Source organism: Phyllobates terribilis, unplaced genomic scaffold, assembly GCF_046119375.1.
Source record: "Phyllobates terribilis strain yellow unplaced genomic scaffold, ASM4611937v1 Scaffold_3683__1_contigs__length_72764, whole genome shotgun sequence".
NCBI lineage: Eukaryota > Metazoa > Chordata > Amphibia > Anura > Dendrobatidae > Phyllobates > Phyllobates terribilis.
This window is the reverse complement of record NW_027366436.1, coordinates 7,808-72,765: the sequence shown is the minus strand read 5'-3', so window position 1 is coordinate 72,765 and position 64,958 is coordinate 7,808. Positions and strand designations below refer to the sequence as shown.

Sequence of the window (64,958 nt, the reverse complement as noted above, 5' to 3'; positions counted from 1 at the left end):
AGGCTTTGCATGCTTCTGAGTAGTATTGTATGCTTTTGAGATGTATTGTATTTGTCAAGGATGTGACTTGACATTACAGACTTTGTAGCCAAAGACCCGTGAATCGGTTCCCTATGAATGATTCAAATTTTCATGTGATTTGAGATCTAACTCCACCATATCATCCCACTCTGCCTATAAATTCAATGCTTTACTGCAACATCAAACTCATCAACAACTAACTAACCCTCTTTCGTAGTTCATCGAATCATGAATTTTGAGAGGTTTACTATTACATATCGTGATGGTACGGTGTTCCACCGCTACTTCTCTATTGACGAATATGGCAGGGGCTTGCGTGAAGTCACAAAACACATGACGTCAGCTATCGTGGACGTCGTCTTCGATGTTCCTCAAACAGAGGTAAACTTATGTTATACAATGCCTCATTAGAACAATTCTATGTGATGATATTAACAAATTGGAATATACAATAGGAAGCTGAAGCAACTTATGACTTCAGCCAAGATCACGACGATGTTTTGGTTATTCATACTGTCCACTACATTCGTACAAACCCGGGTTGCACGGAAATAGATTGGGAATTTGTAGCAGAAAAGGTTAACGAGGCCACATCAGTAAGGAATATTATGAAACGACCAAGCGTGTTGAAGTTAAGGTTCAACATTCTCAAACAACTCTATGTCGAATGGACAAGGTTCCAAACCGAATATCCGGAACCCCATCATCCTATTGATGATGCTGAATGGTGGACAACCACATGTCCCCCAGAGTATGAGAAATTTAGGTACCGTCCAATGCACTCTAGCACGGCTCAATTCCTTGCCCGAGTTCCACAGAATTTTATGGATTGAGTGTGTCAAGTAGTGTATTATCCCGTTGTTGGTTGTTGTTTTTGTTGTTTTTCAATGTTCTTGTTGCAGGTTTCAATGCTTAATGGTCATTGTTTTCAATGTTCTTGATGCAGGTTTCAATGCTTAATGGTCATTGTTGTTTTTCAATGTTCTTGTTGCAGGTTTCAATGCTTAATGGTCATTGTTGTTTTTCAATGTGTTAGTTGTTTTTTCGAGTACACACTAACGATTGCAAGTTGTAGCCCATTACAAAATGAATAGAAATAACAAAAAACGTCATGACAATACATTCATTGCAACAATTGGATACATGACAATACACTAAGGTCTTTTCGAACTTTAGAACAACACAATACTGCCAAAAGTAGTGTTATCATACAAACTTTTATAAAATGTTCAACAACCAATAGAGTTACAACGTACAGAGTTACAACTTCTTCAACATTACACTGAGTTGTCCAATCCTCTCCTCAGCGACCCGTAGTTTATTTTCCAGACTTGCAACCATGTTAGTTAGTTGTTCAATCTTCGTCTCAGCACGTATTACTTTCGTTTCCAATACCATGAACAGCTATTCATGCATATACCATGGGTCATTACTTAATTGAATAGAATAGCGGGTTGGGTTTTGGGGTAGGTCCGGGGGTGGTGATCCATTTGACAATGGACTGTAATCAGTCATCGTTTTCAAGACTTCACGTGGTAGGCCTCCGTAGTTACGCTCATACACTTCTTCTTCTTGTATCATTCGGAGTGCCTCTTCGTCGGCGATGTAGGAGTTCTCGCCATCCGACATCCTAAAATGCACAAAATTCAGCATTGTTTAAATTCATGCTTCAGCCAGCCAGTCCAGCATTGTGTAAATTCAGACAATACATTCATAGTACACAAAATTCAGCAATAGATCGCCAACAGAACTTACAAACAGCAAACAGCAAACAAATATATACAACAGACCCATACACTAGAAATTGAACGACAGCAAGTTAATGTTAAAAACATTAACTTACAGCTGGCTGAAGCAAGATGTTAAAAACATCAACAGACCCATACACAAAATTCATGCAACATTGGTTTCCTTAACAAACAGCAAACAGCAAGATATTGAACGACAGCAAGTTATTGCACGACAGCAAACAGCAACATTGGTTTCCTTAACAAACAGTAAACAACATTGGTTTCCTTAACAAATAGCAAACAACAAACAACAATAGAACGCCAACAGAACTTACAAAACATCAGCAGAACTTATAGCTGGAGTAAAAAACAACTTCTATAAACCAAAATTTACACATATTAATGTTAAAAACAACTTCTATAATCGAATTGGACTGAAAAAATCTGTAGAGAAAATTAGACCCATACACTACAAATATACACTGTAATTTACACTGATATTTAAACAGACCCATACACTGAAATTTACACTGAAATTTACACTGAAATTTCAGCAGACAGATATATACAACAGACACATACACTAGAAATTTACAACAGACCCATAACTATTGCTCTTGGATGTCAAGTATATACAACAGACCCATAAACAGACCCATAACTATTGCTCTTGGGGTTATTCCTTTTTCATGGTTTGAGTTACTATACTATTGCTCTTAGACGTCAAATTCTTTCTCTTCAAATCTTTATTATAAAGATTGGATATACAAATTGAGAAAACTGAGCATAATACTTCACAAGCCCTAAAGAACTAGTTGTCGTTCTATTGTTGTTTACAAAACATCAACAGAACTCGCAAGCCCTAAAGAACTAGTTGTCGTTCAATATGTATATCAAATCTATACAAAACATCAGCAAAACTTAACAAACAGCAACTAGTTCTTTAGCTCATTTGGAATCAAGATTCGCCTCTATGTCATATAGACTTGAATAATCTTTCAATTCTTACTGTCAGATTATTAATACAAGTCTTGCTTCTTCTTTTTGTGTTCATTTACAGGAAAGCAAGATGATTAATGATGCTAAAGAACTAGTTTTTTTTAACATTCATGGAGAGAAGAATCAATTCTGAGCATAATACTTCTCTTGATCGACGTTTATGCTCAGAACTAGTTGTCTCTCAAAAAATTATGCACCAGGTCAAATGAGGAACTCAACAAAAATAGACTTGAAGTATTATGCTCAGAACTATTATGCACCAGGATTATGCACTAACCAAAATAGTTCTGCTCAGAATACAGTCGTCGATCAGGAGAAGTATTATGCACCAGGTGAGGAACTCAACCAAAATACAGCAGGTCAAATGAGGAACACACGCGGAAGGATTGAGAAAACTGAGCATAATACTTCACAAGCCCTAAAGATTGGAATTAATTGACAACGACCCTCATTCACAAGCCCTAATTTACAAGAGAGCAAAGAATAAGAGGAGAAGGGCGAGTGAGGAGAAATTTACTGACCTGGAAGTAAAACGCAAGGGAAAACGTCGATCAGGAGAAGTCTCGGGGAAGAAGAACACAGGCGGAAGGACGGTGAGGAGAAATTTCAGGGGAATAATCCCTAATTCACAGTCGGAATGACGATAAGGAGAGCCAGAATGACGATAAGGAGAGCTCTCGGTGGAAGACAAACACACGCGGAAGGATGACGGGAGGAAGCTCTTCAATGCTCGCGGGAGCCGAGGAAGAGGTGTATCGGAGGAGAATGTCGGGGAAAATTAAGAACGAGTACCAAAACTGTCGGGGGGGAAATGAACGAGGAGGGATCAGAATGTAAACTGGGTTGCACAAAGTACTTCAATTCTATGAAAAAGTATGATGAGAATGCTTTTGGATCTAAGCAAAATAAGTACTTGCAGTTACTTATTTCTGTTTTTAAGTAGCCGAACCGAACGAATCCAAAAGTTACTTATTTGGAAAAAAGTAAAAAAAGTACTCAGAAGTACTTCAAATGGCCGAACCAAATAGACCATATATGTATTGGAGATCATGCATGGAGTCATATCTCCAAGGGAAAGATTTATGGGAGACGGTAGCAGGTGCAAGCACAAGTCCTCCAGAGAGCACTCTAGCGAACACAGAGGCATTAAGGAAGTGGATGGTACGTGTCGCTAAAGATTTATATGTCATTAAGGCCACTATAGAGACTCATCCAATTGAGCACATTAGAGATGCTAAGACTCCAAAAGAAGCATGAGACACATTTGCATCTCTATTATCACGTGATAATGATTCACGGTTACAAGTGCTAGAAAATGAGATAGGGGCAATAGCACAAGGTTAGATGTCCATATCTCAATATTTTATGAAGGTGAAAAATATATGTCACGAGATATCTCAATTAGATAAGGAGTCGGCTATTAGTGAGGCGCGTATGAGGTGTATTATTATACGAGGGTTAAGGCCCGAGTATAATAGCTTCATTACGGAAATATAAGGATGGCCCACTTAACCATCCTTGTTGGAGTTGGAGAATCTCTTGGTAAATCAAGAGACTTTGGCGAAGCAAATGGTCGGTCTTTCTGTCAAAGATCATGAGGAGGCCCTTTACTCAAACAAAGGGAAGAGTTAGAGGTCCTACTATAAGAAGAAGCCGGATGCGTTCAAGGGAGGACCAAGCAACAGTGATAGGCCTAAAAAGCAAGAGAGTGTGGGTCCTAAGCAGAAGGTAGTAGGTCGTAGGAAAAACTCAGGAAAATGCTTCCCGTGTGGGAAGCAAGGTCACTTTGCTTAGGACTACAGAGTGAAGATCTCCGAAGGGAATTCAGTGGAGGCAAAGCCAATGAGGGATTGTGAAGAGGAGAGTGAAGAAGAATGGGACAGTGTCGCTTCCTATGCATCGATAGAGGAAGAGGAGGAAGAACTTGCTCTGACTACTACGATAGTAGATATTCCTTCTATTGAAGCTTGTATAGGTGATAGTGTGAAGAAGGAACAAATCAACTATGAGAAGGATTGGATAGTTGATGTGGGGTGTTCACATCATGATGAAGGAGCATCCTTAAGGCCAACAAGTCAAGGACCCCTCACAAGAGATATGACAAAGACACTAGAAGACATGGTCAAGGAGGCCACTTTGATCTTGAAGGTAACAATGAGATGACCCCCTTTGCCTCCCATCTTCTAGTATTCTATAGAGAAGACAATCTCCTACAAATTCTATTAAGACACCTCCCCCATTCAAGGCCTTCATCATCGCTGCAAGTCACATGTTATGAAGCTACCGGGATAAGATCAAGTTATGAAGGCTACTTTGGGTTTGGTTTCAACACACCAAATGGAACCCATTGCTTCAATTATTCTAGTATGTGGAAGAGGTGCATATCCCCAACAAATCCAATGAAGACATCAAGGCCATCCAAGATCAAGATCAAGGCTGCACATGTCACTTTTGTGAAACTATCACACTTTTACACCTTACCCGGCTAGGTTGTAAAAGTGTGCAATTCTATCCCTTTTTCCTAACTCTTTTAAGGAACTTTCCTAAGGGTATTTTGGACCTATTTGGTCGAGTTTTCAGCTGGTAGAAGGCCTTGGTCATTGGAGGTATAAAAGCCAAAAATGACCTAACCAAAAAGGGCCTTTGATTGAATTGATGTTGTAGTAGAGTCAAAACTCCTCCTAGTTTCTCATGGGCCATCTTTGATTAGTTTGAGCAGATCTATCAAACTGCTTACCTTGCCTATTTCACCTTGTTTATGTAATTGATTGTGTAAACTTGTTGAATGGGAAACTCTTGGTGTTCATGGTAGTATATCTCCATGTTGTGTTAAGTTATAGCTTGTTTTGATCTTTCTCTTCTTGTATTGTGTTGAAGTTAAGTCCAAGGTGCCTTACATAGATAGAGAAGTTCTCTTCAAGAACATATCCATTTCTTCCCTTAAAACTCTTTCTTTCTCCTTGTTCTTGCTTGTTTTCAAGTTTGAACAACACTTAGAACACTGTTCTTAGTGTGTGTTGGTTGAACACTCTAGATCCGAGCTTGTGGGAGATAATCCTACATCACATCACATGACCGGTGATATGAGAAAATTCACGAAGTTGCAGAAGTATGAAGGCAGAGAAGCGGTCATCACAGCAGACAACACTATGCATCCAATTCAACATGTGGGAGACTTGACAATTTCACCATGGAAGGGAGGTTCCAAGGTTCTGGAGGATGTATACCATGTTCCAGGTATGAAGAAGAATCTCGTGTCAGTTCCTCATATTACAGCTGCATGGAACTATGTTGTGTTTGGTCCAGAAGATGTCAAGGTGTTGGCGAATGCAACCATACATGGTGAGGTTCTCATGGAAGGAAATAAGGTATGGAAGTTGTACGTGTTATTAGCTGGGGATGCATATGTGGACAAGGCTCGTCAGCATGAGACGGCTGACTTGTGGAACGCTCGGTTAGTGCATGTTCACTACAAGCGGCTTAAGGCAATGATGAAGAAGGTCATGGTCAAGGGACTTCCTTCTCTAGAAGTGCGTGAAGGAGTGGTATGTGTGGGATGCCAGTTTGGGAAATCACACAAGCTTCTTTTCACAGAGTCAAAGGTATGAGCATCAAGGATGTTGAAGCTAATACACTTGGATGTATTTGGCAAGGTGAAAACGCCATCCTGCTCTGGTAATCAATATATGCTCACTTTCATTGATGATTTTTCAAGATATGTGTGGGTAAATTTATTAGAGATGAAGAGTGAGGTATTCAAGAAGTTCACCGAGTTCAAGAATCTACTGGAGAATGAATTTGATGAGAAGATAAGGTGTCTAAGAACTGATAATGGCGGAGAGTATACCTCGGAAGAGTTCGAGGAGTATTTGAGGAAGCATGGAATATGTCACACATGTCCTTACACACCTCAGTAAAATGGAGTTGCTGAAAGGAAGAACATACACCTTCGAGAAACGTGCAGGAGCATGATGCATGCCAAGAACGTGCAACCTCAACTTTGGGCAGAGTGTACGGCTATTGCAGCACATGTGATCAACAGAATGCCTCAAGCAAAGCTTGGGTTTCAATCACCTTACCAAGTTTTGTACAAGAAGAAGCTCATGGTGACACAACTTCAGAGTGTTTGGGTGTGTGTGTTACATGTTTTTCCCAGAGCAAAAGAGATCTAAGATGGAAAATAAGGCCATCAGATGCATATTTGTTGGATACAATCAATAAAGGAAAGGATGGAGGTGCATTAATCCAACAACCAACAAAGCCTACGTCTCACATCACGTAGTCTTTGACTAAGGTTCTTCTTGGTGGAGTCATAATTAATGTATCCTTACCATACTCAGGAAATGTTCCAGAGGAAGAAGAGGTTGAGCCATAGAAAGAATCATCTGTGATCAGTTACTCGGGACCAGACTACATTCAAAGTTCAAGGTCTCAGAGTACTTTTAGCGCTTGGAAGACAGGTGTTAGGAGGTCACCTGAAAAGAAGGTTCTGTCCAGTGAAGGAAGCTACTCAAGCAGATATGATGAAGAGTCATAAAAGACATTGCAACTTGGAAGAGTGGTAGATGATGAATCTGGCACTCTAAGGTCTACAAGGATGAGGAAACCAAATCCAAGATACGCAGATGCAGGATTTGCTGACGTCATGTTTCTTCAACAATGTTTTATTTATCCAAATTAGGATGAAGAGCCAGCTTCATACACTGAAGCCAAAGGATTTGATGAGTGGGAGAAAGCAATGAAGGAAGAAATAGACGCACTGGGGAAGAACGAGACATGGGAACTTGTTCCATTACCTAAAGGTGTGAAGCCAATATCCTTCAAGTGTGTGTACAAGATCAAGAGGAGAAGTGACGGGTCAATCGACAGATACAAAGCCCGCCTGATAGCTCATGGTTTCTCTCAGTAGTATGGCATAGACTATGAAGAGACCTTCTCTCCAGTGGCGAAGATGACAACAGCGAGAGTACTCATATCTCTAGCAGCAAGCAAGTCCTGGAAGTTGTGGCAGATGGATGTGAAGAACGCATTCCTCCATGGAGATATTGACAGGGAAATATTCATGGAGCAACCAGACAGCTTCATAGATCGGAAGCATCTAGAGTACGTCTACAAGTTGAAGAAAACCTTATATGGTCTTAAGCAGGCACTGAGGGCATGGTTTGGCAAAATCAGAGAGTTCCTCTTATTTGTGGTTATCAACTATCTCCAAGTGATTCAAGTTTGTACGCCAAACAAGTTGGAGGTAAGGTCTCAATCATCTTTCTATATGTAGATGATATGATAATCACTGGAGATGCTTTGAAAGAGATCCAAGAAGTCAGAAAGTATCTTTCATCACGGTTTGAGATGAAAGACTTGGAAGAGCTTAAGAAATTTCTAGGGTTGGAAGTCGAACGAAGCACAAGAGGCTTGTTTGTGTGTCAAATAAGATATGCACGAGATCTTCTAAAGAAGTATGGAATGCAGAACTGCAAGCCTATAGACTCACGAATGGAGGTAAGACATATGCTACATGCAGAAGAAGGAGATGAGTTAGAAGATGCTCGACTTTATCGACAATTGGTGGGCAGTCTGATATACTTGACTATAACTCGGCCTGATATAGCATATGCAGTGGGAGTTGTTAGTCAGTTTATGCAGAAGGCAAGGAAGCCTCATCTTGAAGCAGTTCGAAGGATAGTAAGATATGTGAGACACACGGTGGAGTATGGAATACTCTATGAAGCAGGAGTTCAACATGAGATTCTTGGATTCACTGATGTTGATTGGGCAGGAGATTCTTCTACCAGAAGATCAAAAAGTGGATACACATTCAGTCTTGGATTAGGAGCTATCTCATGGTGTAGAAAGAAACAACCAATTGTTGCATTATCATCTATAGAAGCAAGGTATAGAGCAACAACAATGGAAGCACAGAAGTGCACTTGGCTACGACAACTAGTTCAAGACTTGGGCTAGGACGCAAATTACACAGTCGGCATATATTGTGACAATCAGAGTGCTATAAGGCCGGTGACGAATCCGGTGTTCCATGCAAGGGAAAAGCACTGAAGTTCACCACCACTACATACGGGAGAAAGTTCTAAGTGGTGAAGTAGAACTCGTGTCGGTAGCTACAAGTGATCAGGTAACAGATATATTCACCAAAGCTTTGGCAGTATCAAAGTTCGGGAAATTCAGGTCTATGCTTGGAGTGTAGACCAAAGAGTCGGTAATGAGGGAGGATGACAAAAATCATTACCGACATTGAATTGGGTTTGGGATTTTGATTATAATCTTTGGCCCACATCCAAACAAGCATAAGAAGACCCTAGGAGTTTCTAGAGTTGTTTTTGTATCAAGTGCAGTAGCTAGAACACTCTTGTAATTAGGAGAAATGAAGAAATAGTGATTAGTCTAGAATTATCCTACAATGAACAAGTAAACCGACTTTCCTTAGCTATAAATAGGGGTTAAGCCTTTTTTGTAAGCCATCAACCAAATCCCGCGTAAGAGCAATAAATATAAGCTTTGTCATATATAGTTTATCTTGTCCGTTCCTACATAAAACACCCATATTCAAGTCTTGTCGGTACATCAAAGCCCTCGTTTTCTCAACATCTGCATCCATTGATGGCATATATGAAGAAAGTATTTTCCCCTTTGGTGTTGATGGAATAAAGGGAGATGATAATGCGTCTGGTTTGCCTCTTGTTGATGTTGTCGTTATTGTATTCTCAATAACACTTGAACACTGCAAGAAGATAATACATACATAATCGTTCTCTAAATGTGAAAATCAAGAATTGAATTGAAAGGAAAAGTTTCACAAAGTTCCACCTCTAAGATCCCATAGTCCTTTACTAAGCCATATTCTGTTTCTGTACGTGTGGTTTGTTTCTCAACTTTTATGAAATCTTCTTCTACTAATTTAGCTTGTTCAATGGTCTTTGCCAATGGATTATCTTCTTTTCCACTATCTTTGTCATCCTCATTGTGATCTGCTACAAAATCTAAATCATAACCTTATTCTCAACAAAAGAAAATCATGAAATCTCTACACAAGATTCATGGACCTTGGAAATTTTACATTCCATATTCAGAAAATGAAACTTATGACTCATGTGTTATTGTTTACCTAATAGTGATACCCAAGCTCATCATAACAATGAATGAAAACTATGACTTCACAAGAATATTATTAAGGAATTTGATAATGAAGTTTGCCTATAAAAGCAAACATCTTGAAGACAATAACCATCAAACTCAGAAAATAAACCTTCTCATAATTGCAAGCCCAAAGCATGATTAATATTCCAACCAATTGAACCTTCTTCCTCACCACTGATTGCTTAGCTAGGAACCTATCTGTGAGGTTTACTAGTGAAAAGTAAGGTATCATCATCAGTGACAGATCCCGGATTTGAGTCAACTGGGGGCTAAAATTATTTGCGGTAAAAATGAATTCCCTCCGTAGCTGTCAAAAAAAATTTAGGTATTATATTAGTGAAAATAGAAAATATATTATTAGGTAGACCATAAATTAGTACAAATTATTTTTATTTTCGATGATAAACACAATTAAAATTGAACAAATTCATCAATTATATCGTCTGGAAAAAAATTAGGGGTCTTTCTTCATTGAGAATACCTAAAATAGTACTAGTTAGACAAAAAATCACTAGAATTTTTTATTTATTTGCGGGCAGACAAAACAAGAAAATCATCGTTCATCTTAAATTTATTAAATTATTGAATAAAATTTATTAAAATAATATATTCTTAAAAAAGTTACTCGTGGCGTAGTAGGGATTTTTCTTTTTAGTTATTTATATTAAAAATACCTATCATATTACTAGGTAGATCATACATTTGTAAAACTATTCATTTTTGCAGAAACATACAATAAGAAAAATGAACAAATTTATCAATTTTATCACTTGGAAAAAAGTTTAGAAGTCTCTTTTTAGTAAAAAATACATAGACTAAAAAAGTAGAACATTTTTCTCAGTGGGGGCTACAACCCCGCATCGCCCTCACATAGATCCGCCCTTGATTATCCTCATAGCAAACTTATAGACTATAGTGCCAAAAATGAAAAAAATCAACCAAATCCTAATTGCAATATTATAAGTTCATCAATCCAGGTAAGAATAAGCACCTTAAGACACAATCTTACATAAATTAAATATAAACACATCGTTTTTAACAATATTGTAAGTTCATCAATTCTAATTGCAACATTGTAAGTTCATCATGATGAACTTACAATGTTGCGACAACGGTTGAGTTTTTGTGCTTGTATTTATCACTTCATGTATGGATGCTTTAGCACTTCAGGTATGGATTACACAAGGTTCAAATCAACAATCAAATGAAAAAATCAGGAAGCCAACTTGCTACAACAAAATCACCCAAGAAAAAGAACTTGTCTTATATTTGAGCAACTAAGTAATCTATAACTAAATAAAGCACATTGTGATCTCATTGGCAACAAAAATATAGCCAAAATCAGCAATTTCACTTTAGAAATGCAAATTTTAAGTTCATAAATACTAATCTAATTCATCAACTTTTTACATGAGAAATATAAAAGTCGGGAAGAGAGAAGGCATTAAAAACATGGTTCCAATCTCGATTGAAGTGTGGTTGTGTAAATCTGGTGGAGCTATGACCATAGACAAGTCCATCTTGTCATCTCTCCATCGATCGGCACCGTCAAACCGACCTGTACCCCATGACGCAGTCGATTCACAACTTGTTCTGAACCAATTTGAACCATTCTGCACCATAGACGGAAAGGATATGAACCGTCATATGAATGTATATCAACGACTAAGACATCAAAAAATATACTCACCTGTTCACTCTAAACATTATACTCATTAATACTTACTCAATATAATTATTCATCATAATTTGAAAAATAAATACATAACGATTGTATTTCTTTTTGTATGTGTAAGCAAAAGAAGCACTTAAGTTGATAATTTTAGCTTGCAAAATGTAACCGGTAAGGTGGTTGAAATCCATCATCCACCCTTAAACATTCCGCCCTTTGTATGTTCGATGATTTCGAGGGAAGCCTCCTTCTCCTTCTTCACTTCTCTCCCTCTGCTTAATCTGCACTAAGCTAACATAAACACTACTCTCTGCATCCAGCAATTCATCAATGGCGAACCTTCTCAGCCTCAATACCTCCATGATCTCCTCCTCCTCCCAAAACCTCCGCCGCCCCGCGCTCCATCTCACCACCACCCGGACCCGGACCAGGGTCGATCCTCGAATCAGGGCCAAACTTCGGGAGATCTTCATGCCGGCGTTGAGCTCCACCATGACGGAGGGAAAGATTGTTTCCTGGATCAAATCCGAGGCGAGAAGCTCTCCAAGGGAGACCCCGTCGTCGTCGTCGAGTCCGACAAGGCTGATATGGACGTCGAGACCTTCTACGATGGATTCCTCGCCAAGATCCTCGTCGACGAGGGTTCCGTTGCCCCTGTCGGCTCCGCCATTGCTTACCTCGCCGAGTCCGAGGCTGAGATTGCCGACGCTATCACCCTAGCCGCTTCCTCTACCAGCAATTCCGCTCCTGCTCCCGCCTCCGCCGCGGTTGAGACGGAGACGCCTAAAATTGAGGAGGCTCCTACTCCTGCTCCTCTCTCTCCCCAGCCAGTACTGGCGGCGGCAGTGGCGGCTGCGATTTCGTCGCATCCGGCGTCGGAGGGTGGAAAGAGAGTGGTAGCTTCGCCGTACGCGAAGAAGCTGGGCAAGGAATTGGGGGTGGATTTGAGGACTGTTGTCGGAACGGGGCCGAACGGGAGAATCGTGGCTAAGGACGTGGAGGCGGCAGCTTCTAGGGTTCCGGAGCCGATTTTATCAAACGGTGCTCCGGCGCCCACGGCTACCGTGCAGCTAGGAACGACGGTGCCCTTCACTTCTCTACAGGATTCCGTGAGCTCGAGTATGGTGGAGAGCCTCACTGTTCCGGCATTCAGAGTTGGCTATACAATCACCACTGACGCCCTAAATGCTCTGTACAAAAAGGTAAAGACACAAGCTTTTGAAATCTCTGGTTTATTGCTCTGACATTGCAATCTATTAACGATGGTGGATCTGGATTTGGATTTGGGAATTGTTCAGATCAAGTCCAAGGGAGTGAATATGACTGCCCTCATAGTTAAGGCCACAGCATTGGCTCTTACACAACATCCAGTTGTTAACTCGAGCTGCAGAGATGGGAAGAGCTTCACCTACAATAGCAAAATCAACATTGCAGTTGCAGTAGCTACAGATGATGGCTTGCTGACGCCCGTGCTCAATGATGCTGATAAGGTCTGGTTTCGTCTGGTTTTCAATTGAAGCTATGGTTATTACTGGATGAGATTTGGATTTGCTCTATGTTTCCAGGTTGATATTTATACATTGTCAAGGAAGTGGAATGAGTTGGTTGAGAAGGCTCATGCAAACCAATTACAACCAAACGAGTGTAATACAGGTAAAATTGTTAGAACTTAGAAGAATCAAATGGCCATTTTCCTTCATAATTTGCAGTCTGATTCTTGCAGGTACTTTCAGCATAACAGACCTAGGAGAGTATGATGTAGACCGTTTTGATACAATTCTTCCACCAGGAACTGTAAGTACTTCTGCTGATTTTGATTAACAAACTGTAATCACTGCGATTAGTACCTAAATCATTTTGCTTGAATGGATGTTTAACAGGGTGCAAGCATGGCTGTAGGAGCTTCTGAACCCGCTGTTGTTGCAACCAAAGACGGTCGCATTGGCATGAAGCATCAAATGCAGGTAAAACATTTGAAAAACTATGTCCTATTTTAAACTGATATTGGAATCATATTTTTTGTATTAAAGTGAAAAAAATCATTTTTTTTTAATGCAGGTAAATGTTACAGCTGATCATCGTGTTATATACGGTGCTGATTTAGCTGCCTTCCTGCAAACGCTTTCGAAGATTATTGAAGACCCGAAAGATCTCACGTTTTAGGATCGAGTTTGTTATAAGAAAGGTGTATTGATCATTTTCTCAGTGCAAATAGTGCAAAAGAAGGAATTTTTTGAGATTGATTATTTTCTCTTCATTTTGTTTTCTTCTTTCTTGGAACTTCATTTCTTCACAAGGGTTAAATCTGGGATTTTAGAAGCTTGCCTAACTCTGTATCGTTTCAATCTCTGTGATGAAAGCCATTGGTATCTTTGAGCATACTTCAGATTTTATTGTAACACTTTTTATAATTTACTGCAATTATATTTTAAGAGCAGTGCATCCATAGCATGGCTCAAAGGTGATATTCTGATCAGTATTCTTGGTTTTACCTGTCTTGCATTTAGGATAATCATTTATAGATTCAGGACTCGGGATCAAGCAGGATTAACATTGGGTTCATTTCAACTGCACTTTTTTTTTCTCTGTAAGCAGCTATTGCAAATCAAGAAACATTCTAAATTTCTAATTAACCCTTGGTCCATCTGTCTGAGGAGAATATTACGATTTGAGCAAAAGTATTGTGTATATCATTGAACCATAAGAACTTAAGCGTGGCAATCGGGCGGATCATGCCAGGCTGATGAGCAAAAGTATTGTGTATACAATATCTTTGTCTTTGAAATTGTTGGTTTCACTTTCATGTGGAGGAACTACAATGTCATCGGCACATTCATTGTTCATGAGAAAAAGGAAAACTATAAATGAGCTACATCCAAGTTATTCTTAAGAGTAAAGAAAGAGACGACATGTATAGTGATCATGTAGGCCTTTGATTGGGTTATTTCGGTTTCTGGATTCAGGTCAATTATGTGCGTGATGGAACATCGATCCAATCCGGATTGGATCAGGTCGGATTGGTTTTTTTAGTTAGTCGGTCAAGTTCGATTGTAGGATCAAATAAATTGGGGTTGTTTCAGACATCGGTTGAGTCAAATTTTTGTTGAATCGGTTTTGGTCGAGTCAGATTTTTCCATTTCGGTATGAATCGGATCAAGAGCGATTTATTTTAAAATCAAGTGGGTTTTGGGCCAAGTTTGGCCGGATCGGGTTTTTACTTAGCTATGTGAGTTTAATTATTGGGTCAAATCGCTCGAAAGTTTCGGAAAGCCTCTCTTATAATTAGAATTTCCATAAAGCTCACCCTCTTGATTTATAAACCAAGAAATCTAGAAACATAACTCCCCCTCTTAGTTATATAATGTGTTCTTTCTTCTCTGCTTTTCATCCCACCCTTGACGGCCTCACTTAGACCATCCACATTGGTGTAGCATGGTGCCTAGACATCGTGCGGGTTTTTGGCGCAATGTCTAGGTATCGTGCGCGTTTCCTGCTTTGGTGCGACACGATGTCTAGGCACCATGCTATATTTTATTTTAGTTTTAGTTTTTTTATATAATAAATGATATGTTTGTGTTTTGATTGTTATTTTATTAATTTTATTGTTAATATAGTGTTAAATTGCTAATTTTATTAAAAATAATTTTATTATTAATATAGTGTTAACTAACGATACCGAAATTAAAATACTACAAAGCAACATGTTCCAAGACGTGAACTACAGAAAACAACCGAATTGAACGACAAACATAACGATACCGAAATTAAAAAACTACAAAGCAACATGATACAATACGTGAACTAGAGAAAATAACCGAATTGAACAACAGACATAACTGCATCAAACTTAAAACAAACAAGACACACGATTGATGAAGCTCGGACAGTCAACATATCCTCCAAATATGTTGTATCAAGTTTGCAGTGAGTCCTTCATGCGTGTCGATGATATGCATTCGACGGTTAATATTCATGTAATCATCAAAATAGTTTATTGTAGAAGTCGCCCGTCGGATATGCATTTCATCATTGAAATTCCCAATACTTTCCCTTTCATAGTTTCTGTATGGGTGGCGCTCATCCTCAACTATCATATTGTGGAGTGTGATGCAACAATCCATGATCTTACAAAGTGTGGATCTCTGTGGGAAAGAACCGGATTTCGTATTATTGCAAAACATGCTTGCAAAACTCCAAAAGCACGCTCCACACATTTCTGACAAGACTCCTGAAGTTGAGAGAACTTTGATTCTATATGATTTATGAGATTGGGGATGGCACTCACAAACGTATCCCAAGGTGGATAGATGTCATCTGTTAGGTAGTACGGCATGTCGTACTGATGGTCATTCACCATAAATTCCACCGGAGGTGGCGTGCCGTTCAGAAGATCATCGAACATCGGTGAATGTTGTACAATTGTTAATTCATTGAATATCCTAGAAATCCCAAAGAATGAATGTCATATCCAAGTGTCTTGGGACGCTACAGCTTCTAAACAAGGGTAGGTGTTTTGCTTTTTCCTTGGAATTAGCCGTGCCACGCCGTGGGACAATTCTTCCATGTCCAATGCATACAGTCGATACTCTCAAGCATGCCCGGAAAGCTTTCTGCACCGTTGATTGATAGAAGTTGTCGTACGTCGTCTTCATTGGCCCTCCTCATGTAGGTTGCACCAAACTCTGCAACCACAAAGTCACAAAAATGCGAGAGACATTCCAGAGTCGTACTTTCACCCATGCGGCAATACTCATCAACCGCGTCGGTACAATACCCATAAGCTAGCATTCGCTTGGTTGCGGGCCATTTTTAGAGTGTGGATGGATAACCCCGGACGGCCAGCAACATCTGGCTTGCGCACAAAGTAATCATCTTGCTTCACTACACTGGCAACTACTCGTGCGCACAAAGTAATCATCTTCCCAGCTGTTCTCACTTTTAGTGCATTCGGGATGGAGCTAGAGGAAGTATGCCACGCCTACACCCAAGGAGAAGCCGAGAGGCGAAGCCGAGCTGCCTCAATGCTTGTAGAAGACCGGAGACCATCTCAGGAGGAGAATTCACGACCGAGATGGAGCATCACGGCCGGGGATTCAACCTCAGTTGAAGTTGTCACGACCGAGACAGGCATGTCATAATCGCGACTTAGTCGCAGTTGAGGTATCATGACCGAGAATATCTATCACTATCGCGACCATCCCACGGACCTGAGAACTGGAGCAAAGTCACAATTGCGACCCCTATGTCACGATCGTGACGCGGACACGGACGACCCATTAATTGAAGATTTGATCCGAGATTTTATTAGTTATTTCCACATCTTTTTAGTTATTTGCATTTATTTTATTCCCTTTAATTGGAGACTATATAAGCCTTAGGAAATTAGGTTATAAAGGAGAGACCTCATTATTCTTTTGCCACTTTTCATTTAGTTAGAACTCAGCAACAGCCAAGTAGAAAGCTTTCACCTTTATTCTACTTTCACCATCTTCCCTAGTTTGTTTTCCATCATTCATCCATATTATTCATTGCTTTCGAATGGCTAAATTCTTTCTAGTTCACTCTTTGGGCTGAAGCCATTGTTCTAGGTTTGATGTGAGAATTCTAATGTTTATGTTCTAAAGTTAATTTCAGGATTGTTTTATGATCTCTTGTGCTTTATTAGTTTCATTGATTGATCTTGATTTTATCTAGGTTGCAAACTAGGTTAATTATTATCCATCATATTGCTAGGCTTGATAATTTGATTTGAAAAGTCTTTTCTTTAGGTAGCGAGCAGAATTTGCATAGACTATTTGCGAGTGCTTATTGTGTAGAGATTATAAACCTGTGTCGAGTATCGGCGATTTGCCAATGGTATTGCATAGGCCTACTTATCTTTGATCTTTATGTTGTTGTGCTTTTGAACCTTGGGATTTCCTTGGTTATTGCTTACAATAAGGGTTTCTAGGACTATTTGGACTAATTGCTATTTACGAACAAAGAGTAGAACAACCGAATTAACCAATTCAGAATATAAATTAATATAATTCAGTGATCAACATTCCAATTGAATAATGCGCTGATGCTAGAAGGAGTGAGCTTCATAATCATAATTATTTACAACCCAACCAACATTGCTTTTACATTTGCTTAGTTACTAAGATTACACATAAAAACCCCCATAGTTACTAGTTGGTAGCACCATAGGAAATAAACTATCGTTCTGGCTTTCTTAGGATTCGACCCCTGCTTACCGCTTTACTAGTGGATTTGTTAAGTTGGGTATCTTTGATAGGCACAACGACCATTAGTCGCCCATCAAAAAGCTCCACCGCCCCATGAGGAAAGACACGGGATATCACATAGGGCCCGCTCCATCTAGACCGCAACTACTCTGGGAAGAGTTGAAGGCACGAGTTATAGAGTAGGACCTTGTCCCCACATTGAAAGCCTTGTGCAGTATGTGCTTGTCATGCCATGCTTTGGTCTTCTCTTTGTATATCATCGCGTTATCGTACACTTCTTGGCGTATCTCTTCCAGCTCATGCAGCTGCAGTTTCCGGTGCTTGCCAGCTTCATTTATCTCCATATTACATTTCTGGACCGCCCACCATGCTTTATGCTCGAGCTCCACTGGCAGATGACATCCCTTTCCGAACACTAGATGGTATGGGGACATCCCGATGGGCGTTTTGTATGCTGTGTGGTAGGCCCATAATGCGTCATCGAGACGGGAGACTCCAATCTTTCCTATTCGGAGCAACTGTCTTTTCCAGCACCCCCTTGATTTATCGATTGGAAACCTCAGCTTGACCATTGCTCTACGGATGATATGCTGTAGAGATTCGCTGAGTTACTCCATATTTCTTTAGTAGAGCGCTGATCGTCTTACTACTGAAGTGGGTACCCTGATCGCTGATAAGGGCCCTGGGAATTCCAAATCTAGCAAAAATGTTCTCCCTAAGGAAACCTGCAACTACTTTCGAATCATCAGTTCTGGTGGCTTTTGCTTCCACCCATTTGGAAACATAGTCCACTGCAAGCAATATATATAGATTCCCAAAAGAGTTAGGAAAAGGTCTCATAAAGTCTATCCCCCAAACATCGAAGATCTCACAAAAGACTAACGGTGTTTGTAGCATTTCATTCCTTCGGGATATTTTCCCTATCCTCTGGCACCTATCACAAGTTTGACAAAAAGCATATGCATCTCGAAAGATGTGTGGCCAAAAGAAACCAGTGTCAAGTACCTTCCTAGCAGTCTTATTAGGCCCGAAATTCCCCCCCACATGCGTAAGAGTGACAAAAAGAAAGGACAGATTGTACCTCGCTATCCGGGAGGCATCGTCGGATTACCTTATCCACGCAATGTTTCCACAAGTAAGGATCATCCCACACATAGTATTTCGCCTCACTCTTGATTTTTTGCGTTGAGCCTTGGTGTAGTTAGGAGGGAACTCCTCGCGAACTAGGTAGTTTACAATGTGTGCGTACCATGGCTTGAGGGAGCGGAGAGCGAGCAGTTGAGCTTCGGAGGCGTACATAAGTGATTCTGGGGTCAGGTAACGGTTGTGATGGTGTGTCACGGTCGTGACATCTGGGTCGGACTTCTTTGAGGGTAATTCTCGACCATGATAGACCTGTCTCAACCGAGACTTCGGTCCAGTTTTCACCGCTTTCGTTTGATTCATCTCAGGGACCGCCATCTCGGTCGTGAGGAGATATCTCGGTCGTGACACGTGTAATTTTTGGGCATATGAAATTTCAATTCGGCACAAGGACTCGTCTGGAAAGTCGCCCAGCCTCGGTCTTGCCTCTTCACCACCATCACGAACAATGCAGCTGAGATGGTCCGCCAAGGAGTTCTCGGAACCCTTTTTGTCCCGAATCTCCACATCGAACTCACTCAACAATAAAACCCACCAGATGAGTCTAGGCTTTGACTCCTTCTTCGTCATGAGGTAACGAATAGCTGCGTGATCGGTGTGGATGATCATCTTAACGCCAAGTAAATATTGTCTGAATTTGTCCAGGGCGTAGACTACAGCTAGCAACTCTTTTTCGATGGTGGAGTAGTTCTTTTGGGCGCTGCTCAGGGTCATTGAGGCGTAGTAGATAACATGCATTGCTCGCCCAACCTTCTGGCCAAGAACGCCTCCTACGGCATAGTCACTAGCGTCGCACATGATCTCGAATGGTAGGGACCAATCCGGCGCTTTGATGATAGGATCAGTAATGAGGTGTGATTTTAAAGTGTTGAATGCAAGCTTACACTCGTCGGTGAAGACAAAATCCACCTCCTTCTTCAACAGCTCACATAGTGGTGTCGCGATCTTGGAGAAGTCTTTTATAAACCTGCGATAGAAACCTGCATGGCCTAGAAAAGAACAAACTTCACGCACATTAGTAGGATAAGGTAAAGACTGAATTACATCAATCTTTGCCTTATCGACCTCAATCCCTTTAGAGGATACAATATGACCCAACACAATGCCGTGATTGACCATAAAATGACACTTTTCAGAATTTAAGATCAAGTTGGTTTCAACACATCTTTGTAGTACAAGTGTCAAGTTATGCAAACACGCATCGAAGGAATCGCCATGGACTGTAAAATCATCCATGAATACCTATGTACTCGGAGAAGATGCTCACCATACATCGTTGGAATGTACCAGGTGCATTGCATAGTCTGAACGGCAGTTTGCGGTATGCAAAGGTGCCAAAAGGACATGTGAAGGTGGTCTTCTCCTGGTCTTCTGGCGCTATGGCCACCTAGAAGTAACCCGAGTATCCATCAAGAAAACAATAATATGCGCAACCTGCAAGACGTTCTAGCATTTGGTCAATAAAAGGGAGAGGGAAGTGATCCTTACGGGTTACCGCGTTCAGCTTGCGGTGGTCGATGCAAACACGCCATCCATTCTGTGTTCTTTGCGGCACCATTTCACCGGCCTCATTCTCCACTACGGTGATCCCTCCCTTCTTCTTAACGACCTGAGTCGGGCTGACCCACCGGCTGTCAGAAATTGGATAGATCATGTCAGCTGACAACAATTTCAGCACCTCTTTCTTCACCACCTCCATCATGGGAGGATTTAATCGTCGTTGAGGTTGTCGGCTTGGTTTAGCTCCTTCGTCAAGTAAAATCCTATGCATGCAGGTGGAGGGGCTTATCCCCTTGGTGTCAGCAATGGACCACCCTAATGCTGTGATGTTGCTCTTCAAGACCTGCACCAGCTTCTCTTCCTGTTCCTTTGCAAGAGCACTTGAGATGATGACTGGCAAACTGTTTCCTTGGCCGAGGAACGCATACTTTAGGTGTGAAGGTAGCTCTTGTAGCTCAATGGTGGGTGCCTGCACAATAGAAGGGAGCGGTTTCTCGCTCGAAAATATAAGTAACGCGGGCCCATCGGCCAAAAGGGTACCTAGAGCATAAAACTCAGTCAGGACCTCATGCACATCAGCGGATACTATCATACCATGCTTTTTAGAGCTTACAATGCTATTTTCTACGACAGATTTAAGTGAATCAATCCCACACACATCAAAAATTTCCTGAACAATAGGGTCAATCACATCAATAGAGAAAACAGAGTTATCATTTGTAGTATGTTTCATAGCCTCAAATATGTTAAAGCTAACTATATCTCCATCAAACTCAAGTGTCCGTGACCCACTTGCTAGATCTATTTTGGTATTAGCTGTCTTCATGAAGGGCCTACCCAGGAGGATAGGCGCAGCTTGCTTGTCATGCTCCATATCTGGCACATAAAAGTCAGCTGGAAATATCAAATTATCAACCATTACCAACACATCTTTGACTATCCCTTTCGGGTAAACCACTGACCTGTCAGCAAGCTGAATCACAATCCCTGTTTCAGTCAGGGGTCCTAGCCCTAGCAGCTTATATAATGAGTAAGGCATGACATTAATAGAAGCACCCAGATCTAGCATGGCCTTATTAATCCTCTTCTCACCGATAATACAGGGAATACTAACCATACCTAGGTCTGAGCACTTCCTTGCTATCTTCTGCTGGATTGCGGCAAAAACTCTCTCGCTGACCCGCACCTTTTGTTTCCCTTTCAGCTTCTGGTTCCTCTTGATGGTGCAGAGCTCCTTCAAGAACTTAGCATAACGAGGAATACTTTTAACGAGGTTAAGTAAAGGGATGTTTACCTCACACTTACTGAACATTCCGAAGAGTTCCTTGTCATTCGCGGGTCTGCGTGTGTCCTTCAAGGCTTCTGGGAATGGTGCACGTGGTTTCTCGGAGTAGAACAGAGGAAAGTTGGGTCTCACATAGTTTTCTTTTCGTAGCTTGAAGTCACCTCTGTCCTCATAGTCATCGTCATCACTTACTGGGGTGGAGTCACGGTCGTGACCACTAGGTCTCGGTCGTGGCATTGAAGATTCAGGCTCGTCATGTGCAGGAGGAGGTCATGACCATTTTTTCACGGTCTTGATCAACTAAACTGGGGCTTAGTCTCGATCATGACATAGTGTCACGGTCGTTACCCTTTTTGTTGATTTTTTCGGAAACCAAATCACCGCCTTCTTGGTCGTGATCAACCTGTATTGATTGTGACGTTTCCTCTGAGGCCAAATCTCGATTGTGACATCCATGTCTCGGTCGTGACAACTGTTCAGACTCCTTCTGCAACATCTCTTCTTCTACCTTTTCTTCGAGTTTTCGTCCACTTCTCAAGTGCATGGCGCTAATGTTCTATCTCGGATTCCTCTCGGTTTGAGAGGGAAGATTCCTCGAGTTTTGTTGCGTGAAGTTAGAGACAGCTTCGGCCAATTGCCCAAATTGTTTCTCGAGACTCTTGATGCTTGATTCGGTTGTTTGGACATGGGTGGTGAAGTGCTGGGTCAAAGATCTGAGCATTTCCTCCATGGATGGCTCTTGAGGTTTCGGTTGGTATGGAGCGCGGTAGTGGTTGTTTTGGTATTGATTTTGGTAGTAGCCTTGATTTTGTCCACCAACCGGATCGTTCCTCCTAAAGCCAGGATTATCGTTACCTCGCTGATTATAATTGTTATTTTGGTCGTAGCGAGGCCTAAGAGGTTCGAAACCTCCCACCGCGTGAACTTCAGCAATCGTCGGATCCTGGAGTTGCGGGCACATATCAGTAGGGTGGCTTTCATTTGCGCATATGCCACATAGTTGTGCTGGCTTCTGGTTTCCGATGGCCATCCCCTTTATCAAGCTCTTTAGTTCAGCAAATTCACTCTTCCATCCAGCCTCTCCGGCGCTTACAGCGTTAGCTCCTCTCTTTGTATAGGTCCTGCCAAAACTCCTAGTCCCTTCAGCTATTTCGTTTATTCGGGCTCTGGCTTCAGCATGAGTCAAATTCAGCACACTACTGTTGCAGGCAGCGTCTACTAGCCTCCTCTCATGATCAAGCAACCCATTGTGTAGGTGGGTCATCAAATCCTTCTCCTCAAACCCATGGAATGGGAAGCTAGCGCATAATCTTGCGAACCTCTCGACGTAGTCGTACAGTGACTCGTCATCATGTTGATCCACCATAGAAATTGCTCTTTTCAAAGCAACAACCTTCTTGGACGGGAAATATTTACTAAGGAAGGCTTTGTGTAGATTCTCCCAAGTGTCGATACTCCATGTGGGTAGAAAATAGTAGCATTGTCGCTCACTATCTTTCAACGTAAGACTGAAAGCTCTCATCTTTATCTGCTCGTCGGTGACATTACTCGGCTTACTGCAGCTGCAGATGTCGTGAAACTCACTCAGATGCATAATCGGGTCTTCCCTAACCAGGCCATGGAATTTCGTTAGCAGATTGATGAAACCAGTCTTGAGCTCGAACGTAACACCAGCATTTAGGGCAGTCAGCGTTACTCCTAGGTGTTGTTGCGTCAGGTCTGGGTCCGTAAGTTGTCACAGCGTTTGATTTCCAGCCATGTTGTCAATCACCAAGTCGTGAATCCCTTTCCTTAAAGTATGCAAAAACATCCGCTCTATTTCTGGATCGTAAACAAATAAATCTGGATCAGTAGCGCGAGTGTGGACCATAAGATAGGTCCACACTAAAGTAGTAACACAAATAGAAATAAACTATAACAGTTGGCTCCCCGACAACGGCGCCAAAATTTGATGAGGCTAAAGTCGTTGTGCCTATCAAAGATACCCAACTAAAGAATCCACTAGCAGAGTGGTAAGTAGGGGTCAAATCCCAAGAGAGCCAGAACGATAGTTTATTTCCAATTATGTAACCAAGTAGTAACAATTGGGGGGTTTTATGTGTGATCTTAATTAACTAAGAAATTAAGCAAGTATGAAAGCAATATATTGGTTGGGTTGTAAACAATTATGGATATGAAGTTCACTCCTCTAGCATCAGCGCATTATTCAATTAGAATGTTGGTCATCAAATTCTAGTTACTTATATTCTGAATTGGTTAATCCGGTTGTCCTACTCTTTGTTCGTAAATAGCAACTAGTCCAAATAGTTCTAGAGACCCTTATTATGCAATAACCAAGGAAATCCCAAGATTCAAAAACACAACAGCATGAAGATCAATGATAAGTAGGCCTATGCAATACCATTGGCAAATCACCGATACTCGACACAGGTTTATAATCTCTACACAATAAGCACTCGCAAATAGTCTATGCAAATCATGCTCTCTACCTAAAGACAAGACTTTTAAATCGAATTATCTAGCCTAGCAATATGATGGATAATAATCAACCTAGTTTGCAACCTAGATAAAATCAAGACCAATCAATGATACTAATAAAGCACAAGAGATTATAAAACAATCCTGAAATTAAACTAGAACATAAGCGTTAGAATTCTCACAACAAGCCTAGAACAACGGCTTCAGCCTAAAGAGTGAACTATGATGAACTTAGCCAGACATAGCCATAGAAAGCAATGAATACATATGAATGATGATGGGAAAACAAACCAGGGGAGATGAGTGAAGGTGGAACAAAGGTGGAAGCTTTCTCTGGCTGATGCTGAATTCTATGTAAATGAAAGAAAGAATGAATGATTAATCTAACCTAATTTCCTAAGACTTATATAGTCTCTAATAAAAGGGAAATAAAATAAATGCAAATATATCAAAAGATGTGGAAATAACTAATAAAATCTCGGAATAAATCTTCAATTATGGGTCGTCCGTATCTGCGTCACAATCGTGACACAGGGGTCACGATCGTGATCTTGCTCCAGTTCTCAGTCTTGTGTTGGCCACGATCGTGACAAAGCCTATCGGTCATGACACCTCAACTGCGGTTAAGTCACGGTCGTGACATATCTGTCTCGGTCGTGACGTCTTCAACTGAGGCTGATTCCCGGTCGTGATGCTCCATCTCGGTCGTGACTTCTTCTCCTGAGATGGACTTCTATCTTCTAAAAGCATCGAGGCAGCTCGGCTTCGCCTCTCGGCTTCTCCTGGGGTGTAGGCGTGGCATACTTTCTCTAGCTCCATCCCGAATGCACTAAAAGTGAGCACAAACGGGATCTCTATAACAAAACCACTCAAAACCACTTACGATCATCCCTCTAATCCATAAATGAACTTCAAACCGGATTCCGGGCATACCACTTGTTAAGCACCTAAACACCACTAAAACTAATCTAATAGTCACTAGTTAACACCATATAACAAGCTCCGATCAATTATGCTGCCGAGTTCCCCTTCCCTGCTGGGACGGTCTTAACCCTACCGATCTCGAAAGGGAGGATGCTTGACAACTATGGCCCCTACTTCCCTATTAGCCGCCATGCCTTGCTCGCAGGCTTTCGGTTGCCCCTCGCTCAGTTTATTCGAGATATTCTCAACGAGCTTCAACTCAGACCTACCCAAGTCCATCCCAACTTTTGAAGGCATATGACTGCCTTTCAGCTTCGTTGCCAAGAGATTGGCTACTCTCCTACTGCCCACCTCTTCCGGGCCTTATACAAGCCCACTAATTACATATGGGGACTCATCACTTGCACTTGCAAGCATAGTCTTGTCCAATACAAGATGCCCGGCAATGAGACAGGATGGACTCGTCGATGGATTCTAGTTAAGCCTCCCAGGGAACACAGGGTGAACCACCGTGTCCGCGTGTCCAGGGTCGCCGAGTGGGCAACTATGTATACTTCCGAGCAGCTCCAGAAGGCTAGGGAAGACTTTTGCGCGTTTCGCAAATTAAGCCCTAATAGAAACAACGATATAGTGACTATCGACTTCTTGGCTCACCGAGGACTTAGCTTAATTCCTCCTCCTCGTAGTAGGGCTATCCTTTCATAACGTTAAATCTCGTGTTTTGACATACCTATGTGTTTCTGACTTGTTTTCTTGATAATGCAGATATGGCTTTCGACTTCGTGAACATTGAGGACGACAAAGATCACGTGGTGCCTCCACACCACCAATCGTCCCATGTCGTACTTACACAACCCAACATCGAGGAGGCTTGGCTGCCACCAATAGACGTCCTCCTTGAAGACGATGTCCCTCTCTCCGAGCACCTAAAGAAGAAAAGGGCTTTGTCCTCGAAAACCTCCTCACAACCTCGCAAGAAGCGTCATGCTGGGAAGAGGGCAGTTGATCCGGAGAGCTAGAAAAGGACACCGTTGATCCCCGCCCCTTTGAACGTCGTGGACGTCCCCTCGAGCCGAAGCATTGGAGGTTTTCTCTTGACTCCTGAGCTCTCCAATCAAGTTCTTGCACGGGTCATTCCTATCCCTTCTCCTCCACCCATCATAAGGAAGATGACCGAAGACGAGACGATCGTCGAGTCTCAACTAGTCGCAAGGGTGAGCCTCCTCGAGTTCCTTGTTTAGGTTCGTGCTTTCCTTTAAAACTTTGTTAATGGTTTCTTCTCTTCAGGCCTTCCACCTGTACATGGCTGCCTTGACCAAGTACAACAACTAGACTCAGCGAGCCTCGGCAGAGCTAACGCAGAGCTATGGTGAGCTCGAGAGGACTGTCAAGGAGTTGAAGGCGTCCGTGAATAAAGTCCAAGAAGATGCAGCCAACGAGAAGGCGCTCCTTCAAACTTCCCTAGATGCGATGGACAAGCGCATTAAGGAGCTGGATCTCGAGCTGGCCCTGGAGGTCGAGGAGAGGAAGAAGGAATCCGAGGGGAGGAAGAGAGTGGAGGATGAGCTCCAAAGGGGGATGGGGGATCAGGAGAGGTTGCTCACCCGAGCTCGCCAGGAAGCCATCGAGCAGTATGCTTCTGGTCACCGCAAGGGCTCTCGGCAATGATTTCTCACGCAATATCAGGTGAACGCCTTCTGTGAGGTGGCCAAGCTTTAGGTGGCCGAGCAGGGCTTTCCAGATTTCAAGATCGATAACGCGAAGTTGTATGGCTACCCCTTGATCCCGACCAAGTACATTTCGGCCCCTCTCAGAGCTTATTCTATGGACGACGACAAGACCCTCGAGGCCTGGAATGTTACTACTATTCCTATGGCGAGTGCTCCCGTCGTCGGTCGTGAGAACGAGGTTCCTCATGGTGGGCTGGCTTTCGCGAGGGTTAAGCGTGCAATGAAGGCTGCGAAGAAGACCTCGGCGACTCCTCCTCATCACTCCTCACCGACTCCGTGATTGTGACAAGAATATTTATAACTCTTTGTGATTTGTAACATAACTCTGTCTTTTGCTATGGCTCTGTTGTAAACTTATGATGGACTGACATATTAATGCTTGTTTTTCTTTATTATACTTGTCTTCCACAACCCGGCCTTCCACCCCCTGCCTTTTCGACCATACATTGTATGCGAGGAAAGATATTGAACGGGGTTGTGGGCATTGGTAAATAGATAAACGATTGAAAATATTACTGATATTGCATTCATCAAAATAGAAGAGCAACATAACAAATTACCACATGCTAACATGGTAAAATGTGGACCGAAAAGATAGATGTTTGCATGACAGATATGGTTAAAAATATAACACGGTGGCGGACTCTGTTCTCGGGCTATCTCTTCCCTCTAAATATGCTTTTGCACAATACGCCTTGAACGGTGCATGGGTGTGGGCCCTATAATCCTTTGATATTGCTTTCGTGAATTGTCCCTTAGTCGAGGCTTTAGTCCCTCTTATAGGATGTGTTTCGTTATGGCCCGAGACTTCTCGCCCCTATGTATTGAAGCAAATGGAGTTGGTACTCGTCGAGTCGTATTCACAATTAATGAATTTACAAGGATGTTTACCTATGTATTGAATCATCCATTTTTTTCGACGTTTGCACCCTCGTTGTACTGGATGATTCTATCTGTTGGGAATAGATGCTCGACGGGTGCTACTGCTTCGATACCGTATGCAAGCGCGAAGGGTGTCTCTCTTGTGGCCTTTTCTACAGTTGTTCGGTTTGCCCATAGTACTAGGGGCAGTTTCTCGGCCCATAGCCCTCGAGCACCATCTAGTCGCTTCTTTCAATCGGTGGCGATGCTCTTATTGGCATCCTCGACTTGCCCATTACAATGAGGGTGGGCTACTGAGGCAAATTTCAGCCTGATACCAAGATCTCTACACCACTCGACGAACTTTGGTGTATTGAACTGTTGTCCCCTATCTGTCACAATGTCTTGTGGAAGCCCATACCAGTAGATGATGTTTTGCCAGAGGAACTTTTGCACGGCTTGTACATTCGTGCGAGCTAAGGGTATTGCCTCGATCCGCTTAGTGAAGTAATCAATGGCGACGATGATGAATTCTAGTTGCCCTGGTGCCTTTGGTGTAAATGGGCCCAACAAGTCTAAGCCCCACATGGAGAAGGGGCAAGGCCCCGACATTATTCTGCATCTTGACCCCCGGCTGGTGACATGCTGAAGCATGAGCTTGGCAGGCTTTGCATGATCGAGCAATGGTCATAGCGTCTTCGTGCATGGACAACCAGAAATGGCCATACCGTAGTGCCTTGAACACTAGAGATCGCCAGTGTGCGTGCGTTCCGCACAACCCTGCGTGCAGCTCGACCAACATTTTGTTTCCTTCTTCTCGTGACAGGCATCTCAGATCTCGGGACATTATCTCTCGCTTGTAAAACTCGCCCTGGCAAGCAAAGAACCGCGAGGCCTTGGCCTGAAGGCGTTTTCGCTCTCATGGATCTTTTGGGATGTTGGTATGTGTAAGATATCCAAGTATAGGGGCTCTCCAATCCTTGACGGGTTGATTGATGGCCATGAGTTCTAACTGCTCAGAGATAGACTTGATGGTGGCAGTGTTATACCAGATCGGCCGAGATTTCCCTTCGTGCCTTGCGTCGATTAGTTTTGCTCTAGATGCTAGTCTGGCCAGGCCATCTGCCTGCTCGTTCTCCTCGCGTGGGATGGCGGTTATGAGAAAATGTTTGAACACCCCACGCAATCGTGCCACTCGTGCTTGGTATTGGGGTAGGGTGCCTGTTCTCACCTCATATACTCCCTGGACCTGCTGGACGACTACCTCGGAGTCACAAAAACATTCTCTCTCTTCTACCTGTTCTTCGAGGGCTATCTCTAGCCCAATGACAAGCGCCTCGTATTCTGCCTCGTTATTGGTTGCCTCGAAATCAAGCGTTATGGCATGCTCGTACAGGTCCTCCTCGGGCGAGAATAAAGCTATCCCCGCCCCCACACCCGTTGTTGTTTACTGCACCGTCCACAAAGAGCCTCCATGGCCTCGGCGACAAGCATAAGGATAACTCGTGACCTCGGAAGCTGGTTTCGATAATGAAGTCTGATAATGCTTGGGCCTTGATGGATGGTCGAGGCTGGTATTCGACATCGAACTCGGAGAGCTCGACGACCCACTTGGTCATCCGGCTCGATAGGGTGGGTCAATGAAGTACGGCTCGTAACGGGAGGTCTGTGAGGACCTGTATGGTATGGGCGTGGAAATACGGCCTTAGTCATCGTGCTGCCATGACTAGGGTGTAAACCATTTTCTCGACCGGTGAATATCGCTCCTCTGTTGGTGAAAGGTCCTTGTTGACAAAGTAAATGGGCTTTTGATGCTTGCGGACCAGTACCGCACTAGCTATCCTTGAGCTAGCTGCGAGGTATACTTGCAATGTTTCTCCGGGAACAAGGGACGAAAGCGTTGGTAAATTAGCTAAGTGCTCCTTGAGACTCGTGAATGCGGCCTCACATTCTTCTGTCCGGGCAAAGTTATTAGGCTTCCTCAGTATCTCGAAGAAGGGTAGATTGCGCTCGGCGAGCTTTGTGCAAAATCTCCCTAAATAATTTACCGATCCCATAAACCGCTGCACCTCGTGCGTTGTCCGTGGTGGCTTCATGTCGAGCACTGCCTGGATTTTCGAGGGATTCACTTGGATGCCCCTCGAGCTGATCTGGAACCCCAAAAACTTCCCCTCGGTCACACCGAACACGCACTTTTCAGGGTTAAGGCTCATCCCATATCTACGTAATGTGTCAAACACTTCTTGAAGATCTCTCGGATGATCGGTCTGGCATCTACTTTTCACAACAATGTCATCCACATAGGCCTCGACTGTCTTGCCGAGCTTCTCTCTAAACACCTTGTCAACGAGCCTCTGAAAGGTTACTCCCGCATTTTTAAGGCCGAAAGGCATGACTCTATAGCAAAAAGTCTCCCTTTCGGTAATGAATGCAGTATGCCCGGCATCGGCGGGGTTCATAACAACCTGGTTATACCCTGAATATGCGTCGAGGAAGCTTAACACCTCGTGTCCCGCGGTTGAATCGACGAGCTGGTCGATTGATAGGAGAGGGTAACTGTCTTTTGGGCAGGCCTTGTTTAGATCTGTGAAATCGACACACATGAGCCACTTTCATGTGTCCTTCTTGGGGACCATTACTACATTGACCAGTCAAGTTGGGTACTGGATAGATTGCACAAAACCCACCTTAAGAAGCTTGGACAGCTCGGTTGCTGCCGCCTCGTTCTTTGGTCCCGCCTGCTTTCGCTTTTTCTGCCTTCAAGGAGTAGCTTGGGGATCTATTGCTAGGGAGTGGGTCATTATTTCCGGGGGTATGCCTTTTAGGTCTCGGGGGGTCCAAGCAAAAATGTCCCTCGAGGCCCGGAGCATCGTCTTTATCTCTGATATCACGTCCTGGCGAAGGCCTTGGCCGATATATAAGTTCTTCCTGGCCTCGTCGAATGGTGATATACATTGTTTTTCCACCTCGACGGCCTGCGATAGGTTCTCGTTCCCTGAGCCTGATTTGCTCTCCTCCAGGGGGTCGAGGTCTGCTTCTTCCTCTATCCGTAGTGACCCGGATAAGTATAGGTGGTTTGCATGAACAAGCTTCTTGTCGTTCTGCTCTGCTTGAATGTAGCAAGTTTCACTTTCTTCTTGGTTGCCCCTCGTAACGCGTGTACCACTAGCCGTTGGGAACTTTAGACAAAAATGGCTTATAGATACGACCGCCTCGAAGTGTGTGAGGGAGTCTCGTCCCAAGATGGCGTTATATGAAGATGAACAGGAAGTCAATAGCGCAACTTCGTCGAGGGCCGCCTTCGTTTCCTAATATCATGTCGATTATTGCTACCCCCAAAGCCTTTATGAATCCCCGGTGAAACCGACGAGGTTTGCCTTCATTGGGCGAAGGCGTGAGGCGTCTAGCCCGAGCCTTTGGTAGGCATCCCAGTAAATGATGCATGCGGCGCTGCCAGTATCCACCATTACCCGCTTGACGACTTTTTTCCCCAATTGGATGTGGACGATGAGAGGGTCGGCCCTCTTGTTGGCCCACTCGACGACGTCCGTATCAGTGAAGCTCAATTGATACGGGTTCCGAGTGGACTCAATAATAAGCATCAGCGGTTTCCCTGGGGGAAGGAGCGCGTTGGTGGCCCGCCTTAGTTCTCACCGACTAGGAGGTCGCGGCTCGTGGCGCCCCGTGATAATTCCCACAAATCCGTCTGGCCGAGAGAATTGAGGTGGTGGTGGGACGGGTGGTGGTAGCTAGTGAGCCTGCCGCCCTTCTGCTCGATGAGCGGCCATGACGCGTCTGTCCTCTGCTTGGGCTTCTTTGTAAATGGTTCGGCACTGAGCGGTCGAGTGGCTTTGACTACGATGTTTCTCACACCACATTCCTTGTCCCTGTGACATTGCCTGTCGTTCTCGCCTTGCGGCCCTTTGCACTGTGGCCACCATTGCTTGGACTGGGAATTGGGTCTGGCCTTGGTGGCCTTGGGCTTGGAGGGCTGGAGCTCTTGGGTGTTGGTCTGCCTGGCGCTTGGGTCCCCATAGCGTATTGCCCTTCTAACCACTGCCCTGTGCATGTCCCTGTTTCTTCGAGGGCTCGGCCCCATTGTTCCGGCCTGTTATCTTGTCGGACTCGACCTGGTCGTAGGCCTTTTGAAGCATGCGATCATAACTGAGGTACATATCCCTATCATTGATATTCCGACCAAGCCTGTCTTTGAAATCAGAGTCGTCGAGTAGTCCCCCGAAGAAGGCTTGTCGAGCACCATCCTCAGTGAAGTCGTGGGCCTCGAGTTCTATGGCAGTGAACCTTCTCAAATAGTTTTCTAGGCTCTCGCCCACCTTCTATTTGACACCCTACGTCTGCAGCATCGTCACCTTGCGCTTTTTAGAGGCGCTAAAATGGGTAATGAAGCGTTCCTCCAAGTCGTCGAAGTTTTGGATTATTCGTTTTGGCAGGGACAGTATCCACGAGAGGCAGTCCCAGAAAGAGTGTTCGGGAAATCCTTGCACATAGTGGCATCATCAGCATTGCACGCCAGCATGGCGTATCTGTACCGATTGATATGGTCTCGAGGGTCTTCATTACCAGAGTACTCCTTTGAGGTTGGGTACTTAAAATCATCGCGCACGAGGGTATGAGCGATATGGTCTGCAAAGATAGTAGCCCCCCGCGAGATCGATCCTGCACTAATTTGATGGTCATAGTTAGGAGCAGGAAAAGGGTTATATGGGTCGGGTGGTCGTGGTACAATGTGTTGCTAGTGGATGTAGTACTCTGGTACATAGTTGGCGTAGGGGTTTGGGGGTGTTCGACAATGTTCTGGGCATAGGCTGGAGGTAAGGGATGTTCATGTTGTCGTTGCTCGTGCAACGTGGGTGGTATATAAGGCTCATGAACCCGAGAGGGTGGATGCTGAGGCTCGAAAGGTTGTGCGTTCGGGCGTAGGTTAGTTGCTTGTGGGGCATGGGGTATACGAGGGTGTACGAGCTGGCCGTTAGGATACTGAGGGGGTGCGGAGTGGCGGCCCGGCCCACGCACTTGAGCATTGCGACGAGGCTCAGGATCTAGATGGGCGAGCTCGCGTTCTCTCACGATCCGAGACTCTTCATTTAGCATAGCCAATGTCAGCTCGTCCTTTGACGCTGCCGTCCCTCGTCCTCTTGACGGAGGCGCTGCTTGAGCTGCTCGTGTTGTCGCCTTGTTGCTTGGAAACGTAGAAACTCATGGAACTCGACCATGTCAGTGGTTAGAGCGACATTGCGGCTCCGCTGAGTGGTTGCGTCTGTGGAGACGTTACCCATTCGGGAGCCAGTGTCTCGACGCCTAACTGGTGCACTGTTGTTGCGGCGTCTGCTTTGTGTTGTGTGTTGGCTAGCCATTCGATACTCTTTGTCTGCTTAATTGTGTGAGAGGGTCCCCACGTTCGGCGCCAGTGTTGAATCCCAAATTCCTCGTTGAGTCAACACGTCTCGACGAGAGGCTTAGATTCACTCTTGTCTTTCTTAGCTGAGGGTAAAGGCAGTTTAAGCTCCCACAGTCTGAAGTGCTCGCCGAATAGTCTTCGATGAGTCCTTGTGGGTGTACCTGCACGAACAAATCCAGGGGAGAGAGGGGGCTTCATCTGGATTTGGCTCTCCGACGCTCAAGTCAGCAGCAACTCAATAGAGGGGAATATGTTATGCCAAGTGCTCGAGGATAATGAGACAAAGGAGTACTTTAGCTTTGAATTCTGGCAGAGTTTTAGTACGGAAGGTCGAAAAGTGCTCCCATTCCTTGTTCCGTATTCTAGTATTTATAAGAGAGGTTAATTGGGCCGCCCCTTTAATGGGCTTTTTCCCTTTTTTCTCTTATTTGAGCTAAAATCTATCAGACATGAAATCAGGCCACGGGACCCGCCCCAACACTTCTAACAAATGGATAGGGTTTGTATTAGTTATCAGTTTCTTTGGGATGAAGTAAAATCTTACTCCCGTCGTCCCTTATTTCGCTTCCTATATCTCCTCATAATTGCAAAAGAGAGACAAAATTTGCAAAATCTGACAAGAAAACCAATCATAACAAAGTTTTATTATACTCTTATTAACCAATTAAATTACATTAATCTTGATATATGGATGCAAAATTTACAATCTTCTCCACATAGGAAACATGACACTAAGTTCATAATTATTTTCTAAGCATTGAAAGCTCTTACACTAAAAAACTCAAACACAAAAAATAACAGAGCATTTATTAGTATTACCATCTACTATTCATGACTCCATACATGGACTTAAATGTTGCTCTAGATCCACTGGGAGAGGAAGACAATGATGAATTAGGTAGCCTGTAATACAGAAGGGACATTGAAGTTAATCTTCCTTTTGATTCCAACCAACCCCCACAAGAAAACAATCACACAAAATTTCAAGACTAAAATTCATCAACAATTTTCAACTCAACCAGAGTTAGAGTAAGAGACAAACACAATAACAGAGAATCCTCATCAATCAAGAATCAGTAGACTCAGGGGTGAGAAAAGGCTACATCTGGTCTGGCTGTTTCAAAGGAAAACTGGGCATCAACTTGAACGTGGTTCAGTTAAGGAAGTTGCACAACATTTAGTATATCCACGAGAAGTGTTAGCACACTTTGAAACATAGACAAGATGCAAAAAGACGCAAGACAAGTGTGTGACAGAAAGAGAACACAAGTCTCAGAGCACACTATTACCTCTTTTCAAATGGGGGAGATCATGCATTCACGATCTAGCTATAAAGATCAACCAATCAAAGAATACATTACACATTATGATAAAAAGTGGTTCAATCTAACTAAGAAAACACAAAGTTATACTTAGTATGAAATGAGAAGGGATATTAAAAGTCTACTAGTTCTAGCAAATTCATTCAAAAGTAATGTCCATTGTTGTTGTAGCTAGGCCTAGATTCAATGAATTAGGGAATACACATTTGATTGGAAGATAGGTACCTTCCCATTCACTTATTAAGAGCCAGTCAAAATAGCATAAAGCATATAGAAAGGGACCATATTTACAAAGTACTTAATTAAGGTCCCTTGTATTGGTTCTTATCAATATGAGATCATGTGGATGAGTGAGATTATGGATTCACAATCAGGAGTTAGGGGTTGAATACATTTAGAATGGAAAGACATGTCCTTGATAACCTGTGTATAGATTTAATAATATATGGGCTTATAACTTATAGGAATATGGGTGTATTAGAGAAAGTATGAATTTTTATGTACACAATTGCTATAGGAGCATCAAGGAGAGTTGTGCATGCGAGTTTTTAGAGATCTCGAGACACTATTAGTCGGGTGATTAATCAAGTTATTGATACTTTAGTTGGATGGTCATATGGATTAAATGGTATTGTATGAAGTTGTTACAACCATGTGATAGATATTTTAGTGGAATTTCTAGCAAGATTCAATCTCAAGAGGTACCAACTTTTCAAGGTACGTGTTTAAGCTGGGTGTTCTATGATTTACAATAATAATGTATTTATGACGTGTTCGAATTATTATTTTAGGATGCAATTATATGCAAAGGTAGGACATACATTGGTGCTTGTATAACAAGGTGAACAATATACCTACCTTGGTCAAAAGAAATGTTGCTCATTTAAAGTTATGGGTAAGTGCAACTTTGACATATATTTCACCTATGTACAAACTAGGTAAGAGGGCAGTGTCTGTGTTACATAAGTGTTCAATCATGCTTTAATACGCCGTGCTTAAACTTTCCACACCCACCTCCATGTAAGACTTTCTAGGTTATTCATGTGTAACATTAAACATCTATAAAAATAATATTGATAACATAAGTTGTTATTTTTAGGTCTTTGTTATCTGTTGGACAAGAGATATGCTGATAAAAAGGGTTACATGGTTCCATATTTTAAAGCCAATTACCACAAATCACAATTTCTAAGTCCTAACATAGGCTCCACAAAATGTAGAAGAAGAATTCAACTACATCCATTCATCATTGTGAACAACCATTGAAAGAAGATTTGGTGTCCCCAAAAGAAGATGGAAGTTTTACACAAATGTCATTATTCTATCTTGTTTCAGCCACCACAACTATATTCTAGAACATAATTATAATGATATGTTCTTAGAGGATAATGAGGTGGAAGAACCCAAACCAATGGATCCAGAAGATAAAGGAATAAGTGAACTTCTAGGAGGCATGAGTGAAGTGTGAGTTGCAATTGCAAGAGATGCGCCAATAAATCAAGACAACTTTGATGTTTTTTGATATTTAGCTCCGTTCATTTTTTCGCTGTTATAATCAGTGTTCTGAAAAACGCTAGGTGGGTGCTAGGCGGTGAGGGGGGCCTAGCGCCTATGCGGGGCCTAGGCGGATCAATATTATAACACTTATTTTTATATTTTAGTATAATTTCCTTATATGAAAAACTAAATCGAAATATATTGATTCATAATTTTCATAGTAATTTATGATTTAACTATGTAATTTTAATATAATCATATAATTTGCTCATTAATCATCCAAAATTCATAGACTTTATAGTATTCGCCGTAAAGAAAATCTAAAAGACTAGAACAAGCAAAAATCATATAGTTTTCAACACATGTTTCAACGTAAATAATATTAAATAATTATTCATAAGTCATAGTTGCAGTCATAGGTTCTGAGTGGACATTGGTCACAGTACGAGGGAGAGGGGCAGGGAGAGCCTAACGAGGGTAAGAGGAGGGACGAGAGGTGAGGTGAGGTGAGAGGCAACCGGTGGGACGAGAGATGATGGCATGACAAGATGGAGGTGGGAGGCAGTAGGGACGACAAAGTTTTCAGTTAAGAGGGATAGGGGTGAGAGGTGAGAGGCGAAGGCGTGGGACGAACGAGAGGAGGGGAATGATTTTTAACTTTTAACCTAAATAAGAACGCATATCCCTTTCAAAACAAAAGAACGCATACCCCCGCCTAGAAAAAAACGTAACGCCTAGGCGGGCGTAGCCTCCTAGGCGGGGGATTTTTTTTCCTACCACCTAGAAAAAAAGGACTAGCTCCTATTCGGAACGTTAGGGTGCCACCTAGCGCCTAGGCGGGCGTTTTAGAACACTGGTTATAATACATTTGTTCTTGAAGAACACACGTAGAAGAAGATATGAAGACTCGAGGGTAGAACACATTGAGGGGTAAAATGTTGAGGTTTGAGGTAGAATAAAAAAAACTACTTAAGAAGTAGGATTTGAAGCCTTTTCCCCCCAAATATGTACTAAAAAATATACATGAGCATTTAGAATTAAATTCTATTAACTATGTCATAGGATGTAAGTAGGATTGAGCACGTTTCGGATAAAACTAACTTTTTATCCGAACCAAATCAAAACCAAATAATTTGGATTGGTTTTCGGTCCACATATTTCAATATTTCATTTTTGTTCGGTTTTGTTCGAATTTGAAAGTAAAAATAGAATGACTTTGATTTGTTATGCTATGTAAAAATGAACTTGGTTCCATTAGTGTTAGAATGATGAAAAGAATATTGTAGTTTTATGAACGATTGATATTGTTCTTGCTATTTTAATATTTGGGTATGTTAGTGAAATTATTATAATTTATAAGAGTCAAACTATAATTGTTGCTTGTCGAGCTTAATGGTTGATATTTGATAACTTAAGTGTCATGAAATGCTTTTGGAACGTTTGAGCTATTTATATGTTAAATAAGAATTATACAACATTGTTTGAGGTTAATCGCGTAGATTTTGGATCATTTCAATTTCAAAGTAAACCAAACAAATATAGTTTGGATCGGAATTCAGTACCTTTTTCATTTTCGGTTTCCGGTTCAGTTCTTGGATTCGGTTTGATTTTAATCCAATGCTCAGCCCTACATGTAAGAGTATTTTTTACCAACCGAATAGATGGAGACAACAATAGTAATTGTATACTGGCATATCATTAATTTTATCAGAAATTAATGATATGCCAGATCGTTTTTTATAGGTTTTTATCAGGAATACTGGCATATCATTAAGAATAGGCTTTTTGAAGCGTCAAATCTTTCTTTCACTCTAAAAATATCCTCATAGCTTGGAACCACTCTTGTGTTGTCCTAATCCCGAAAGTGGACAATCCAATTAACATCAATAATTTTAGACCAATAAGACTATGTAATTCATCCTATAAAACTCTCTCAAAAGTTTTGGTTAATAGACTAAAGAAAGTCTTACCAAAGCTGATTGGAAATCTTCAAGGAGCCTTTGTGGAAAGCAGTTGATTCAAGATAATTTTTTTACATCCCATGAGATTTTCACTCCTTCCATATTACTAAGAGACGTAAGCAGAAGGATAAATGGATGGCTCTTAAAATAGATATGGAACAGGGTTTACGATAAAATTGATTGAGATTTTATGTACAAAGTCTTCAAAATATTGGATTGTCTGATAAATGGATCACTTTAATTAGAAATTGTATTGAAATTGTTAAAGTTTAAGTGTTGGTTAACAATCAACCTTGTAGAGAATTCCAACCTTCGTGTGCCATCAAGTGATCCGATACCACCTTTCCTCTTTATAATCCAATGAAGTTTCTTTCTCGATCATTACAACAATTCTCTCAGCAAGATGAGGTTCCAGATGGAATAAAACTAACAACAAATGGAACGTCAATTCTTCTTCTAAGATTTGCAGACAACACTATGATTTTTACAAATGCTTCTTTAAAAAATACATAATTTATAAAAGACTTTTTACAGAAGTTTTCTCACTAGAGTGGACTTAACATTAATTATAAAAAAGTTCACTTCATACTTCATTCAATGTCTCAAGCCTGCAAGCTCATAACTTGCCAGTATCTTTCAAGTGCAAATTACAGGTAAACTAGAAAAATATTTAGGTATTCCTCTAGCTAACGGTTGTATTCAAAATAAAGTCTTTGATGATTTTACTAATGATACAAAGAAACAATCGTCAAAATGAAGGGCTTCTTCCATCTCTCAAGCTGGCAGAAACTTCTGATCCAATCTAACCTAACATCAAAAGCTAACTATTTAATGCAATGCTTTCTTTTTCCGTCCGAAGTCTGTAAACAACTGGATGATACTAACAAGATATTCTTTTGGAATAATTTTAATTACAATTTCCATCCAGTTACTACCTGAGAAAAAAATATGTAAACCGAAAAATGAAGAAGGATTGGGGATTCAACTTGCTCATGAAAATAATAAATCTCTCCAGATGAAGCTAATATTATTTATGAGATTCATCAGTTTTGAAGGAGGATTGAGGATTCGGCTTGCTCATGAAAAATACGTAACTCTTATTAATTCTCTTAATAATTGTTGGAAATTCCATGGGAGATTAGCAATATTATTTATGAAATTTATCAATTTGAAGCTTTGTTTCAGTGTCGTGTGTTCATACATGTTTACAGAGAGGTGAATGGGGGGTTAGACTTTATTGCAAAGAGCACTTGTCGAGCAAATGTTTTGGTAGGATTGCAAATTTGACTGTGAAGAGAGGAGTAAGGGATCAACTTTCTATTTGATAGACTCTAATTTAAGATACTATTGATCTTGGTGGAAAGTCTTTATAATTTTGTCGAGATCATCAGGCGCGATGAACTAGATCTTTCCGTGATAGATTTTTTAATGACTTATTAAAAAAAGAATGGTAATTGTATATAAAGGCTCAAAGATATGTCATTTGCTCAATTTTTTGATTTGGCTCTTATCAATCCGCCGGTGGATTATAACACTATTAGAGGTGATAATTGGAGGAATAGGGGAGATTGTAAACTCAAACGTGTCCACTGCATCACGTAATCAGAGGCGATGAAGCATATCTATATACTGGACACACAAGTCAGAAACATTAATTAGTCTTTCACAAAGTCAATGTTAATTGTGTGATTGAACCCCCTCAATGCCAATTCATATTATAAGAATTTTCAAGAATTGTAGTAGTTGAACCAAAACTTGTCAAACACCACAAGAAATGAAACCCATATTTTCCAAACACCAACGTATACGCAAATGATGAGTTAAACCACCAAACCCACATCTTAAATCACTCCAAAAACCTCTCCTTTACAACCCTCAATGGTCACCACCATAGAGGATTTCGAGTTTCCGGTCTTGATCAGTTCAACCGGAGCCTCCATTGGCTCTCCTCCCTTGTGGCGCCACCATGTGGGTCCCACACAAGCTTCATCAACCTCTTCATCATCTTCAAATGATGAAGAAGAAGAAGAAGAACAAAGAGAAGAAGTTCATTCTTCCTACATTCACTCAACCGAAGGACACGACTCAATGGACTTGTTGTGGGAGAGTTTTAACGAAGAAATGTTCAGAAACCGAGCCAAAGCTGTTACTGGCGGCGCCCGTGGTGGTGGTGGTGATGGTGGTGGTAAGGTGTTGATGGGCAAAAACAAGAAGCTTAACATGGTGGTGCTTGCAAAGGCTCTCAAGAGATTGTTTTTGCTTCAACATCAATCTGTAAAGAAGAGATCTTGGTGATTCATATTGAGGTTAAAAAAAACTTTTTACTTGCAATTTCCATGATTCATATGGCGTATCACCATGATTCATATGGCGTATCACTCACAACCTTACCACCAGACTATGAGCTTGTTGGATGTTTTATATCAGTCTTGTTTTTTTCTATAAGTTGATCAAATGTGGGTTGCTTAATTTTGTGTTGTTTTTATGATGATTTTCATGTGGGTGAATCTCAGACCACATTTTAAGGTTGCTAGCAATTACAATGATGCTTATTGTCGAACCAAAATGAGATCGAATCAAACTACCAAAATTATAGTACAAACAGTTTATGAGAAGGTTTGAGGCAACAAAATGAGCTAACATTTACTGTTAAAAAATACATAAAATGCAGCAGCAGTCATCGTTGTTCAGAGAAGTAGAACTGTATGGACGATCATTCTTCCTGGTTATAGAACAAATGAAATGAATAGGAAGGTGAGAAGAGATTAAAATAGGTAATGAATATCTTAACCCGGTGGTGGTTGTAGTGTGGTGTTTCAGTGTAAGTTCCATGTCAATACTGTTCAGGGAGTTGGAGTTGGACGTATACAGTGTGTGTTTTTCTGCTCTGAATCGAAGGACAAATACACCAACCGGGGTATAATGTATGTGCAGTGCAATGCATACAACACCTTGAACTACTCATTTTACTCTGTTGCGTCTTGGGAACTCACATGTCTCTCTTCTGATCTATGATGAAATAACTTCGCCATTTTTCGCCTTTCACAATCCTGTCAAGATAAATTGCCAGTAAAAACGTCTGCATTTTGTATTATGAACTGGATATAATAGTTATCTACTTTTCTCTATCTTTATTCAGTAATTTATGTGAAGAGTCGGTATTAGCAAATCATGTTAAGTATTTCTATTAATTCCAGAGTTGGTGCTAAGAGTTAGTTACAAGGTTATTAAACTCGAGAGTCTACTGTTAACTCGGAGGGGTTTCGCTAACTCGACTCGCTGACTCGTAAGAATCTACTAAAATATTAAAATAATAAATAATTAATTAAGAGTGTAATAAATATAGAATATAAGTACAAAACATATAAATATAAGATATAAAAAAATACAATAAAAACCTAAAGGAATTAATTTGTGAAATTTATAATTCTTCTAGCTTAATTATGTTAAGACAACTTAATGCTTAATTACTAAATAAGCTATTATAGTAATTCTTTCAATTTTGTCTAGCTTTTTAATGAACTAACTATGATTTTTCCTAGAATTGGGCTTTTAACCCAAATATGGACTCCAAAATCAAAGAAAACAATCGGGCTTCATTAAAAAAATATAAAAAAATGGGCCAAAATTGGACGATTTAGTAGACACTTCTGAGTATGATCCAAGTCTACGAGTCTAACCGAGTTTGATCCGAGTCTGATGGCCAACAATTCTTCTACGAGTCCTTGATCAATATTTAAGGTCTTACAAATTCAATTAGTAATCAGATTAATATTATGAATTGAAAAGAATTTGTCAGTGTTCCTACTACTTTCCTGGTGTTCTACATCATTATATTAACAGGAATAAGGAAATTCTGACCTTGAACATGTGGATGTAGAAAGGCTTGGTTGGATTCTTCTTTTTCAATTTCTGGTATGTATAAGCAAAACTTAACTGATCTCTAGGAGTAAAACGATCCACCTCATTGAACCAGAGACATGAAAACAAGTTTGACATCGGTGTATGCGCCCTTATGATGAACGAGCCTTCAGGTACATCTGTCAAGATTAAAGGGATTAATTAAATACTTACATTAACAAGGGTTTCAAAAAACATGAGAGATTCAAGTACTCACTGCTGGGAAGCAACTTTTGCGGATCTGAGGCATTAAATCTTTTCAATCCGTCAGCCTGGTAGAAAGCAAACTGTTGATCTATAATTGTATGGTTGTATTTATTAAGCTTCTTGTTTTGTGCAACCTCTTCCCACACACAATGGCGGTCATAGTGATTTGAAATCGCATATTCGTGACCTTTTCTCCATAGAAAATACTCTAAGATCAGAAGAGGGTCGCTTTGAAGGCGCAACTTGCTGTCCAGCCAAATTGAGTACCTAGAAAATGGTATGGTTTATAATTTAGCCAATGCAAACGAGTAATTTCGAAGTTTTAAATACAGAAAAGGCAATCAATCGAACCATTCAACTCATTCTTGCTAGCAAGGGAATTGAGAGGTAAGTTGTAACAAGGGGTAGCATGAAGGAATTGGCACAAAAATCGAATATCTAATAGATACCAGAAGAATGATTATGCAGTTAAATGAAAATGAGTTGACTCTTTCTTTCTTCTGTTCACACCTTGACTTCTGGTAGTGAAAGATGATATTTAACTTAAGGAGAAAGTTTCCGGTAAAAACATACCTTACGAACGGTGTGAAATTTCACTATCTTATTTGTGAACCTAAACTGTTGTACTAAGATTATTGCAGCGGTTTTTAACCACATTGATCATTCTACGTTCACATATTGGTACATTGGGTTCACATGTAAGATAGTAATGTCTACAGTTAAAGTCTGTTCATATTTCACACCGTAAAATATGTTTTTACTTGACCCTAATCCTTAACTTAAGTGCTACTCTATGAGAAATTTCAACAATGAGAAAACTTATGATGTTGACAAGGTTCTTTAGTTTGACTACTGTATGAGAACATATAAAAGAAAAGGCATGGATTTAGATAAATTATTAGATTACCTTGCTGAGGGGAAGAGTCGATGTGGCAAAAGCTTTGGTATTTTACCCACTCTGCGCATATCATCATACGGGAGATTTTTCACCACCACGATCTTCCAAAGGCCTATAAAACCCATCTCAGGCATATGACCTTCTGAAGAAAGGGTTTGCATAGTTGTTTCATCCACAAACATCACAAAGCAAACATTTTTCTTTGATAAACGACTGACCTGAAAAAGAAAAGATAAATATGAGCCAAATTGCCTTCTCCCAGAAAGTGGGAAGAAATAAGTTATTATATATATGTGATAAGACCAACTAGAAATTTCCTGTAAAAACATACCTTATGGGGTGAAATACGAACAGACTTTAACTGTGGACTTTACTATCTTATATATGAACCTAAACTATTGTACTAGAATTATTGCAGCGGTTTTCAACCACGGTGAATATTAGTACATTGGGTTCACAGTTAAAGTCTGTTCGCATTTCACATCGTAAGATATGTTTTTACTTGATCATAATCTTAAGACCAGCATACCATTTTACTAGCAGGTGATCTGAGCCGGTCTGAATTTCCAAAGATGCAGGAAACAACAGCAATATGACATTTACTGATATATCTCGAATCATCTTCAGCCAAATCAAATCCAGTACTTGGGGATCCGGGCGGACCCTTAACGAACCCACAATTGATTTTCTGATCACGAGCCATGAATGAATTTTCGCGTTCTCCCAATGTCTGATGCCCAGCAAATTTTGGCTCCCATTCACTTAATCCATCAGGCTTTTTCTCGGTTCCCGTATATTGCAAGGAAAATCTTGAAAATTTTCTATTTTCTAAAGGTTCCACAAGCTGTGCACTAGTGTTCAAGAACTTCAGTTCACAACTTGAAGCTGCACAAATTTAAGGAAATGAGTATCAATTAAAAATAAAAAGAGACATTCTACTATTCACCTACATACTGTAATACATGATGTAGCTTGCAAACTTTAGAGTTCAAACATTGATACTATATAGTTCTTATCAACAGAACTATACAGATTTTCTTGCTAGAGATCCTAACAAAATCACTTAGGAAGGTCCAAATCAGGGTACTAATGACTCATGAATTTATCACAAATCTACTTTTGAGAAAAATTAGCTGCATCTTTAACAATTGACAAAAATATATTAGCCTTTTTGCGTCTTTTTAATGCCAGGAAAAAAATTACAAACCAAAACTGGTGCTTTTTATTCATTTCCATTTACATACAGAAGCAATGAGAAAAATTATATATAGCTAATTTACATGACTAGTACCACCATAATAATGAAAACAGGAAAGGAAAGAGAAACATACAGGAGCGATGCTTTCTTTTTCTTCCGGATGTAGGATGAGCAGATTTTTTTGTTGTTGCTCCATGTTCACCATCATGACCATGTTTAGATTTACCAAAGTCGTTATGGAGGATATTTAAGCTTTTGGATTTATCCTCAATTGATTCGTTAGAGGCTCCATCTTCCTCTTCAATCATACTCCGAGTTTTCTTAGCATCATGCGAAGAATCTCTGTCTTCTTCATAGTGTGAATCTTGTAGATCATTCTCAACCTCATCATGTCTACCATTTTCATCCTCTTCAATCCGAGCATCATGTGAATCAATCCCATCATCATATTCATCATCCACATCAATTTCCTCATTTTGGTTATCCAAGTGCCCATCATCATGAACCCTATTATTAGCCTCTTTTTCCTCACCTGTTTGGCCTACATTCTTTAAGGAAGCTTCATATTTTTCCTCATACATCTTTAGTTCATCACGACCAGCTTCATTGTAAAACCCATGATGATCAGTACCTTTAATCTTACCACTATGTGACTTCTTGATATCATTCTTCCCTTTTACTCCACGACGAGCATCTGCAGCTTCATCCTTATTATTCTTGTCCATTACCTCTTCATTGTAATCGTCATCCCTCCTGCGATCATCCCCATCCCAATATCTTGAATCACGACCATGAGTTACTGAACCATGGCCAAACTTCACTTTGGATGTATTTATCCGTGAGACATTGGTGAGAAAATCGTTTTTGAAGTCATCATCTTGGATGATGCTTTCAGTGTTGATATCTGCAGCAACTCGAAACAATCAGAAGCTTCACAAAATCAAACTAAGGGATAGACAAAATTAAACGAAAGGTATAATAGAGCCAGCCTGTTTGAAGAAATAGTATTGGGAACTATTAGGTGCAAAACGTCAAAAGAAAAATATGGGATTATTGCTATAAGAGGTATAGACTTAATAAGATAGAAACACTCAAACTCAGAAGCAGTAGCTTATGCAATGTCCTGTCCTGATTTGTCAAACAGTTAGTAGCAAAAGCTACAAAATTGCATCAATTGAATCTTTTCAAGCTCGACCAGATAAATCCTACCTACCTAAATTTCAAGCATAAGATCCGGTCCCCCTATTCAACTAGAAATAACCGTGATCGAGATAGGAGGAAAACACTATCCCGTAACAATAATCAGCTAAACCCAGATCCTTTAAGTAAGAAGAGTAGATATTTGAAGTGACCTTTCTCTCTGGAGACGTAAGTATAGGCAAGCGCAGTGAGAGCGAGGACGAGAAATAGAGCAACTACGACGACAGCGCCGATCGAGATCTTACAAACGGCAGCTCCCTTGTGCGCTAACCGACGGTGGCGAGGCTGCTTGTGGTTGTGCTGTCCAGCTCGGATACCAATAGCCACGTGGTCGGAGCCAATGGCGGAGGATCCGTTACCGTAATGGAAGCCTGATTGCCTGTACTGAGCCATCCGCGCATTGCTCAATCAACACAGCCACATCAATACCCCCTCTCCACTCCTCATACCCTCTATTCCAATGCGCAGGGCAACAATGGCGAACCAATTAAAGACAGATATAGACTGGATACGAATCAGATAGCGTTTGCTTTATGGAAAAAATCACGGATTTGAGCTTCTGAGAGAGATCGTGGTGGATTCAATAAACCTCGTGAACCGTGATTTCACTCTATGATTGCAGGTGAGATTAAGGTCGGTGGTGGTTAGAGTCGACTCAGAGTGGTGGATCTCCGATTGACGCGTGAGAGAGGGTAGAAGGGAGTGATCTAGGCGAGTAAAAGAGGAGAGAGAAAGCGGGGTTGATCGGCGAATGCTCTCTCTCTCTATGGGGAAAGCAAACAGGTGAATTTGACAGCAGGCGCTGGCTGGTTGGTTTGATTATTTCTGACCAAACTTCACCGGAAACTGTAATTCAACTGCTTACTCAACCCAATGACTAAGTCCAATGGGCTGTTTTACTCGGCCCAATATCTCTAATGGATCGAGTGAACTTGACCATGTCCAATAGGAAGAACTAGTACATAGCTACTTAGCAAGTATACTACATCTTTTAGTTTGAGCAAAAACTCAAATAATAAGGAAAGATAAGTACAATGAAGTAATATTGGTACTTTGATAATTGGGAGAGAAAATAAAAATAGGGGAGAGTGATTAGTTGCAGTATCCAGGTAGGGGTTGTGGGATCGGGTTCGTGATTAAGGACCATTCCGGGGCTGTCCTAATTGGAGCGCAAACGACGGATTTTTCAAAGGAGATGGAGTGTATTGAGGCTGAGACGGCACTTTAGGTGATGGAGATGGCTCACCTGAATGGCTTGACATCTATCATTATCGAATCAGATTGTTTGACCCTCATTGCAAAGCTTAAGAGGAGGTGCAAATGGAGTGGATTCCTGGGCTGGTTGCTGGGTAAGTTGTTGGATATGAGGATAAGTTCATATCGTGTAGGTAGAGTCATGCAGGTAGAGATGGGAGTCAGGCAACTCATTTTATTGCAAGTAAAAAACGAAGTGTAGCTCTTGTTGAATGTTTTAATTGTTTTTTCTTCCCATTATTGAACACTTTATTATCATTTGATTCGGGTTAATAAAGATGTCAATTTGTCTGCTAAGAAAAGATAAATGAGAGAGTAATAAATGTAGAGGAAAAAAGGGTTAAAATAATTGTATATTTTTATGAGTTAATTAAATAAGGATAGATAAGAGGTAAAAAGTGAATAATTTTATTATTTATATAAGGATATTATTGAATTTTAGAAATTATAATTCAAATAAAATTGGTGATAAAAATTAACTATATATTAATGTGAAATAGAAACATTTTTAGAGAATAATTACAAATTTTTTTTTAAAGGAAATATATACAACAAAATAACTTGATTAGCTCTTTATCTTCAACTGTGACTGTGGCATACTAAAATCAAATACACACATCTTTATCCTTACTAACGTCTATATTAGTCAACTCTAACGCTTCCAAGAACACATTCCTCTCAAATAAACACAAAAAATGAAAAGAAGAAGAAGAAGAAGAAATGTATAACGCCAAGAGGAGTTAGGGTGCAGAAGAATTTCGCGAATGGCCGACACCTAATACACTCGCGAGGTTGAACTGAAGGCTAGCTCTCAGAGTTCTTCCTCCCGTTCCCAAATTGCCCTTCCTCATCATCGCAGCAAACTCACCATAGTCTATCCGTCCATCCTGTTCAAAAGGGCAAATTAGTCATTTTCCACATAATCAAATGAGAGTCATTAAACCCACATTGTCCTCGTCAATTTCTCTGACTATCTCTTCAAGATGAGCCTCCTCTAGACCAAATTCTCTGCACGACTGTTGAAGCTCATCAACCGTTATGTACCCACTCCCGTCTTTGTCGAAGTAAGAAAACGCCGCAACTAAGTTCTCGTCCCTCTCAATCTTGTTCATGTGCAAGGTTGCTGCAAAAACTCGCCATAGTCGATGGTACCGTTGTGGTCAATGTCCGCCTGGTTACGTAAACAAGAGAAGGATTGTTTGTAACTATTTAGCCATAGATTTTAACAACGATTGAGTAGAAGATTCATGTTACCGCATCCATGAGAGACTTGATCTCGGTCTCTCCGAGATCAGATCCGACCCTTTTCAAACCTACTTTGAGTTCTTCCAGCGTTATTGTCCCACTCCCGTCGGTATCAATCATCTTAAACAACTCCTTGAGACCGCCGATTTCTTCCCTCTGAGAGCCTCTCCGCTATAACCTATGTCGCATTCAACACAATCTATCACTTAATTTCGGGTTTGTAACTAAGAGATAAACAAACGTACCCGCAGCGCCATCTTCTTAAGCTTGTTCATCGCTGAGAATTGCTTCAAGCGTGATAAACAGCGGAAGCGAGAGGTTTGTCTGGGCAACCGTGTCATCCACAATCCATGGATGACCTGTACAACAGTAGAAAAATTCTGTCTTTAGATAAAATATCGGAAGAGAAGAAGCTTATCAACAACTGAGCTCACAGAGAACTTGATGAGCAGTAAAACGTGTTCTTGGATCTCTATCGAGCATTCTGCGTATTAAGTCCTTGGCGCTATCTGAAATACTAGGCCACGGCTCAGAATCAAAGTCTAACTTTCCATGCAAGATCTGTCGGAAGATCCCTGAATCGGTTTCTATAGGAACATAACTGAGCAAATCAGTTTATGGTAAACAGTGTATGATTTGGAGAATGTGTTGTAGCTTTTACCTGCCCAAAATGGCGGAACGCCGCTCAGTAAGATGTAAAGAATAATTCCGGCGCTCCCAGACATCAGATTCATGGCCGTATCGTTTGCACAACACCTCTGGAGCGACGTAATATGGACTTCCAACCACATCACTGAAAGTCTGCCCTGCCAAAAATATCAAAAATCCAACATGTTAACACATTATTCACTCACTCTGCCCTGCCATTTCTAGATTTGAATGATCCCATTAGCCCAAAAGTCAAGAACTATAAGCAAGAGCTCATCTCTAGATAGAAGAAGAGGAGAAACCAACCAGGCTTGTAGAAAACAGACAAACCAAAATCAGTAGCCTTCAATTTAGCATGTTCATCCCCATTTTCAAACAAAAAATTCTCGGGCTTGAGATCCCTATGCATCACTCCAAGCGAATGACAAGCCTCCACGACATCAACCACCGTCTTCATGAGTATCGCCGCCTGCCGCTCGCTGTAATGTCCTTTCGCCACAATTCGATCGAACAATTCACCGCCAGCGCAAAGCTCCATAACCAAATGCACGAACACCGAGTCCTCGTAAGTCCCCTTGATCCTCACCACGTTCGGGTGCTCCGACAAATGGTGCATTATCTGAATCTCCCGCCACACGTCCTCGTAATCCTCCTTGCACAGAAGCTTCCTTTTCGGAATCGACTTGCAAGCGTACGGCACCCCCGAGGATTTCTCCGTGCAGAGGTACGTCGTTCCGAACTGGCCTTGCCCTAGCTTCTTCCCGATCAGGTAATGTTCTCGAAGCTTTGGGGTCTCGTATGGGAGAACGGACATGGCTGGCTTCGCCGCCGCCGCCGACGGCCTCAGCCTCCTCGGATTAGGTCTCCCCGACATTCAAATTACTAGTCGAGGCTCGTTGGATGGTATCGATTTTGTTTTCTTGTTAGGGTTTGGTCATTGGATGATGAGGGTGAAACGGAATGGATTTTGGCGGACTCTGATTTGAATTTGGGAAAGGAATCCATTGTTTCTCCTCGCTATGGCTCCTAAAATTGCGGGAATGTGTGGAAATTTGAACGGTTTGCATTTTTTTTACCAAAGTAATTTATAGAAATTAGAAGATTTTTTTATTTATAACTTATTGCTATACATCATATAAAACTAATTTAAAATGTTAATAATATTATAACGTGTATATATATTATCTTATATAATTCAAATTATTATTAATATTTTTAAATATTAGTCTAGACCAGACCAATTTAGATCACACCAGGCCAAACTCGAAATATGAAAAATCATAGGCCAATTACCGAACCGAAACACAACAACCCGATATCGATGTCGGTCAAGAGATCGCTGAGACTTATAATTTATCGTGAAACTCTCCATAAGCCTCGTAGACTTAGAAGTGCTATCCTCTTGTCAACGCGGGAACTTCCTAAGAGGTCACTCATCCTAGGACTAGTCTCATTCCAGCACGCTTAACTTCATAGTTTTTTATCCTCACTTGAACCGTGAAAAGGAGAGAACTCTTGTTGATATGAGTAGCAACCTAATCATTATATGGATTACAAACACGGGATGTTACAATCATCCTAACATAAACTCTTAATGACCTTGTCAAGACCAAATGACCACCCTCCTGACTGATCCGCCTCACTTGGCCAAGCGCACTCAAACCACAAAGTCGGCTCTGATACCATTTGTAAGCCTTGCAGTCTTAAAAGTGCTACCATTGTGACAACACGAGAACTTTCTAGGAGGTCACCCATCCCGCGTCTACTTTGACCCCAACACGCTTAACTATATAGTTCTTTGTCCTTTCTTGAACCATGAATAGGGGAGAGCTCTTGTTGACATGAGTAGCAATTTAATCATTATACGGATTACTAACACGAGGTGTTACACTCTTATGTGTACGTTCTGATATTGTAACAGAGTTAATGATCTCTAGAATTTATATTGTCCTCAATCTGGCCCTTTGATGTAGTTCTTTAATCCTAGTGATCCTTAACTCTGTGTCAAATTACATGGATTCGCGCACGTACGAACGCATAAGTGCAATCCGGCACAACATACAAACACAATAAGTTCCATCATAAAATCAATTGGCAATAAGAGGAGTAATCCATGGGTTTATATACTAGGTTTATTATATCCCAACTTCCGATGTGAGAATACTTTATTTCAACACTCCTCTGTGTTAGTTGAGCTAGTAGTAGCTTAACTTAGTTTCTCAAGTTTTGATGAGTATAAACTTAGTATCTAACAATCTATATGAGTTTTAAGTGTTACAGGTCATGCTTATAGATATTATGGTCTAGCTTACACATATGGAGTCTCGCTTATAAGAATTAATAAGTGCAAGGGTCGCGCTTAGACATTTACAAGGTCGTTTAGAAGCGCGATAGACACATTGATACTCCAGAAAAGAGAACAAGTGAACCAGTAAGAGGAAATGGAAGAAGTGCGTACAACAGAAAGGAAAACCAGGAGAAAACACGTCTTTACTAATAAGCACGTGATAAATATGCAACTAAGGAAAATGCAAGTGGTGCAAGTTACAGCTAGATCAAGCAACATGGACCGTCCACGTGTTTGCTTAATATACAAGTGGTAAGCGCGAGTTGAACGTAGAAGATCAATCTCCACCATGTGCCAATTAATCTGGCAAGCTTTGTCAAGTGGTAGAGTTAGTTCAACGGAATCAAGAAGCGGATTCTTGTTGACTAATAGTTTTTAAGCACATGTTAAATGTGTAGCTTATAGTTTTGTATAGCAAGCTGAGTGTTAAGCTTGTCTATAAATAGGATAGATATAGAACTAGTTAAGGGTTCTGAGTTTTATGCTTTGGGGGAGTTATTACTTTATTGAGAGCTAGAGAGTTTCTATTCATTCCAGGATGTGAATACACAAACACTAGATAGTAAGAGTGTGTATGAGAAAACGTTTGTAATCTCGTAGAGTAATAATAATCAAGAGTGTGAGTTTTATCCTGGATCATTTGTGATCTAAGGTTCCACATTATTTGTGAAATCTTGCTACAACCATTTGCAATCTCTCTCTTCCGCAAGATCGAATTTCAAGTCATGCTGAACACTTGATTTGTGGAGAGACCTTGATCCAACACCTTGTAAGTGCAATGGGTCTCAACTGACCCAGTTGACACTTGAATAAACGTGTGTGGGTAGGCATCTTATTATTTTTATTGCCAACGTACCAACATACTCGTGAGCCCAAGACCGAACCCTAGCTCTGATACCATGTCAAATTACATGGATCCTACGTCCAACATGGATAAAGAGGTTGTGCACGTACGAGTGCATAAGTGCATTCCGTCCCGACATACAATCTCAATAGGATTCCATTCTAAAACCAATTGACAATAGGAGGAGTATTCCATGGACTTTTACACTAGACTTATTATTTTTCTACTTCTAATATGAGATACTTTATCTCAACATCCTGTTACAATATCAGAGTCCTAGAAATCCTTAACTATATCACAATATTAGAATCCTAAAGATCCTAAACTATGCGATTACGGACTATCTGACCGTTAATAACATGTACAATATGCACCAATCACTTGATTGTGGACTATTTTTTGCTGCCACAACTTGGTGGAGCTAAAAAGAGAGAAGTATTATATTAATATAAAAATCATTTAAAATATTAAATAATATTAATATATATTATCTTATATAATTAAAATTATTACTAATATTTTTAAATATCGATCTAGACCTAACCGATTTTGGATCAGATCGAGCTTAAAATAAGAAAAATCATAGACCAAGCCAAATCACAACGGTCTGATATAAATGGTGGTCAAGAGCAATCTTCGTACAAATGCCAAGAGATACCTTTGAGACTTTGCCCGTTGATTTTTGTGTAGTTTTTATTCAGAAACTCTCATGCATACTTTCCGATATTATGACAGAGTTAATGATCACTTGGATTCATATAGCCCCCAATCTAGCCCTTACAGCTCCTAAATCATTGAGATCCTTAACACTGTCACAATATCGGAATTCTAGATATCCTTAAATCTATCACAATATCAAAATCCTAGAGATCGTGAACATAGGAGCAAGCCAAAGCGAACCACCTCGACAACCAAGTGCAATCAAGAGCGAGTGAAATGGATCACTCCCCAAAGAAAAGTATCTCAAACTGAATACCAATGCCAGAATTAGAGGGGATGGGGGAACTGGCTTTGGAATAGTGATCCGAGACCGGGGTGGAAGAACGATTGTGGCGGCGACTGAACAAGTGGAGATTAGTTTCTTGTCGCTAGTGGCAGAGGCAATGGCGATTCTCAAAGGCATCCAGATGGTGTCCGTGCACAGGTTTTGCAGGGTAATTATAGACGACGACAACCTTCAAGTTATCAATTTCCTCAAGACTAATTGCAACAGTCAAATTGAAATTGAACCCATTAGGCAATATTTTGTGGACTTTCCCAGGTGTTTTATTATATCAGATGGAACCACACGAAAAGGAGGGTAATACTCTTGCACATGATCTAGCCAGAATTGAAGCATAGACCTTAGGTCGTCGGTCATGGAACTTTCGTTTACATTTAGATGTAATGGGTAATGCTGTGAGAGATATGAGTTACTCCATCCGTCCTTTTTATTCTTCTCAATACTTTTAGGACGTATATCGATGTATGTTTTGTATCGTTAATATCGCTAAATATGTGGAAGTAAAAATTATTATTTTTTAATGTTCTTAAAGTACTCGTTGAGATGAATTATAGAAGACCACATTCGACTATATTTCTTCATATATAATTGAGGAAAACTAGAAAAAATGACCTAAATTATAAATAATAAATATTATTCAAATGAGAAAAACAGGCTTGTTCGTGTAAATCCATATCATGTCATTTTTTTTATTATAATGGGATTTTTCTAGAATAATTTTGTTTGGCCAGCATACATTATAATGTCATTATTCTACATCTTTCTTCTACTTTTTTGGCACATATTTCAAAAATTTAAAAATACTTATTTTAAAAAATCTCATTATAATTGATAATGTGGTTTAGACGAACAAACCCGTAGAGAGAGTATATCAGTAAGTAAGATGCCTTTTAGCATCTTTCTCTTCAAAAAAATAAAAAAAAAGCGATTATGGACTATTTGGCCCTTAAGGCTATGTGCAATGGGGGTTCCGTAGCATCTTTTTAATAGTAAGTTTCATTTGAATAGTTTAAACCTTATAATGAAACTCTTGCAAGAGTTACATATTTTGTAACAAGTTAGAGTTTCATCCTAAGTTTCATACATATTTTACCCCTATAATAATCAAATATGATTTTTAATGATTTTTAATAGGAAAAAGGATAAAATAAATTATGGAACCCAATTTATAAAATCCCCATTGATAATAGCCTAAGGACATGTATAGTATGCATCGTCCCTAGATTGGGGACTAGTTTTTACCGCTATGATTTGGTGGAGCTAAATAGAAGAAAATATATGCATATTATTATTTTTTAGAAAAGTTCCGAAACCACCCGTTAAATAGGCTAATTTCAACACAACCATCCATTATACAAAAAATATATTTTTTAACACACCCGTTAAGTGACTTCTGTTAGCCATTAACCACCCAAGCCAAAGTTCTGTCACATTTTGCCGTTTTCTCCTTGAAATTACTACAATGCCCTTATTTTCCTATTTTTCTTTAATTTTTTACTTCATTCTTATATTCACCCCAAATCATTGTAAACTTACCCGGCCTCAGATTTACCCCAAGCCCTAGGTTTCGATTTGGGGGTTTTGTAATCCAGCCTCGTCAATCGATTTGTGTGTGTGGAAGGGGGGGGGAGGGGGGGGTCATCTGATTTTTTATACCTAAGAGATATTTTAAGGTCGACTCGATTGATTCATTCCACATGTATGATTTAGGGTTCCGATTTGATTTCGAGGTCAATTCGATTGATTTAGGGGGGGGGGGGTTCATGTGTTTTGGATCAGGGTTGTAGAAATTGGTTGCTATATGTGGTTTTAGTATTAACACAATGTCGATTTAAATGCAAGAAGAAGAAGGTGGGATTCCTTTGGAAGTTTAAGGCCAGACTCGCACTTTTCAGTGAAAGGAGAAGGAAGGAGAGATGGAAGGAGGCTTTAAGGATTTTGAAGTAAAAAGAAAGGTAGTTGTAACAAGTAAAGGTAAGTAGATGAATTTTTTACTCATTTTTTGGCTTCACATGAATTGAAGTGGACCATTTTTCTACTCTTATTCTTATTTTTTTTTGCTCAAAGGGAGGGCCAAGCCTATTTATTTAGAAAATAGGGGATTACATAGTGTTAGAAGCATCAACAGAACATATCTGCTGAAGTTCTGTAGGAGGAGAATAAAAAATGACAAAATCATCAGTAATATTTCTACTAGCCTTGGCGAGATACTTCGCCGCTTTGTTTGCCTCGCGTGGAACATAAGAGAGTTCCAGATTCTAGTCCTCCTCATAGAGAAGCTTCTTGCACTTCATAATGGTTGCATTCCATCAATGCTTTCAAGACCATCTGATTGTCCAACTCCACGTGCAGACGAGAGATCCTCATGTTCTTTGCCATAGTTAGACCATAAAGAACCCCAACTAGCTCAGCTTTGTAAGCACAATTGCCCTTCCCCCGCATAGCAAAGGCCCTGAAAAACCTTTCCCTGGAGTCCCTCAGTAAGCCCCCCCGCTCCAATGAACTCATCCGCAGCCCTGTACGTGCCATCTGTGTTTAGTTTAGCGCAGCCCGCCACCAGTTTACTCCATTTCTTATCTCTTTTCATTGCACTCCTCTTCCTAGTAACATCAGCGACTGTCTTGAAATGTTTGGATTGCCTGAATTCGAACATCTTTGCAGCAATAAATTCCTCTTTGAGGTGAGGGATGGTGGTTTCATCACCGAAAATTCTAATGTTCCTCCAATTCCATAGCCACCAGATAGCCATAGTAAACAGCGATGCCCACTCTCCCACCCCATCGATGTTTCTTTTAATCCACTCATTATGGTTCAAATCCAGGAACTCACCAATCCAGCTATTTGGCACAAGCTGCTCCCAAGTTTCTCTCACCTTTCTGCAGTCGCAAAGAATGTGTAGGACATCCTCCATGGGATGATTGCAAGCATATCAGCGTGCATCGGTAGTCAAGTGTCGTCTCTCCCGCTCCGCGTTCGTAAGGATGGCCTTGTGGATAGCAAGCCAAAGGAAAACCTTAGCGCGCTCAAGAGCTTTGATTTTCCATATATTTCGCCACACACTGGATTCCAAATCACCCTCATCTCTGCGAAGGATAGTCATTGCGGACTTGACAGAAAACTGGCCAGAGATATCCTATTTTCAGTCAAAATTGTCTGAGCACTCCTCTGCCACAAGCTCGATCACAACAATTTTAGCTATTGCTTTGGCGGGAAGGAGATGAGCAAACCTGCTCCATTGCCACACCCCATTCTGTCGGTAATCCGCCACAATGCATCCCAGATCATCCTCACCGATCCGGTTGAGCGCCATATCCTCCAAAGGAGTGTCAGTGACCCACGGATGAGACCAAAAGAGGGTCCTCCATCCATCAGCGACTGCAGTACGAAGACCACGATTCAGAACCTCCTTGTTCTTCACCATTCCATTCCAGATTTGAGACGTGCCTTGAACCTTTTGGAAGATATCCTGATCGCATCGACCATGGCAATATTTTCCCCTCACCACCCTCGACCATAGTGATTCAGGATCCTTATAAGCCTTCAGCTGAGCTTAGTTTTGAAGGCACTATTCACCTGCCTCATGCTTCGAAAACCTAATCCTCCGACAATTTTGGGTTCTTTCAGAACATCCCATGCCATGAGATGCGTCTTTCTCCTGGAATCTGTACTACCCCATACAAATTTCCTTGTAGTCCTTTCCAACTTATCGCAGACATGGAGAGGAACATCCGAGGTCTTCATTGCATAATACAAAATCGTCTCCAGAACTGACTTGGCCAGAGTAATTCGCCCAGCCACGGAGAGACATTTAGCCTTCCATTCGGCAAGCCTGGGGCTAACTTTCTCAGTGATGTGTTTGAATTGCTCTTTAGTCGCCCTCTTCTTGGTTATATTAACACCCAAGTAATGCCCCAAGTCCTCCGTGGAAGGAATCCCGCTAGAAGCCGATATGTCTTCCACCACCTGCCACTGAGTTGAGTTGGAAAAGCAAGCAAGCGACTTTGAGTAGTTGATCTTGCTATCAGATTATTCATAAAAAATTTCGAGGCAATAGCAAATCACTTGAACTTGGTCGAGTGAGGCTTCGACGAAGAGCACAAGGTCGTCGGCAAAGAAAAGGTGCGACAAGGCCGGCCCGGGATTGCTCAACTGAACCGGCTTTTAAGCCCTGTTACTAACCGCTTCCTCGATAATATGTCTGAGACCCAATGTCCATTGCTATTTCTAAGGCCTTCGATCATATTCATCTTCCTCCTGACAACCACACATGCATGGAAAAAGCATGTGTTTCTGTCTCCGTCTCGCAATTCGTCCATCCTGGCCTTTTTGAACCCAGAGCAGGTGAATGTGCATCAACACGTCTTCAAGCTCGCTATGAATTCAACGTTCAAGAGCGAGCAGACCAGGAGAAGTTGATCGGAGCTTGTTATATGGTGTTAACTAGTGACTATTAGACTAGTTTTAGTGGTGTTTAGGTGCATAACGAGTGGTATACCCAGAATCCGGTTTAGAGTTCATTTATGGATTAGCGGGGTGCTTGTAAACAGTTTTTAGTAGTTTTATTATGGAGATCCCGTTTGTGCTCACTTTTAGTACATTCGGGATGGAGCTAGATGAAGTATTCCACACCTACATCCCAGGAGAAGCCGCGAGGCGAAGCCGAGCTGCCTCGACGCTTACAGAAGCTAGAAGTCCGTCTCAGGAGAAGAAGTCACAACCGAGATAGAGGCTCACGGCCGAGATTCATCCTCAGGAGAAGAAGTCACGACCGAGACAAAGATGTCACGACCGTGACTAAGCCGCAGTTGAGTTGTCACGACTGAGAGGCTTTGTCATGATCGTGACCAATGTAGAACGAAGAACTAGACCAAGATCACGATCGTGACCCCTGTGTCACGGTCGTGACGCGGACACGGATTGCCCAGAATTGAAGATTTATTTCGAGATTTTATTAGTTATTTCCACATCTTTTGATTTGTTTTCATTTATTTTAATTCCCTTTTATTAGAGACTATATAAGGCTTAGAAAATTAGGTTTTAGGATTCATTCGTTCATTCATTCATTCATTCATTTACGTAGAATTCAGCAACAACCAGAGAAAGCTTCCACCTTTGTTCCATCTTCGCTCATCTCCACTAGTTCGTTTTCCCATCATCATTCATTGTTGATGTAGGATTATCTCCTACAATCTCGGATCTAGAGTGTTCAACCAACACACACTAAGAACAAGTGTTCTAAGTGTTGTTCAAACTTGAAAACAAGCAAGAACAAGAAGAAAGAAAGAGTTTTAAGGGAAGAAATGAATATGTTCTTGAAGATAACTTCTTTATCTATGTAAGGCACCTTGGACTTAACCTCAACACAATACAAGAAGAGAATGATCAAAATAAGCTATAACTTAACACAACATGGAGATATACTACCATGAGCACCAAGAGTTTCCCATTCAACAAGTTTACACAATCAATTACATAAACAAGATGAAATAGGCAAGGTAAGCAGTTTGATAGCTCTGCTCAAACTAACAAAGATGGCCCATGAGAAACTAGGAGGAGTTTTTACTCTACTACAACATCAACTCAATCAAAGGCCCTTTTGGTTAGGTCATTTTTGGCTTTTATACCTCCAATGACCAAGGCCTTCTACCAGATGAAAGATAGACTAAATAGGTCAAAAATACCCTTAGGAAAGTTCCTTAAAAGATTTAGGGAAAAGGGGTAGAATTTCACACTTTTACAACCTAGCTGGGTAAGGTGTAAAAGTGTGATAGTTTCAAAAAAGTGACACGTGCAACCTTGATCTTGATCTTGATCTTGGATGGCCTTGATTTCTTCATTGGATTTGTTTGGGATATGCACCTCTTCCACATACTAGAAGGGTGGAAGCAATGGGTTCCATTTGGTGTGTTGAAACCAAACCCAAAATAGCCTTCATAACTTGATCTTATCCGGGTAGCTTCACAACATGTGACTTGCAGGCTGCAGCCATGATGAAGGCCTTGAATGGGGGAGGTGTCTTAATGGTATTTGTAGGAGATTGTCTTCTCTATAGCATACTAGAAGATGGGAGGTAAAGGGGGTCATCTCATGTGTTACCTTCAAGATCAAAGTGGCCTCCTTGACCATGCCTTCTAGTTTCTTTGTCATATCTCTTGTGAGGGGTCCTTGACTTGTTTGCATTGAGTATGCTCCTGCATCATTCCCTCCCTCTTGAGAGAGGCCTGACCCCAGGCCACCTCCTCCTATGGTGTGCAATGTCTCCTCATGATCCTCCTCCTCCAATGATTCATCTTGGAACTCTTCTTGCTGCATTTGTGGGTGGGAGCCTCTAAATCTGTCATCTAAGGCTTGAGTGTGCTTCTTGGTCATACACACAAGTCTTGTATCTTTAGGCCACTCATGTATGAGAAAATATTGCACATGTCTTGGCACCTTGGAGGCTAGTATATGCAAATGTAACTCTCTTGGTTCTTTGCTTTGTGCCTTGACTTCTTGTCCTCGCCAATGGACTTCTCCTTTTCCTTGATCCTTTTACATTCTGCAGCCCTAAGAATCTGAAATCGAGTAATAGGCTTGAGAGTAATTTGCTCACCATTGAACAATAAAGGGTACTTGTTAGCATAACCATCATGCATCACTTTGTTACCATCTTGCCAAGGTTTCTCTAAGAGAAAGTGAATTTCTTGCATAGCTAGAATGTATAATGAGATTGTGTTTATGTAATGGTCAAATTTAAGTGTTAACTTACATTTCCCATGTACTTTAAACTCTAAACAATCATTCATCCAATGAAGCTCATAAGGCCTAGGGTGCAAAACCGAGATTAGTTGTAGTTCTTGGACTAATTCATTGGTAGCTATGTTGCAACAACTATCTCCATCTATGGTTAAGTCACACACCTTATCCTTAACTAGACACTTACTAGGATACAAGTTTTCTTCTAGGTTATCTTCCACAAGTTTAGTTTGGACCTTAAGGGATTTCTTGCAACTAAGGCTTGCACCTTGTTCATACTCTAGCTCTTCATTATGCACTAGTTCATTCTCATGCTCATAAATATGGTTAAGGTAATTGTCAATTTCATGAATAAGTTCATAATCAAGTTGTCCTAATGCATTGGTTATCATGTCTCCCTTGTTAGGACAATATTTCTCATAGTGACCCCTACCTTGACACTTAAGGCATTCTATGTTACTAGTCCGAGTGTTCATAGAGTGAGAAGTATGAGAGGGTTTAGAAGTACTCCATTGGTTGCTAAAGTATGAAACTTGGAGCTTAGGCAGCTGGTAGGAATGGTCCTTGTATGGATCTTTGGAACTATGACTTCCTTGGGCTTGTTTTAGTTAGCTCTTCCTACCTTTCTTTCCCATGTATTGTTGTTGGAGTTGTTTGGCTTACTCCCTTGGAATGCTCTTGCCTTGAGCTTTCTCTCCACCTTGATGGCATTGTGAAGAAGTTATCTACTTGTGATGTAGGGGTACATGCTCACTTCCATGTCAATGGATGGATTCAATACCCTTAGGTACCTAGCAATGGTAGCCTCATCATCTTCACTCACATTGGCCTTGATCATGGTCATGTGCATGGCATTGTACACTTCCTCCACACTCATGCTTCCTTGCTTCAAATTCTCCAACCTTTGATTCATTTCTCTTGCATAATGGTGAGGTACAAACCTTGCCCTCATGACATCCTTCATCTCCTTCCATGTAGTGATGGAAGGTTGAGACTTGATCCACCTCTCTCGGATTAGGTTGTGCCACCACTTCTTTGCAAAATCTTGGAGCCCTAAGGTGTCTAGTTGCAACTTCTTCATCTCTTGAAAGTTGTTGCATTCCCAAATTTGCTCCATCTTCCTCTCACATCTCATGTATGAGGTTGGATCATACTTCCCTTCATAGCTTGGAATTTTGAACTTCACCTTGCCCATGCCATCCTCCTCTCTTTGTCTAGACCCTTGCTCTTGTTCTTGGAACCTTGGTCTCCTTCTTTGCCTCATGTACCTATCCTCCTCAAACTCATCAACATCATAATCACTATACCTATTCAAATCAGGAGAGTTATGGTTAGAAAACTCCCTTGGATAGTTCATTGGTGGTGGTCTAGGCAATGGTGAGACAATGGGTCTAGTGGGTACTCTTATGGAATCCGGCCTTAGGTGATGTGATATGGATCCATGCCTCACATCTTGTCTTGGAAATGGTATTTGAGTGTGTGAGTGTGAAGTCCCTCCAACTTCAATTTGTGTCCCTAGAACTATAGGTGGTGTTCTAGGCTTGTTTTTTTTGGATTCAAGGGTGGCTTGTCTACTAGAGATGTCACTCAAGACCTTATTCAAGTCACTAAGAATGTTCACTAACTCAGGTTGATTAGTGATACCATTGGCTGAATTAATAATGGGATTCACCTCTTCTTGATGGGAGTCATGATGTGAGCTAGACATGATCAAAGACAAAAAACAATGAACAACATTAATGTTAGTCTAATAAGCTTGTGTTTGCTTGTGTTTGGATCACTCTACACTCTTAAATGTCCTCTCAACCTTGTCTATTTGATCACCTTATCAATGCAATGTGATGCTAGTAACACTTGTTAGCTTGGTACACTAAGATGCTTAATCAACAAAGAGTTATAGCTAGCATAGACAAGCAAGTGCACTTGTAAGAAGATGATGTAGGAAAGTGTTTAGCTCAAGGGACTTGAGAACGTTTTACCTCAGTTATGGTGCATAAAGAATCCCTTGAATTGCCCTTGCTTAATCTTGGAAGTGTCCTTGAGAATTAGGCTAGGATATGTATTTAAACTTGGCTAAGTGTAGCCGAGTACAAGACATAGGGGTGGGGTTAGGCTAGGTGTGAGGGGCTCATGGAAATCCCCTCCCTCCTTCTTCTTTATGTGCTTTAGGACACTTGATCACGTTGCAAATGTTTCACTTTGAGTACACAACAAAAGGTACAAGATTTAGTTAAGAATAGGCAAGCTAGCACGTTACTCGGGGTACAAAAAGTGTGTTGCAAACAACTTTGGGTGTTTGTTTCAAGAGGTTAATGAGCTGGAATGGATGTGAACTTTCTTGATCCTTGTAGTGGAGGTTTTTCTATGTAGAAGGCTCAGGTCACATTAAAAAATGCACGACCCAATGAGGCTGCAAAGTCTTGTGAATATGCTAGGTCAACACTTGTGAAAAGTAGAAAGTGACACTTTACCGCTTTCGGAAAGATTTTTGGATTTAGTGTTTGGACAATCTACTCGTGCCTTTGGCCTGGTTTTTGTTGCCCTCAACAAATCAAATGTTGTTCTTCATGGGGCTCATAAGTGTTCTTCATTTTGTTATGTTTGGTTTGAGGTGTGAAGCTTCAAAGTTGGGTTCTTGACCACTTTTGTGCATGAAATCAAGCACCCGGTTAGGTTTTGGCTTTGGTTCTCTCTTAGACACTTCCTCAATTTTGCTTGGTGATTCCTTAGGCCTCTTCAAACACTTCCAACATGGGTTTTAGTTCCTGCAAATACTCAAAAGAGTCATGAGATTTAGACCAACAAAAGGCACACAACAACAAGGTTTGACTAGTGTTTTTGGGACTGTTTTTTGGTGTGACTTTGCAAGAGTTGCAAATCACTTTGTTTTTGTGTTTTTAAGGGTGAGAGATGGTTGAAAACTCAGCTGAGCTCTGATACCACTTGATGTAGGATTATCTCCTACAAGCTCGGATCTAGAGTGTTCAACCAACACACGCTAAGAACAAGTGTTCTAAGTGTTGTTCAAACATGAAAACAAGCAAGAGCAAGAAGAAAGAAAGAAATAGTTTTAAGGGAAGAAATGGATATGTTCTTGAAGATAACTTATCTATCTATTTAAGGCACCTTGGACTTAACCTCAACACAATACAAGAAGAGAATATCAAAACAAGCTATAACTTAACACAACATGGAGATATACTACCATGAGCACCAAGAGTTTCCCATTCAACAAGTTTACACAATCAATTACATAAACAAGATGAAATAGGCAAGGTAAGCAGTTTTATAGCTTTGATAAAACTAACAAATATGGCCCATGAGAAACTAGGAGGAGTTTTTACTCTACTACAACATCAATTCAATCAAAGGCCCTTTTGGTTAGGTCATTTTTGGCTTTTATACCTTCAATGACCAAGGCCTTCTACCAGATGAAATATCGACTAAATAGGTCCAAAATACTCTTAGGAAAGTTCCTTAAAAGAGTTAGGGAAAAGGGGTAGAATTGTACACTTTTACAACTTAGCCGGGTAAGGTGTAAAAGTGTGATAGTTTCACAAAAGTGACATGTGCAGCCTTGATCTTGATCTTGGATGGCCTTGATGTCTTCATTGGATTTGTTTGGGATATGCATCTCTTCCACATACTAGAAGGGTGGAAGCAATGAGATCCATTTGGTGTGTTGAAACCAAACCCAAAGTAGCCTTCATAACTTGATCTTATCCGGGTAGCTTTACAACATGTGACTTGCAGGCTGCAGCCATGATGAAGGCCTTGAATGGGGGAGGTGTCTTAATGGAAGTTGTAGGAGATTGTCTTCTCTATAGCATACTAGAAGATGGGAGGCAAAGGGGGTCATCTCATGTGTTACCTTCAAGATCAAATTGGCCTCCTTGACCATGCTTTCTAGTTTCTTTGTCGTATCTCTTGTGAGGGGTCCTTGACTTGTTTGCATTGAGTATGCTCCTGCATCAATTGTTATTCATTTATTTCTATGGATATGTCTATCTAAGTTCATCATAGTTCAGTCTTTAGGCTGAAGCCATTGTTCTAGGTTTGTTGTGAGAATTCTAACGCTTATGTTCTAAGTTTAATTTCAGGATTGTTTTATAATCTCTTGTGCTTTATAGTATCATTGATTGATCTTGATTTTATCTAGGTTACAAACTAGGTTGATTATTATCCTTCATATTGCTAGGCTAGATAATTCGATTTGAAAAGTCTTGTCTTTAGGTAGCGAGCATGATTTGCATAGACTATTTGCGAGTGCTTATTGTGTAGAGATTATGAACCTGTGTCGACTATCGGTGATTTGTCAATGGTATTGCACATGCCTACTTATCTTTGATCTTCATGCTGTTGTGCTTTTGAATCGTGGGATTTCCATGGTTATTGCATAATAAGGGTTTCTAGGACTATTTGAACTAGTTGCTATTTACAAACAAAGAGTAGGACAACCGGATTAAACAATTCAGAATATAAGTTATTAGGATTCGATGATCAACATTCCATTTGAATAATGTGCTGATGCTAGAGGAGTGAGCTTTTTACCCATAATTGTTTACAAACCAATCATCATATTGCTTTCGTGCTTGTTTAATTGCTTAGTTAATTAGAAGCAAACAAAAAAACCCAATTGGTTACTACTTGGTTTCATAATTGGAAATAAACTATCGTTCTGGCTCTCTTGGGATTCGACCCCTACTTCCCACTTTACTAGTGGATTCTTGAGTTGGGTATCTTTGATAGGGACAATGACCTTAGCTGCCTGTCAGAAGTCCCACCATAGAGACGGCACTGGACCCCTGCAAGTCTCCCCCACAATCTGTTACAGCGCCGGAAAAGATTTCGTGGATCGTGAAGTACTTAGTCTAACTAAAGATAGAATCTTTTTGTGCGGAATATAAGACTAAGAACAAATAAATACTTCAATTCCAAAACGTTGGTTGATTTGATTTCTCTTCAGACTTACAAGAACTAGGCAAACACACAGTTCTTAGTTTCTCTCAACTCTCCTAGCTATTGCCTAAGCTCTAAATCAAGATGAACTCTTTCTCTCTAGTTCGACAACCACAATATAAGGATAATAAACTAAACTACTTATACTATGGTATAATCATCGGGAACTAATTACCTAAAAGCAAGTGAATAATAATAAATAAAGTATTAAATCTAGACTAGCCGAATATAATGACAAACTAGCTTCAACTGTTAAGATCTCGAATCTGGTAAATCTCTTGGCGAATCAACTCTTTCCTTATTTAGATCTCTTTCCTTCTTTAGCTTCAAGGAAGATTTCTTTCCATAAATACGCGCTCGGTCCCCTTGAGCGTCTTCGGTCCCCTTGAGCGCGTCCTCCTTGTGTAGCGTGTTACTTTGTGCAGCTCGATCCTTCACTCTCAATGTTTGGTCCCCTTCAGTATCCTTCGGTTCCCTTGCTCCTAGTTAAGCGCCTTGATCGCTAGTCTTCTCGCTGAACTCGCTCTTGTCTCTTCTCTTAAGCTCGTTGCTTTCCACGCTTTAGCTTCCTAAGTAACTCAAAGGCCTATCGATTTCCT

General features: G+C 41.0%; 4 protein-coding genes and 1 pseudogene across 4 annotated transcripts; 2 read left to right on the top strand and 3 right to left on the bottom strand.

Moving 5' to 3' along the window:
- The first annotated feature begins 8,030 nt into the window (after positions 1-8,030).
- Positions 8,031-8,711, top strand: LOC141248429 (uncharacterized). The gene has a single exon (XM_073669360.1). The coding sequence runs from the start codon at positions 8,031-8,033 to the stop codon at positions 8,709-8,711; it is 681 nt and encodes a 226-aa protein (XP_073525461.1).
- Positions 8,712-11,904: 3,193 nt separating this feature from the next.
- LOC141248425 (uncharacterized) lies at positions 11,905-13,737 on the top strand. The gene is given in 7 exon segments (XM_073669357.1): positions 11,905-12,100; positions 12,103-12,776; positions 12,873-13,064; positions 13,140-13,227; positions 13,298-13,368; positions 13,455-13,538; positions 13,633-13,737. Coding segments are annotated over 7 exon segments (1,410 nt in total).
- A 1,724-nt stretch (positions 13,738-15,461) lies between these two features.
- LOC141248428 (uncharacterized) lies at positions 15,462-16,362 on the bottom strand (annotated as a pseudogene).
- A 24,525-nt stretch (positions 16,363-40,887) lies between these two features.
- LOC141248427 (uncharacterized) lies at positions 40,888-45,717 on the bottom strand. Its single transcript, XM_073669359.1, has 8 exons — positions 45,544-45,717; positions 45,386-45,443; positions 44,258-45,028; positions 43,456-43,811; positions 42,936-43,144; positions 42,039-42,295; positions 41,783-41,961; positions 40,888-40,971 (listed from the first exon to the last, which is right to left on the bottom strand). Exons 1-8 carry the CDS (start codon positions 45,715-45,717, stop codon positions 40,888-40,890), a joined length of 2,088 nt encoding a protein of 695 aa, XP_073525460.1.
- A 1,601-nt stretch (positions 45,718-47,318) lies between these two features.
- Positions 47,319-49,345, bottom strand: LOC141248426 (uncharacterized). The gene is given in 12 exon segments (XM_073669358.1): positions 47,319-47,465; positions 47,526-47,707; positions 47,710-47,749; positions 47,833-47,976; positions 47,978-48,001; positions 48,069-48,127; positions 48,130-48,159; positions 48,162-48,182; positions 48,258-48,410; positions 48,485-48,539; positions 48,541-48,629; positions 48,778-49,345. Coding segments are annotated over 12 exon segments (1,512 nt in total).
- Positions 49,346-64,958: the final 15,613 nt, after the last annotated feature.

Excerpts from the sequence above, each read along its gene's own strand:
- LOC141248429 (XM_073669360.1), top strand. The coding sequence starts at position 8,031 with ATGATAATCACTGGAGATGCTTTGAAAGAGATCCAAGAAGTCAGAAAG.
- LOC141248427 (XM_073669359.1), bottom strand. The coding sequence starts at position 45,717 with ATGGCTCAGTACAGGCAATCAGGCTTCCATTACGGTAACGGATCCTCC. Across the intron at positions 43,145-43,455 it reads GATCACCTGCTAGTAAAATG|GTCAGTCGTTTATCAAAGAA; the intron begins GTATGCTGGTCT and ends TTTCTTTTTCAG. Across the intron at positions 41,962-42,038 it reads GCAAAAGTTGCTTCCCAGCA|ATGTACCTGAAGGCTCGTTC; the intron begins GTGAGTACTTGA and ends TAATCTTGACAG.